We start from the raw sequence: 72,089 nt of genomic DNA on the forward strand, positions 1-72,089 counted from the left end.
TATATTTGTCCATTTCATGAATGTGAAGTGTTTCTAGTAGTCTCTTACCACTGAAATAGAAAAGAATGCATTTGCCAAATCAGTGGCAAATACTATCTTAGCTCTAGCAATATTACCTTGGCCAGTACAGAACCTGCAGTAGGGACTACCATTGGATAAGCTAGCAGCAATTTACAAGAAATTTTTAGGATCCATCTGTTATTGCAAGAGACAGACTGGCTAATTAAATGGAGACATGGTAGGGATAACCACCGCTTTAGGTTTTTAATGGTGGTACTAATCTTTGCCATCCCCTGTGTTGTGATTTTTTAAAGATTTATTAACTTGCCAGAGTGGAGGGCAATTTTGAAGACTTCTGCTTAGCCTTTCTCACTATTAAAGCACTTACCTCATAGGACAAGAACCCAACTTGGGGATTAGTCCAACTGCCAAGTTTGTCATTCCTCAATTATACATTCGGGGACTGGGGACAGACCACTCTGTGGGTCTGTCGACCCAGTGGACTGAATGTGAGCTTGACTTTAGCCTAGGAAAGACCCCATTTATTACCTAGCCTCCAGTTATGAATAATCATACTTTGTTTCTCTAGATGTCAGTGTCAACTCAGACCTTGTGTCTAATAATTCTCTAAATGTCTGGGTACTCCCCTTTCCCCAGTGTATATTTATCTGAATAAATATCTGTAGGTCCCTTTAGGGATGATTATAATATATATTTGCCACAGTGCTGCAGGGTCTTTAATCCTGGGGACTCAGTCATCTTTTTAGTCAGTGGTTTTGAGAATGGCTGTAGTGAGTGACTAAGGGGGATAGAGGTAGATCAGAATGGTAATAGGAGCTGCATCACATCACATCACATCATATCACATCACATCACATCGGGCCTTGACGACTCTTGTGATGACTGACTTTCACACTGAATGAAAACTGGAGATTTCAGGGTTTTGAACAAAGGATTAAAATGATCTAGCTTACATTAAAAAAAGCTTTCTGACTGCTACGTTGGATGTTGTTATGGTAATCTGTTAGGAGGCTATTGAGCCTCAGTGCCTGCAGTGGAGTGGTGGTAAATGGCTAGATTTTAGATATATTTTGACAGTAGATTTCACAGGATTTAGCAATGAATGAGTGGGTGAGAAGAATTATGGATGATTTAGAGTATTTTTTGTCCCAGGGGATTGAAACAATGGATTAGCCTTTAACTAAGAAGAGGAAGCCTATAGATAAGAGCAGGGTTTGAGTGAGGGGATATTTAGAATCCAGTTTTGGGCATGTTAAGCTTGAGATGTCTTTGAGACATCCAAGTGGAGATGGTGAGTAGGCATGTATTCGACATTTAATGAGAGGTGTGGTGAGACAAATGTATTAGGAGTCATCAGTGTATAGGTGGTATTTAATGCAATGAGGATTGGGGACCCCTTAAGAGAGAGAGAGAGTCTAGATATAGAAGGAAGACCCAAGATTGAGCCCTTGGGGTATATTAGCATTGAGAGACTGATAGAAGTGGAAGAAGCAGTAAAGAAGAGTGAAATAGGAGAAGAGAAGCAAGAGTGCAGTATTCTCAAATCCAAGTAAAAGAAGTGTTTCAGGGAGATGAGAGGGACAAAATGATGCTGGTAGGTCATGTATATGACTGTGAATAAAAAATTGGATTTAGCCAAGTGGAGGCCATTGGTGACCTTTATTTAGTTGATGTCAGCTGCATTATCCCTGTTTGAAATATCAGCATCATCTTTGATTTCTCTCTTTTCCTTCGAACTGTCTCCACTTCCAACTCCAGTATTTAGTAAGCTTGTCCTCAGTTGTACTTAAGAGCCATGATTCATCACCTACATTGGGGTAAATACCATTCTACATGCTGAGCATATGGAGATGAACAAGACATGAACTCTTTCAGGAATTTACAGCTGAGAATGCGGTACAGGCATAAACACATTTCATTGTAATGGAAATGATAATAATTTTAATAACTATAGTAATTTCTTCTTTTGACATGACTTTTGTTGCTTTTCTGCTGCTGCTGCTACTAGTACTACTACTACTACTACCGCCACCTACCATTATTGGAACATATATGCTGTGCCAGGGATATCTCAAGAAATCCTTACACTTCTATGAGGTGGCACCATTTTATGGATGAAAATGAAGCAGAGACAGGTTGAGAAAGTCATTCAAGGTCACACAGCTACTAAATGGTGGAAGTCCTATTCAAAACCGAACAGTCTAATTTTCGAGTTTGTGTTTGTTAACTAGAATTGAAAGATGACATTTTCTACCTCTCAAAACTTGCATACCTACTAATTTATTCCCTCACCTTAAGTTACATTCCCCCTCTTGCTTCCCCTTATTCTTTTTTTTACTGGGATAGCTTTTCTAATAAATCAATTGTGTGTGAATCCATGTCTCGGACCTTTTGAAGAACCTAAGACATATTATCTTCTATGCTGTTAAAGAATTGTGACAATGACTTGTCTAAGTCTTTGACTGATGGATTAGTTTTTGAGAGAGGTATAACTACAGATAAAGTACTGTGGGACATCAATATATCGAGATGCATTTTGAGCCATAAGTTATAACCACATTTATTGAGAACTTACTATATTCTCAGTTGTGATTTCCCAAGGGGTCCTGGTTGAATATTCCTGCCGATGAACCTCAGATGAGACTATCTCAATCCATCAATGTGTTCCTAATAAAATGTTACTCAAATGCAAAGGAATAAGGAACTTAGGAGTGGCAGTATAACATAATAATAACTTACACTTATAAAGTACTCTGTGTTTGCTTCTGTCTTAAATGTTTTTTAAATAGGAATTCATTTATTCTTCCCAGTAGCAGAATGAGAAATGCACTCTTTTACAGACAGGGCACTTGAACAAAGAGAGGTTAAACTACCTGCCCAAGATGTCACAGTTACTACTATTGCAAAGGTATCAGTACAGTCATTATCATGATACTATTATTGGTAGTGCTCACACTTTCCTTCACTGTTTTGTCTCTTTATGTGTCACAGCACTACTAGAAAGGGCTGAATGGCTTTTTTAGACCTCACTGAAGGGTTAGACTGATTAAAGAGAATGATTAAAGATAATTACAAATTTGAAGGAAGGGGAAAAATTAAAAGTTTTATGTTTCATATGTCTTTTTCCATAGTCTAAGGGAAAAGCATCCCAAACCTTAAGGGGGCCAATTTTTAGGCACACCTCAACTTAGTCAGCTTGGGCTGCCATAACAAAACACTACAGACCAGGTGTCTTAGACAATGGAAATTTATTTCTTCCAGTTCTAGAGCATCTAAGATCAAGATGCTGGCTGATTTGGTTCCTGATGAGAGCTCTCTTCCTGGCTTGCCTTATTACACATATTGCAGTGTGCTCATATGATCTTTCCTTGATTCATGCTCCTGGGGAGGGAGAGAGATATCTCTGATGTCTCTTCTTATAAGGATGTTAATCTCATCATGAGGACCCTTCCCTCATGAACTCATTTCACCCTAATTATCTCCCAAGGCCCCCTCTAAAATCACACTGGGAATTAGGGCTTCAACATATGAATTTATGGATGACAGACATATTTCGTCCATAACACACCTTATTCAATTGACCTTCCCGTATTTATATCCTCTCTCAGAGAGAGAGAGAGAGGGAGAGAGACCTAAGTGAAAATCTTTTTAGTGCAAATTTCCAGCTTCATTTAAGCAACTCACCTCTTATTCATGTTATTTGATCTTGTCTTAGAATCCAACACCCTCCTAGCCCCATCCCTGCAGGCCTTGTCCTCTCTTGCTTAACTTACTCTGGAAATCCCTGAAGTCTATTGATTGATGTGGTGACCCCCAATTTCTGTGTTTCCATGATCCCCACTTTCAGTGACTCTGAGAGACCTGTTCCACTGACCATGTGAACCATACCTCTATTGACCTTACAACTCTGGCCATCTCTAATCTGTGACCTGCACTGGGCCCATCATCTCCCATTTTTGATGACCATATGATTCTCATCCCTACTGACTCCATTCACCCTACTCCACTGTTCCTAAGATCTTCCTCAGTGACCTCAACCCACTGACCCTTTAATCCTCACCCCACGTTGATGGCACTTTACTCTCCACTACTATCACAGAAAACCACATTCACACATAGCCATCTTCTCTCATTCCCAACTTAAGTCTAGCCATTTTGGGTTCTTGACACAGCCTCTGAATTTCATTTAATAATCACTCTACTTAAATGCCTGAGGAATTTATCCAAAAATTTATTTTTTCATGCACAACAATTCGGCTTGAAAAATCAAAGTTAATATATGATATATAATACTTTTTAGTTAAAAGTTTTAATGGATTCATTAAACAAATATGAAAGGCATTCAGCGAATGTTAACATGGCACAGTTATCAAGGATGCAGCTATGTCAGAGACAGGTGCTATATTATGCATGGGTTCTGTTTTTATCACTATTTCAACTTTATCCTATTAGTTCCAACTCTCAGTGAGGCTACTTTTTTAGAGAACAAAAGGGAAACCCTACTGTCCAAGAACATCTGTTTTCCATATAATTTTTCTGTTCCAGGATTTCTTCTGGAAACATGGTCATTTGACCTGAAACTGAGAGTATGCTTGAAGCCTTGGGGCACAAAGATAGCAGAGTGAACACTCCTGTCTCCCAGCTCTGAAGATCCAAGTCCTTTGACTGCTCTTTGTACTGTCTGTTTTCACTGGCTATGGAGGGGTAGACAGTGAACCCTGAAATGGAAGCCAATGGATGCCCTTATGTCAGGCATGAATAATCTTTTTTCTTTGCATCAGGATTCCTTCAGATCATCAGCTTTGAGAACCTAGCAAAAGTCATTGCTTTAGAAGGTGAAAGTTTGCAGAAGGGAGATTTCCTTCCCCTCTCAGATCCTTGGTTGGCTTCAGCATGTTCTTCATTTTTATTTCTGATCATGACCCTATGGCTCAAATACTGTGAAAAGTCACAAGGGTGCCTGATTTGGAGATAAGCATTTTCTTACCTTTTAATACGTAAAAAGCATCTCTTATTGAAATATCACCACACAAAACTATATATTTTTTGATATTTTAGTCTTGAAGGAATAGTTTTTTTAAATCATTAATGATTAAATGATCATGGCTTAATCAAATTTGACCTTGTCCACAGCCTTGATTAAAATGGCCCTTTTTACCTGGTCATAAATCTTGTTCCATTAACAAGTCCTTCTCAGACTTGTACATAGCTCTAGACTTTGAATACCTAAGCTCCTGTGAATTTTTTCTTTTCCTTTTTTAAAAAACATGCACAGGCAAGTGCCAAGGCACCAGGGAAGAAGAGGATGATGGTTAAATAAGAAAAAGTTATTTAACTTCTATTTTCCATATTTGTTGAATAATGTTTCCAGAATTGATGCAGGCTCTATCCTGGTCAAGTTTCTGGTTTGTTTTTTTTTTTTCATTTCCTATAACAGGATATCCCTTAAAAGCACTATATTTGGGATTGGGAATCATGAATTTTCCATGAATGTTTTTGCATTCAAGCATTAATAACTCTTCCTCACAAATTTCTGAGGGTAAAAAAAATACACTTAGAAATGAAAAGAATTTGTAGATTCCAGTCAAGAACTGTATATTGGTTAAACTATGTAGTTATTCTATAGAATTTGTGGCAGTCTGCAATGATTTTAACTTCCCTCTATGAAAATGACTTTCTTGTGACTTTAAATAACATTATATATTTAAAAATAAAAAATAACATTCAGAATGATAGTTTAAAATATGAAGTAGGTATTTTAAATGGATTTTTAAAAATTTTATCATGTACTCATATATTTTAGTAATCTGTTTTTAAAGCAAAAGGAATTGAGACAAAGAAAAATGAAGTTCTTTCTCAGCAAGTCTTCAACTCTTGCTGTTAACTGATTTAGTTTTAGATGTTTCAATTGAAAAAATTGATATAAGGGAGGTTTTCCTTATGCGTGGGTGATATTTTAGGCTTCCTCAGGTAATGTGCCTCCTTTGTTCAGATACTGGGGCTGTTTTGTGGTCATTGAGTATTAATTTTTTTTCAAGTCATTAAGCACATCCTGTTTCTTGATGTTGTTCCATGCATCAGGAATTTTACCTTTATCTATAAATCTTTTGAGATATTTTTCTTGTAGCTTTAATCTGAAGTGACAGACAAACCATTTCCAGTATGGCTGGGTGGATGTGTCTGGGGTGATACTCCACCTGGCATATTCCCCTCCTGCCTGTCGATAGTTCTTAAATGGGACTTTCCTGTCATCTCCCAAAACCAAAAAGCAATCACTTGCTACCAAACTGGTACAGCAATCAATGACAAAATGGTCTGTTTTGTACCACCATCCTCCACTGACAGCCTGTGGACGATGGAAGGGAACACTGTGGTCTCCATCATGCATAGGGATTGTGTTTGTACAAATTGCTCTACAGCAGGGACACTGTTTCCAGCAGCCAAAGAGATGTTCAGCGATCATTTTCTGGTTTTCAGGAACGATTTCTTCTATAAGCATATACAAGTCATTCTCTTCTACTCTCTTCATTTCAGGATCCAAAGCTTTACTCATGGCTTCTTTGAGAAAGTCAATATCTTTTATCTCCTGGTGTTCAATGCTTATCAGGTCTTTTCGTGGAAAGATCAAGTTACTCCCCAGGTGATCACAGAACAAATCCAACCACCCAGACACAGTGCTGCTTTTATCTTTAGCTACTGCTGTGGATGCCTGAATAGCTGAGAGGATGGCATTCTTGATTTCATCTGAACTTATTTTTAAAAATGTCTTCATTTTTTCACTTCCTTTGTCAGAACAATATCTTTTAATGTGGTTTTCAATGTAATTCTTAAAAAATGATTCCGGATTATGAAGGTACTGCCAATAATTATCAAAATTTTCCTCTTCTGCCAGAGAGATGAGAATGTGTTTCTCCAGGTTAGCCCTATTTCCATTGAATGCCGGGCAGGTGGCTTGCATGTCCCCGGCAATTTTGCGGGCCATGTTTTTCTTTATGGTGTTGGAGACAGCAGTGGTGAGTTTGTGCCACAGAAAATCAACAAATGTTTTAATTGAGGTTGCTCCCTGACAAGAGATCTTAAAACTCATGAAGAAATCATCTTTCTTGCTTTCCAGATAGTTTACAGGATCATTTGCTCTCTTGAATGCCTTGTGCATATCATGAAACTTCATTGATGCTCTTTGGAATAAACACAAGGATAAGTCTATTTCATATTTTCTTGTAAATGTGTATCTTTCCTTAGTGGGTGCAGATTTCACCTCCTCATCTATTATTCTCAGGATTTCATAGAAATAATTTGGATTGTAATCATGCTTTTGCCTACAAATGTTGTTAATAGTTTCGTTAACTTTTGAAACAATGCGGTTAGTAGTCATATTTATGGACTCCTTATCCTGGACCTCTAATGTCATTGTAACTAAGTTCAAATATTTCTTGTTCATTTTGATATGTTTGTCATATTTGATTTCAAACTTTTCTCCAGAATTTTTCTTCAGTATGCTTGCCATGTCTTTCTCCTTTTTGAAATAATCCAAAAGGATGTTTTCAGAATCCACTTCAATTTTAGGCTCTGTGATTGGAGGGTGAGTTGAGGACAAATCATAGACCCATTTTTTCCAAAGTGGGTTGAATTTCTCATGTAGCTCTTCGTCACTCAGTTGGGTGCCCTTTACAGTTAAAGCCAACTCTCGGCTTTTTTCCAATAATTCCTTTTCATAACCTGATTTTTTGTTATGCAGTTTTTCTTGATTCTTTTTAAAACTAAGAAGTTCTTTGGCTTTTCTTTGGCTGTCTAAAATGAATGCCTCTTTAAGGATTATTAGCTTATTTTCAAAATTTCCTTTCCACTGTACCAGCACTTCACTATCTGGGTCTTCATTAAAATATTTTTCAAGTTCTTGCATGATGGCTTCATATTTCTCTGTAACTGGAGCCTCAATTGTGTGTGTTTCGAGTGTCTGTATTTTTTCATTCTGAATCTGGTTGATCAGCTGGTCCTGTATGCTCAGCACATGACTCCTCAACTCCCATGTCCAGTAGTTATACATGGTTTCCAGTTTGCTCATGGCCATGACCTCTCGGGTATTCCTGAAACTGAAAATAAAGTTTTCATTCAATAGGGCCCTCCACAAATCTTGAACTCGGAATTTTACATCTGATATCTTCATGATGCTTCCCCTAGATTCCTGTTGGGCAGTCACAAGAATTCTGCTTTTCAGTTCTTGGACATTGTGGCTATAACGAGGATTGGGAGGGGCCATTGGGGGATTGCCATCCCAGAGGTGAGCAAAGTAGTAGACGTGGGTATTAACATCAAACTTAATGACATCGCGAAAGCGGGTTACATCTGAGCACTGCTCCTCTTCAGCTGCTGTTGCTGCCATTTCGTCCAGTCTCTGCTCTAGCCGCCTTCGTCCTTCCATAGTTTGGTCTTTAGCTGTAACTTCTCCCACATTCTGATGAACAAAGAGGCAACTAGGAGAGATTTTTACTTGTTTCATCCTCAGAAAAGCTTGGACAACTATTTGTAGAATATCTTGCATTTCTGATGGATTTTCCCCGAAAATATTGATCAGAGTCAAATTTCCAAGTCCGATGACAAAGGTTGCCAACTCATTGTCACGATTCTGGGACTTGTTGCTGAGTTCTGGGGCCCGAAGTCCTTCTGTGTCCACAACAAGCACAAAGTCAAAGCCAAGTTCCTTTGCGAATGTCTCCTCCACCTTCAGAAGCTGCATGTAGGCCCCCCGGGTACACCTCCCAGCACTGACAGTGAACTGCAGCCCAAAAAGTGCATTCAGCAAGGTGGATTTCCCTGAGCTCTGCAGGCCAAGGACAGAGAGAACAAAGAGCCGTTTGTTTCCAAGTTTCTCAGAGACCTTGTCAAAAACAGCTGCCACCCACCTCAGGGGCACATAAGAAGCATCCCCATCCATCAGCTCAATGGGAAAACCAGATAGCATCAGATCTGCAGCAATGTGGGGAAGGGAGAGAAATAGTGTATCTTTCATGGATGAAGCTTCTTCCAGAGCTTCATAGATCTGGCCAACTTCTCTGAGAAGTTGCTCAATTCCCAAGGTGCAGTCACTAATCTCTCTGGAGATAACTTCTATCTCATTTTGCAAGCCTTTCAGAGAGTTGCTCTTTGGTGCCTCTTGCTTTTCTTTTTGGACCAGTGACCACAATGCCTTTTTCTTCTCATTTAGTTTTTCCAAGTGTCCTGCAGTCAAATTGTCTAAAAACACACTCAGCCATTGCAAGAAGTAGAGTTTGGTGTCAGTTTCTGAATGATTTTGGAGAATTTCAAGGACAGAATGCATTAAATCGTTGAGAGGAAAGGCTTTTCTCAACTGTTGACATCGTATCATTTGTTTATCTGTCTCAATCTCACTCTTGTGTTGTTCAATGCTTCGATTCCCTTTTTCTCTCAGATGATAGAGTTCTTTGTCCTTTTTACACCAAAGTTGCCACAGTTTTCCCTGAAGGGGTAGTAAATTTTCCTTCATCTGAGGTATTTCCATTTCTCCCAGTAGGGCCATTAGAATCTCTGCCTTTTCTTTGGCTTCCTTGCATTCTCTCTGGTCTTCATCAATAAGCAATCCTTGCTTGCGAGCAATTTGGGCACAGTTCTCCAAGCTGAGTGCAGTGTCAGAAAGCTCTAACAAACGTCTGATTGTAGTTATGAGCTCCTCTATTAATTCTGCCTCATTTCTGTTTCTGATCCCAATTCTCACTCTTGGGCCAGAGTTATTTGCCATGGTTTTTTCTTTATCATCAAGCAAACAGATTAAAGTTTTTGATTTCTGACACAGGTCATGGACAATTTTTCGGGTTGCTTTATTGTCATCAGAAGTTGACATGAGGACCACAATGAGAGAAGAGACCTCCTGCAAAAAGGCAAGTTGCTTCTCATGTTCCTTTGCATCTCCATGAAGATTGATGAAGGTCAGGCAGTTGTCAAACCTGTCCTGATCTTCACCCCCAGGACAGAACCAGGCAACTTCCACCACACCTCCCATCAAGAGACAGTCTGTGCTGCTCCCTTTGCAATGTCGGTGAAAAAAGACATCATGTTTCCTTTTACTGAGAAGACAGTTCATGATCTGAGATTTGGAGGCAGAGAAGCCGTTTCCAACTCTAATAAAAGACACAATGGGGGTAGAGACACGACACATCTGCTGATTTTTGTAATTGTCCTTCTCCTCTTTTATTGATTTCCCTGCTTGCTGCCAGCTCCTCCTAATTTGACTGAGAGACCAGAGACAGAATTCAATTTGAGCATTGCAAGGATTAGGTATGAGAAGGGGAAGGGCAAACTGACAAATGGAAAGTTTGGCCAAAATGTATTGTCTGGCAAAATCATCTGCACAGTGAAGAATTGCCATCTGTATATCCATAGGGTGAATGTAGGGCCTGGCATTAGTGGCTGCTGAAGGATTAGTGGTGCTATTACTGTCTTCAAATAGATCTTCATATGGATCAAAAGCCTCCTTTTCTTGATTTGAGGTGCTTGGATAGACTTGCTTCTCTGTGTATTCATCATCCTTGATGATCAGGTATCTCAGCCCATAATCCAGCATCAGTAGCTTCTGTAGGAAATAGTAGGGAAGCTCTCTTTCAGAGCAGGGCTGGGTGTTGTACACAGGATTCTTGGAGATCACATGGAAGTTAGCTCTGCTCATCGTTTTTGGGTAGTAATGTTCTAGGCCTAGACGCTGGAGTATTTCTAGGAAGGCTCTATTTTCTATGACCTCCCGTTTGTTACTTTCATTATCATGTGGTTCATGGGGCTCTTTCTTTCCATGGAAAAGACTTTGCAATTGTTTTTTCACATCCTCCATTTGCAATGAAGAGACGGTGGCCTCATAATCCCCATCAATGAGCAATCTCAAGTCTTTTTCTAGGTTTTCCCAATCATGATCTGCCCCAAGTTTGGTGAGGACATGTACAACTTCTTTAGACAAAGATTGTCCCATGTGACGTCTTACTAATGCCAAGCGTTCTGTTTTCTCCTCTGGAGAAGCAACTTTGATGCCAAGTGTAGCTGTCAGACCTGTGAGCACCAGGAATGCCTGAGCCTTGTAGTTGCAAATATTTTTGAGCTCTTGGTATTTATCTAGGGCAGTTTGCATTTTATCCAGTAGGAAGTCTAACTCATCACACCCAAGGAGATACTGAAATGTATTGTTTACCACATGATATCCTGCACCAGCTGCAATCAAAAGTAGCAAGATGTGTGTGTCTGGCTGCCCCGTTTCTTGGAGGTATCTCAAGAAGCAGCCAAGAGACAAGCTGACCTCGTAAGTCACCTTGCTTTGAGCTTCCTCCACTGATTCTGTGGATTCAGACTTGGCCTTTACTTCCATAAGGTCATTCTGGGTTTTTTTAAAGATTTTAATTAATTCAGAAAATTGGGTGATATTGACATTCTCTTCCTCTGGTTCTGACTGAAATATCCACTGCATGATGGAATGAGCCTGAGGAAAGTTTGTCACTTTGTAGATGTGAGGATCCAAAAGGCTGCACAACTGAGATTTAATAAATTTAGTTTCATAAATGGAATACTGTTTGCAGAAGTTGACAGTGTCTACCAGAAAATTCTGCAGACTCCTATCTGTGAGGCATATATTAGTCCAAGCGTTATAACTTTTTATTTTTTCACTTAATCTTTGCATGAAATTTATCAGCTTTTTAAGCTGCTCTTCAGGATCAGATACCTCCCAGGATTTCACATCCTCTAGGAAAAGCCTAGCCTCCTTCTGAACACTCAGTAATTCTTCTCCCTCCTGGATCTGGGCAGTAAGACCAGTCAGAGCAGTGTAGCTGTCTTTCAGGCAGTTAGCTACCTGATAAGGATCCTTAAAATCGCTTCGGTGGCTGGTGAGGATGATGTCCCAAACGGGCACCAGCTGAATTCCCCGGTCAATGACACACCAGGTTTGATTATTGGCAACTAGGCCAGCTTTCCACTGTGAAAGGCCATTTGCTTCTGGTGGGCCACCTGTCTGGGCCACAGATAATTGGACTTTGGTTTGGAGATTTTGGAAGGTTGTTCCCTGAGAGGCTGTTTTTGAATGAGAGTCTGACACATCCACACCTGCAGCAACATTCACTCCAAAGCCACTGTAGCTGCCCCTTATGTAAATATCCAGGGCCTCTGCAGCTTGCTGTTTCACTTCTGCCAGCTGCTCACTTTGGAAGCCCTCTGAAATGGCTTTCCACCAGTAGATTCCTCCCAGGTGCAGAGGGCCCTGGTTAGCATGAGAGCCAAATCTGTGGAAGAAGGCTTCAGTCCTGCGCCTCAGCAAGGGAAGTTTGTCTGGGTCTTCTGGCTGACCTGAAAGGTCTTCAATGCATTTCAGTTCCTGTAGAGCTGCCCTGGAGAACTGGAGCTGGTCAGTGGGAAAGTGGCAGGAGGCCAGTGGCATGTAGTTGAACTTGGTTGAGCAGAAGTAAGAGTGCTTAGAATGTGACTGTTGGGTTTCCTTGGATTCTGAATGTTTGCTCTGATTCATAGCAGCTTCCAGGCTAAATCCCCAACCTCCACCCTTTGCTGAGGCAGTTACACTGAAGCCCAGCTTCTCTACAGCCTGGGTGAACATGGATTCTTTTTGAGAAGATGTAAATTCCTTTGTTTCCATCCGTGTACTCTGCTCAGGGCCACAGAGTGAGAACTCCTTGGGGACACTGAGTAGCTCCTCTTTCTTCTCTATCAGGCTCCTTTGGTTACTGATTTTGTAAATTCCCTGAAGGGCTAGTCCTCCAGATGCATGTCGCACCAGCTCTCTATCTGGAAGGTTCTTCCTGTGAGACAGTGTCCCCTCCATAAGTTTGAGTTGTCCCAGCATGTTTTCCATGATGTCTCTTAGGGACTTTTCGGGACGTGGCCAGAACTCTTTGGGGATCTCCATTGCCTGCATCAGCTCTGCTTCCTTTTTCCTCACTGCCTCTTCCTGTCGCTGCCTCCCTTCTGCCAGCATCTCTCTTAGCTCCTGCAGTGCCTGTTCTGCCTGCTTCTGCCTTTTCTTTATTGTTTCCACCTGAGACTCCTGTAACTCTGAAAGAGTATTTGAGTGTGACAGGTTAAGCAGCTTCTCCAGGGCCCTTTTCTCCCAGGGATGTTGTGCCTGGGATTGCAGCTTCTGGAGTTCTTTTTCTTCCAGGTGTTGTAAGGCTTGGGCACAGGTCACACCCAGGTGTTCCTGCAGCTTCGGCAACCAGTACTCAACTGCCAATCCTGCTTCTCTCAACATCTCTTGGAGATCTTGCCCATTTTTGCCTCTGAGCAGGAGCTCATTAGGGGTAGACTCTTCTGTGTCCATGGCTGTGGGACGAAAAGACACTCAGTTAGCCTTTGGCATGTTAATATACAGAACTCTGTGATTAATTTGCAGAAATCTGATGCTTTTCTAAACACTAATAATGAACTATCAGAGAAAGAAATTGAGGAAGCAGTCCCATTTATGATCACATTAGAAAGAATAAAATATCTGGGAATAAACTTAATCAAGAAGGTGAAAGACCTATACTCTGAAAACTATAAATACCGATGAAGGAATTTGGAAATGATACAAAGAAATGGAAAGATATCCTCTGTTCCTAGATTAGAAGAATTAATGTTGTTAAAATGTGCATACTACACAAAGCAATCTATAGATTTAATGCAATCACTATCAAAATACCCATGACACTTTTCACAAAAGTAGAACGAATAATCCTAAAATTTATTTGGAACCACAGAAGACCAAATTGCCAAAGCAGTCTTGAGAAAAAAAGAAAGCTGGAGGTATCACATTCCCTGATTCAGACTATACTACAAAGCTACAGTAAGCAAAACAGCATGGTACTGGCCTAAAAACAGACACATAGATCAATGGAACAGAATAGAGAGCCCAGAAGTATATCTACACACTTATGGTCAGTTAATCTACAACAAAAGAGGTAAGAACACAATGGAGAAAAGACAGTTTCTTCAATAAGTGGTGCTGGGAAAACTGGACAGCTACATTAAATGGGCAAAAAGACCTAAAAAATGGGATTAGCAAAAAATGGGCAGAAGACCTAAAAAGACATTTCCCTGAAGAGATGGCCAACAAGCATGTGAAAAGATGCTCAACATTGCTAATTGTTAGAGAAATGCAAATCAAAACCACAATGTGGTATCACCTCACACCAGTCATAATGGCCATCATCAAATAATCTACAAATAATAAATGCTGGAGAGGGTGTGGAGAAGAGGGAACACTTGTATACTATTGCTGAGACTATAAGTTGGTTCAGCCACTATAGAAAAGATTGTGGAGGTTCCTCAAAAATTAAAAACAGGACCACAATATTGTCCAGCATCCACTTCTGGATATATATCCAAAGGAAGTGAAGACAGGGAATTGAAGAGATACATGCACTTCCATGTTTATTGCAGCATTATTCGCAATAGCCAAGATATGGAAACAGCCTAAGTGTCAGTGCATGGCTTAACAGATAAAGATTTACTACACACACACACAATGGAATATTTATATTATTCAGTCATGAGAAAGAAGAAAATCTTGCCATGTGTGTGTGACAACACAGATGGACCTTGAGCGTATTATGCTGAGTGAGATAAGTCAGACAGAGAAAGACAAATCCTGTATAATATCACTTATATGTAGAATCTAAAAAGCCAAACTAGTAAAAACAGAGAGTAGGATGCTGGTTACAAGGGGTTGGAAGGTGTAGGAATTAGGGAGATGTTGTTTAAGGGTACAAATGTGCAACCAGTAGATAAATAAGTCCTAGACATCTAATGTTCAGATAGTGATTATAAGCAACATACTGTGTTATAAACTTCAAAGTTACCAAGAGACTATATCTTAATTGTTCCCACCACAATAAAGAAATGATCATGTGATGTGATAAAGGTGTTGGCTAACTCTATGTTGGTAATATTGCAATATATAAATGTATCGATTCAGCATGGTGTATACCTTAGACTTATGCAATGTTATATGTCAATTATATCTCAGTAAATAAATAAAATGCACTTCTTACCTGGTTTATACTTGTCACTTCTTACTCTTCATCTGACACTAGTTAATAATATCTTTGTATTATGAATAACTGTTTTATATTATGAACTGTATATGGATTATGAAGATCTCTTTTCTACTGACGCCATCTTAATGTGTGTATGTAGGACCAAATGTTCTAGTATTCAGTGTTTCCTCAATGTTATGTTTTTCCCCCCAATGCCTTTGGACATATCTTTGGGCAGAAGATGAGATGAGATTTTACATGTCGCAACTTCACACATTATTCAGGTTTCCCCTCTTTTTGGAATTCCTGTCCTACCGAATGTCTCTGTCGTACTTCCAGGTCAATGGGTGTCCTACTCATCCTTCTTCCTGCTGACATGAATGCAGTTGACCATGTCCTTTCAATTTATCCATTTAAATCTCTCTTCAATCTCAATTCTTTTTAATCCCCTACCAGCTCTCCAAAAGATTTTGCCTTCACCTTGTCTTTATTGGATTTCTATAATTTTCATCTCATCTTACACTCATTCTTATTTTGTGCTTTCCATCTTCCCCAATGTCACTAAAATTTGAATCTAGATTTATGGCAGACTCAGAAACTCAGAACAACGTTTTCAACTGAAGATATCTAAAATATCTAGATAAATTTTTAAGACAAATTCTTTGGAGCCTCAAGGAATTTACTGGATAGTGAAGTAATATCTGATGGAAGAGGTAAATAAATTTTAAGCAACTGAAATATTTCCATTACAAATTAAAGCCAACACTTAAGACCTTGGCATACACCAAGGAGGGCAAATAAATTCACAATCAGACATATCATAGTGGAACTGCAGAAAATAAAACAGCAAAAACAAAGCATTTAGAGAAAAACAGATTTTATCTCCAAACAACTAATAATTAGAGAGAGGGCTGACTTCTCAGCAGCATTGATGGAAGCCAGAAGCCAGTGGAATGGAATTTTAAATTTATTGAAAGAAAATAGCTGACAAACTAGGATTCTGTACAGAGTTAGATATCCTTAAAGAGTTACGGTGGAAGAAAAACATGATTGAAAAGAACACATTGACAGAGTTTGCTACTTGGAAATGCACGTTGAATGAACTACTAAGGCATGTTTTTTCAGGAGAAGGAAAATATCACCAACAGGTCCTTGCGGTATTTGAGAGGAGGGTCAAAGATTCTTTTGATTTTGGTGCCATTTGTTAAGTAGAATATATGTTGCAATTTCTAATATAATGTCAAACAGAAGAGTAACTGTCAAACTAACAGAGAAAAAATGAAATAACAAAAACACTTGATCATACAGCTTATCAAAATTTGTGGGCTACAGTGAAAGCAGTGCTTAGAGGGAAATTTACATTGAATGCATATATAAGAAAAAATTATCTGAAATCAGTAATCTAAGTTTCCACCTTAGGAAATGAAGAGAAAATTAAATTCAAATAAGCAAGAGAAAAGAAATAATGAAAACTAAAGCAGAAACCAATAAAATTGAAAACAGGAAATCAATAGAGAAAATCAATAAAACCATAATTTGATTCTATGAAAATACCAACAAAAGTGATAATTCAGACTATGAAAAGAAAGAGGGAAGGCACAAATTACTAATACCAGAAATAAAATAGGGGTTATGAATATGAATCCTATAGACATTAAGAGGATGAAGAAAAGAGTACTATGAACAACTGTTTGCTCTCAAATTTGATAACCTAGATGAAATACACTAGTTCCTTGGAAGACAACAAGCTATCATAGCTTACATGAAAGGAAATAGATAATCTGAATAGCCCCGTGTGTATTAAAAAAAATTGAATCAATAATTAACAACCCATCCAAAACAGAAAGCGTCAGTCCCAGTGGGATTCACTGGTGAATTCTACCAGACATTTAAGGAAGAAATTGTACCAAATATCTACAATCTCTTTCAGAGGACAGAAGCAGAGGGAATACTTCCTAATTTAATTCATGAGGTCAACATCACCCTAATACCAAAATCAGTCAAGGACGTTACAGGAAAGAGAACTATAAACCTATAGCTCTCATGAAAAAAAAAGTAACAAATCTAATAATATGTAAAAGAATAATCCACCACAACCAAGTGGGATTTATCCCAGGTATGCAAAGCTGATTCAACATTCAGAATCAATTAATGTAAAACACCACAACAGACTTAAGAAGAAATATCACATGATCATACCAATATATGGAGAAAAGCTATTTGACAAAATCCAACACCCATTCATTATAAAAACTTTCAGCAAACTAGGAATAGAGGGGAACTTCTTGAACTTGATAAAAGACACTAACAAAAACCCTACTGTTAACATCACACTTAATGGTAAGAACCTAGAAGCTTTCCTCTTAAAATGGAATTGGTAAAGGAATCCCGTTTCATCACTCCTATCACACATCCTGATGGAAGAGTTAGCTAATAAGATAAGAAAAGGAAATAAAAATATACAGAATGGGAAAAAATAAATAACACTGTCTTTGTTTGTAGATGACATGATCATCTATGTAAAAAATGCCAAAGAATCAACAACAGAAGAATCTCCTGGAACTGGTAAGTGAATATAGCAAGGTTGCAGGATACAAGGGTTAACTTACAAAAATTACTGGTTTTTTTATATGCTAGCAATAAACAATTGGAATTTGAGATTAAATACACAATACCATTTAAATTAGCACCCTCAAAAAAGAAATACTTAGGTATAAACCTAATAAAATATGTTCAAGATCTATATAAGGAAAACCACAAAACCCTGATGAAAGAAATCAAAGAATATCTGCATAAATGGAGAGATATTTTGTGTTTAATATTAAGACCAGTTCTTCCCAACTTAATCTATAGAGACAATGCAATCCCAGCCAAAACTCAGCAAGTTATTGTGTGGATATCAACAACTTGATTCCGAAGTTTACAAGGAAAGCAAAAGACCCTGAATAGCCAACAGAATATTGGGGGAAGAACAAAGTCAGAATACTGACACTCCCAGATTTCAAGACTTACTGTGAAGCTATGAAGGTGCTTTGTGACCACCTAGAGGGGTGGGATAGGGAGGGTGGGAGGGAGATGCAAGAGGGAGGAGATATGGGGATATGTGTATATGTATAGCTGATTCACTTCGTTATAAAGCAGAAGCTAACACACCATTGTAAAGCTATTATACTCCAATAAAGATTAAAAAAAAATAAAAGACAGTATGGTACTGGCAAAAGCAGAGACAAATAGAATTGATGAATGGGCTAGAAGAGCCAGGAATAGACCCACACAAATATAGTCAACTGATCTTGAGAAAGGAGTCAAGGTAATCCAATGGAAGAAAGGATAGTCTTAACAAAGGGTGCTGGAATAACTGGACATCTACATGCAAAAAAATGAATCTAGGTACAGACCTTGCACTCCTCACAAAATTAACTCAAAATGGATCGTATTACCTAAATATAAAATGCAAAACTATGAAACTCCTAGAAAACATAGGAGAAAATGTAGGTGACCTTGGGATTGATGATGACACTTTAGATACAAAATCAAAAGCATGATCCATGAAAGAATAAGTTGATAAGTGGACTTCATTAATTTTAAAACTTCTATTGTATGAAAGATACTGTTTAAAAAAAAAGGAAAGATAAGCCAAAGCCTGGGAGCAAGTCTTTGCAAAATATATATCTAATAAAAGGCTGGTATCCCAAATGTACAAAGAATCCTTAAAACTCAACAGTAAGAAAACAAGCAACCCAATTAAAAATGGTACAACATTTTTAAAAATTAATTAATTAATTTATTTATTTTTGGCTGTGTTGGGTCTTCGTTTCTGTGTGAGGGCTTTCTCTAGTTGTGGCAAGCGGGGGCCACTCTTCATCGCGGTGCGCAGTCCTCTCACTATCGTGGCCTCTCTTGTTGCGGAGCACAGGCTCGAGATGCGTAGGCTCAGTAGTTGTGGCTCACGGGCCTAGTTGTTCCGTGGCATGTGGGATCTTCCCAGACCAGGGCTCAAACCCATGTCCCCTGCATTAGTAGGCAGATTCTCAACCACTGCGCCATCGGGGAAGCCGGTGCAACATTTTTGAACAGATATGTTACCAAAAACATATGCAAATGGCAAATAAACATGAAAAAATGCTCACCATCTTTGTCATTAGAGAACTGCAAATTAAAACAGCAAGATGCCACTACACACCAATTAGGATGGCTAAGAACTCTCATACATTGCTGGTAGGAATGCAAAATGTTACAGTTACTTTGGAAGACTGGTTGGCAGTTTCCTACAAAAGAAAAACAAAACCCTGTACTGTTATCATATGATCCAGCAACGAAGCTACTTGGTATTTACTCAAATGAGTTGAAAACTTAAGTCTACACAAAACCTTCCCATGATGTCTATAGAAGCTTTATTCATATTTGCAAACTTGGATGCAAACAAGAGGTCCTTCAGTAGGTTAATAGATTAACAAACTGTGGTACATCCATACAATGGATTATTATTTAGCAAAAAAAAGAATTGAGCTATAAAGCCATGAAAAGACATGGAAGAACCTTAAACCACATTGCTATGTGAAAGAAATCAGTCGGATAAAGCTACATAATTTATGATTCCAACTATATGAAATAGTGGAAGCCAAAACTTTGGATACCGTAAAAAGATCCGTGGATGCCAGGGGTTGTGGAGAGAAAAAAATGGTGCCAATAGACTTGCTTGATGCAGGGTTGCCACAAACCTTCAATTTGTAATAAAACACAATACCCGTGAAGTGCAATAAAATGAGATATGCCTATGTACCTATTAGAATGGCCAAAATCCAGATCACTGGCAACACCAATTGCTGACAAGGGTCTGGCATGAAAGAAGCTCATATTCATTGCTTCTGGGAGTGCAAACGGAATAGCTACTTCGAAAGTCAGTTTGGTTCATTCTTACAAAACCAAATATTCTTTTTCCATATGATTAGCAATCATGCTCCCTGGTATTTACCTAAATTATACCTCACAAAAGCTGGCACACAGATGTCTATAGCAGCTTTATTTATAATTTCAAAAACTTGGAAGTAACCAAGATATCCTTCAATAGGTCAATGGATAAATAAACTGTGGTACATCTAGACAATGGAATATTATTCAGTTCTAAAAAAAAATGAAAAGAATGAAGTGAAATTAAATGAAAAGAAATGAGAAGACATGGAGGAAACTTAAAAGTATATTTCTAAGCATAAAAAGTGAGACTAAAATGCCTACATACTTTATGATTCCAACTGTATGACATTATGGAAAAGACAAAACTATGGTGTCAGCAGAAAGATGAGTGGTTACAAGGAAAGAATGAGTAGGAGGAGCACAGAGGATTTTTAGGGCAGTGAGCCTATTCTGTATATTTAAGGGTTCATTACACTTCATTAGACATTTTTCAAAACCCATAGAATGTGCAAGACCTATGTAAACTACGTACTCTGGGTGATCATTGATTTTTCAATGTGGGTTCATCACTGTAACAGATGTGCCACTTTGTTGGGGGATGTTGATAATGCAGGAGATGACACGTGCGGGGGCAAGAGGTATATGGGAAATCTCTGTAACTTCTGCTTATTTATGTGTAAACCTAAAAGTGCTCTAAAAAATAAGTTCAATAAAAATAAAGCAAAGTTTACAGAATTACTTGGTGAAATTGATAATCTACAACTACTTTAGGAAAGGTTTAGTATTTAGTATGTTTTTTGGTACCTGATAAAACAAACCAAGAAAAAATAAGTAAATACAAAGAGAACTCGAACAATATGATTAGCAACCCAACCTAATGTCCCCATGTAGAACACTGCTCACAACATGTTTTCATTGTGTCTCTAATGAGTTGTAGAAAGCCTTTAGGCTGGGCAGGGGACAGCCACGTGTTTGGGGATTGTTGGTGGATAGTTGAGGGGAGAGGAGAAGAAAGTTGAATACCTGGGTGAGGGCATGAAGACATGCGTTTGGAGAGCCAATCTAGGGATCAGCCTAAGACAGAGATGTGGTCTTCACCAGCCAGAACTCCCCATGAAGGTGGATCAAAACAGGATGTCCCAATTGCACTCATCACCTGATTTCCAAACCTCTCCCTCCTTTTGTTTTCCCATCACACTCATCCTATTTTAATTTTTCCAGTGTCTCAGGTTCCAAATAGTCACCTTTGACTTCTGTCTCTCTTTAGCTCACTACAATCAGACATCATATTCTCAAATTCTTCCATCCAGTTCAAACCCATGTACATATCATAGACTATGTGCCAGGTGTTCTGCTCAAAAATGGGGTTATAGGCATGAATAAGACATGGTCAGAGAGGGTTCTGCATCAGTCTAGGAGGAAGGAAATGATGAGAGTAGTCTAGGAGGAGGGAGAAACAGAGCTTTAATTGGAGCTCTAATCCTCATTAGATGACTTTACTTCTTGATTCTCTAGAGAATGCATAAGGTGTCGTGAAATGCACTGATAGTTCTGATGCTAATCATGGGAATCTTTTGAGGCATTCCTCATTTGTTTCTAACTTTTCTAGTTTCTCTTAGAGTTGTATTTGGTTTTGGGTACCCACTTTCTATCTGTGATCCAGTTCTTTCACTTTGTACTTGGTGTTTGGTGGTGTTGGATTAACTTCTGTGGGTAGGAATATGTCTCATACTAATTACAGACTCATTTCAAGTTCTGGCTCCTGTCTGGATTCACCTTCAGACCACATATATCCCCCAATGATAATGGGGGGATAGTGGTATGGGCACATTTGTTTTCTGGACACCTTATTTCATAGTTTTCCATCTATAACTTTTCATTGTTGGGCATCTACTATAGGGCATAGATTATCCTATATATCACCTGTATCAATTTGCTCATGAGTCTATTACCTATTCCATATACACACTGCCACTGGGCCTTCATGTTTGCTCTGGTATATTCAATAATTTTTTTCCTCTCTTATAATTCCTTTTCCACATTGCATCCAGAGTCATCCTTTTGACATCCAAATTTAAATCATGTATTGTTTTGTTTAGAAAACTGAAAATTCTACATTGTCTCGTGATAAAATTAAAATGACTTATCATTCAAGGCCCTTATACTTTAACAAGAATCATACTCTACCGTACCTTTCACAACCACTCCTTCTCCTTTTCCTAATACTTACCTCACTCTCTCCCTTAAAAACCACACTCTGCCATCTTCCTTCATTCTCATGGCATTCTTGACTCTAAATATTACCCTGGATGAGCCTTTCCTCCCCACCTTTTCTGCCAGGGGTTCTATATTCCTTCTGCCCTAATTCAAGTTTCTCCTTATTTGTGAAGCCTTTCATTAATCTTTAGGTTGAGTACATAGCTCTCTTTTCTGAGCTATCAATAGTACCTTGTACTTATATATATTATATAGATTTTCCGACTGTTTATTTTTAAAGCTTTTTTTTTTTAATTTATTTTTGTCTGCATTGGGTCTTCGTTGCTGCACACGGGCTTTCTCTAGTTGTGGCAAGAGGGGGCTACTCTTCTTTGCAGTGCGCAGGCTTCTCATTGCGGTGGCTTCTCTCGTTGCGGAGCACAGGCTCTAGGCACGCGGGCTTCAGTAGTTGTGGCACGTGGGCTCAGTAGTTGTGGCTCCCGGGCTCTAGAGTGCAGGCTCAGTAGTTGTGGCGCACAGGCTTAGTTGCTCTACAGCATGTGGGATCTTCCCAGACCAGGGCTCAAACCCGTGTCCCCTGCATTGGCAGGCGGATTCTTAACCACTGTGCCACCAGGGAAGCCCTCCATCTGTTTCTTAATTGCCTGTTTAGCTCGTGTACTCCCCTTCTTCCCATACTTGTAGCTATTATGCATCAACCACCATGTCAAATTCATGTTTTGTTCTTAAGAAGTCTTATAGTTTATCCTGTGTCTCTGTTTTTAGTCTCTGCTCCTTTTGACTTTTTTCATCACTGTTTCTTTTTCAGTCTCTGTGTCAATTCTTATACACCTTTCTCTTCCATTTCCCTTCTTTCTTACCAACTTGTCTCTTTAAGCCAAACTCCTGTTTTCAAGTTGTTCCAGAGATATGTGCATATAGAGTGGGTTCTTTCCCTGAGTCTCTTAGAGTTAAGGCTGACCGCTTTTAGTTTAGGCTTTGGCTTTCTGTGTAGCACCGGGCCTGATTTTAAAATAAGATAAGGAAGTAAAAAAAAAAAAAGAAAAACTTTTTACTGTGTTTTAACATTTGTTATTATCTTGCAGAGGCTCACGGATCTTGAATTATGTGTTTAATAATGACTCAAGTTTAAAAATTATCATAAGAGGACTACTGATTATAAAGTGAGTTGTCCTGTGTGGGTATGCGTGTGAGTGCCCCTGGGTGGGGCATCACACATATAAGCCCTATTCATCACCCAGCTGTCAGGGTCAGCCCTTCCTTGTTTCTACCAACTGCTGTGGAAAGGCTTTCAGTTTTATTTCTCTCGCTCTCATTTCCCAGAAAAAATAGTTTTTCTTTTCTTTTTAAGTCAGCAGTGCCTTGGCAAGGATAGAAAACTTTTCCACATAAAGAAATGTTGCCATGTCTTGTAGATCCTGTCTCAACTTCATTCTTGCCACAGAACTTTAATTTTATCTAAGTTTCTTTAACTTCCTAGAAATAAACATTTCTGCCTGGCCAGTGCTGTTTTTACATACTGTGACCCTAATTATAACTATAATTATGATGTCTAAAGTTATAATTGAGCCTGAGAAATTTTGGTTCATGCATTTTCTTCTAAAAGACTTGATTTAGAATATTATTTGACATTTATCATATGGTGATACTGCAGTCTTTTATTACTTTGCCTGCTGAAAGATGCCTAAAATCTTCTGGAGCTCTGATAACTGAGAGTTAGAGTGGCTAAGGGTCTATCTTTTGTGAGAAGCTCTCATTGAGATCAGAAATGGGTTAGGTGTAGGGGAGAAGAATAGTTGATAAAAGGGTTAGAAAAGAATCCAAGAGCGTTTTTAGGGAAGAATAAAATCTCAATCATAGGCCTTCAGTTCTTGGCTGGGTTGGGAGACCTTTCTTATAGACATGCTCTCAATGCTTTCTCAGAGACCTCTGTAAACCTCTGTTATGCCTCAGTGACCATATTTCATGGTATGCTGGAACCAGCCTATACTGACTCATGAGAACCAAATGTCAAATGTTCAGGAATTTTGTAAGGCAGTTATTAAGCCCAGCCGTTATGAAAAATAAATTATATAGGAGCACATCCGCAAATATGAAGGGATAAGTAGCTCCAAGGGCACATCCTTCTACTGAAACAATAAACAAGCAAGAGAAAAAACATCAGAATCAACTTTGTTGGAAATCTGGAAACTAATCAAAGGTCTATAGTAACCAAGTATCTGCTGATCAAGAAAAAGGCAACTTAAAAATGGTAGGGGAGTGTTGTGGCATTTTTACTTGCCTTTGGGCCACCTTCCTCCCCTGCTTGAGGGAATCTTGAAGATATCAGCCCACATTCCCATTGTGAGACCCTTGTCCCTGCTTTCAAAGGGAGAAGAGCAGACCTTGATCTCAGAGAATTGTGTTTGTCTATTTGGAGCCCTCTGGGGGCTATCTGAAGGACTGACGAAAGGCAGTTTTGTTTTTATTTTGCATAGCACAGGGCTTCTTCAGGGCACAAAAGCAGCCAAGTGGAGGGCATTCCTTGCAAACAAGAAAGGTAAATGGACAACCCCTACTGTCTGGGGGAAGATGTTAAGGTTGAGACAAATAATAGACATGCTGAAACTTGGTAGGAAAGACTGGAGAGAGATTTTGTGTGGAAGTGGAACAGTAAAAAGTTCCCTGTGTGTAGGATTTATACCTCTAAATGATCCTTAGGTTCAGAAGCAGAAAGTGAAGGCTAAGGCAGAGTTGTAAAGGGCCAGGTTAAGCATTGGAGGAATGCTAAACACTGAGCCAGTATGCAAAGCGAGGTGTTTTTTGTTTTGTTTGTTGGTTTTTTGTTTTGTCTTTAGGCAAAAAAATCTCAATCAACACATAAGCTCATGATAAGCTAAAGAACACATTTCAGAGAGCACAAACCACAAATATCTTTAGAGAAAAAGGTAGAAAAGTACTAAACATATAACCAAAACCCACAGGAATGAACCAAAACAAACCCTGAGCACGAGAAAGATTATGATTTCAAGAGTCACCTTATTATAAAATACAAAATGTTCAGTTTTCCACAAAAAAAATTTTAAAACGTGCAAAGAAACAAGAAAATATGACCCATTCACAGAAAAATGAATAGAAACTATCATGAGGAATCAAGTCATAGAATGTATTCAGCAAGGCCTTTAATTCATCTGGCTTAAATATGCTCAAAATGCTAAAGTAAATCATGGACAGAGATTCAATAACACCAGGGGAATGATGTGCCCCAAATAGTATATACCTCTGAAGAGATACAAATTATAAAAAGGGACCAAACAAATTCTGGGGTTAAAAATTACAATAGCTGAAATGAAGAATTCACTAAGAATTTGAACGTCAGATTAGAGCAGGCAGAATTAAAAACCAGAGAACTTGAAAATAGGTCATTTAAAATTATCCAGTCTGAGGAACATAAAGATGAAGGAGTGAACAAAAATGAAGAGAGCCTAGGAGACCTGTGGGACACCATCAAGCATACCACATACAGATAATGGAAGTTGCGTAAGGAGACGAGAGAGAAATGATGTAAAAGAATTTTGAAGAAACTATGCCCAAAAAGTCATAATTTGATTAAATACATGAATTTACACATTTAAGAAGCTCAGTGAACTTTAGGGAGGAAAAACACAAGAGGTCCACACTGAGACACGTTATAATAAAACTTTTAAAGGCCAGAGACAAAGAGAGAATCTTGAAAGCAGCAATAGAGAAGTGACTGTCATATACAAGGGAGACTCAGTAAGAAAAAGACTGGATTTCTTAGCAGAAACCATGGAGGCCAGAAGGCAGTGGGATGACATATTTAAAGTACGTAAAGAAAGAGAAAACCCATAATCCTATATCTGGCAAAACCATCATTCAAAAATAAAGAAGAAGTTAAGACATTCTCAGATAAGCAAATGCTGAGGGAGTTTATCACTAGTAGATATGTCCTACAGGAAATGCTAAAGGGAGTCCTTCAGGTGGAAATGAAAGAACACTTGGCAGTAACTTGAAGCCACATGAAAAAATAACACAGGTAAAGAAATATATAAGCCAGTATTACTGTATTTTTCATTTGTGACTCCTTTTTCTTTCCCAATTTGATTGAAAGACAAATGAATAAAATGATAATGATAAATCTATGTTAAATGAGCACACAAAGTAGAAAGATGTAATTTGTGACACAACAACATAAAGGGGAGGAGGGATGGAGCAGTGTAGGATCAGAATTTTTATATACTTATGGAAGCTAATGTGATATTAATTCAACATAGATTGTTACAGGTTTGAGAGGCTAATTGTAAGCTCCAGGACAACCAATGCTAAAATAACTTTTAAAATATACAGAAAAGGAAATTAGAAAGGAATCAAAATCATACACTACAAAAAAATCAAACACAAAAGAAGGCAGTTAATGGAGACCTTGAGAAACAAAAAAGATATGAAACATATAAAAGACAAGGCAAAATGGCAGAATAAGTGTTTCTTTATCAGTAATTTTTGTAAATGGATTAAACTCTTTTATTAAAAGGTAAATATTCTCATAATAGATTGAAAAACAAAATGCAATTACATGCTGTCTAGAAAAGACTCATTTTATATCCAAGACATATAGGACAAAAGTGAAAGGATAGAAAAGGGCACTCCAGGCAAATAGTTACTAAAAGAGAACTGAGGTATCTACGCTAAGATCAGACAAAATAGACTTTTAAGTCAAAAATTGTTACAAGAGACAAGGAAGAACACTAAATGTTGATAGAAGTGTCAACCCATCAAGAAGATATAAAACTTATAAACCTATGAACCTAACAACAGAACTCCAAACCATAGGAAGCAAAAATTGAGAAGTGAGGACAGAAATAGACAGTTCTGAAATAATAGTTGGAGATTTCATTGCTGTACTTTCAATAATGGATAAAACAACTAGGTAGAAGATCAGTAAGGAAACAGGGTAGTTGAACAATACTGTAAACCAGCTAGATCTGACAGACGTAAACAGACTCTCCATCCAACAACAGCTAGCAGTGTTTCTGCTGAACAAATTTTCTCAAGAACTTTGTGGATCTTCTATAGATTTCAGTGGGGTTCACTCCTTTAGACAAAAGCCACTTCTATGGTTCTTTTCCAGACAAACCCTTCTGGAAAAGCCTTGGCCTCCCGCTGAGATGGTAGGGAACAGTGACCTTAAGCTTCCTAGAGGACTTCTAATTTGGTTGATATCTGTGAGGCAAACCCTTATCTTCTGAAAGGACCATTTTTGTGCCTGATTCCTTTACCTTTTAATCTTTCTGAGGTTTTAGGAAAAGGTTGTACAATCATAATCAACAGAGATTCAAGACTCTGAATCTCTTTATTCTAATGGGTTTTGCCTTTTGCAGAGGCTGAGAAATTTCAAAATTCTAAGGCCTTGGCTCCTTTTTGTTTAACAGTTCTTTCCCCAGTTTATCTTTCTTTTCTCACATTTTATCATAAGCTCAAGAAGAAATCAGGAGGCACTTTTAACACCTTACTTGGAAGTCTCCCTAAGTATAAAACCAGCTTTTAAGTATTTCCTTGTACATAACTCCAGGACATAATTTTGCTAAGCTTTCTATCACTACATAACAAGAATCCTCTTCCTTCTGTTTCTAATAACATGTCCCTCAATTTCTTCTGAGCCCTCACTGCAGCATACCTAAAGTCTGGATTTCTTCTAACAGTCTGTCGAAGGTATATAGGCTTTCTCTGTCATGCTCTTCAAAGTTCTTCTAGCTTCTGCTCACTTGCCTGATTCCAAAGCTGTTCCCAAGTTTTAGGTACCACTTCTAGGCACCAAAATCTGTATTATTTTTATATTATCGTATAATTGCCACAACCTTAGTATCTTAAAACACACACACATTATATCACAATTTCTGTCAGGAGTCTGGCATGGCTTAGCTGGGTCCTCTGCTCAAGGTCTTACAAGGCAGCACTCCAGGTGTTGACTGAGCTGTATTTTCATCTAGAGTCTCAACTGGAGAAAAGCTGCTTTCAGCTTATACATGTTGACAGAATTCATCTCCTTATGATTTTAGGACTGTCCACAGTTCCTTGCCACATTATCTTTTCTGTAGGCCCTCCCTCAACATGGTAGCTTACTTCTTTAAGCCAACGGGAGGGAAAATTATCTCTAAAGAAAGGCCGAGTCGCTCTTTAAGGTCTTTTCCCTGATCAAGTCAAGCCTACCCAGGATAATATTCCTTTTGGTTAACGCAAAATCAACTGATTTGGGACCTTAATTTCATCTGAAAAATTCCTTCATCTATGCCACATTCTATTGGCTAGCAGCAGGGCGAGGGCATTACATAGGCCTCGAATCATGGAGCTACCCTCATCTGGGTGCCAAGTGACAAAATATGTAACATGCTCAGCCCAGTGTTTGACCTATTCTAAGGGTTCAATAAATGTTAACTCCTCCTATCATTTAATTTTTCTAAAGCCCTGTTGGAACCACAGTCTCAGTGCCCAGAGGGATGTGGGACTCAATGAGGTAAATCCCACTGAAGGGGAGGAGGACCTAAAGGAGGTTTCCACCACTAAGCCAAGGGAGAATCTGATTCTCCTAGTAATAAGAGCATGCCTCACACTTTAGGAAAATCTGGAGAGAGGAGCTGTTGGTGGGGACTTGAAGAGCTAAACCAGAGAACTTAGAAGGAATACGTATGAAGATTAGGTTCCAGGGAATTTTTCAGTGCCTCAAGGTAAAGTAGGAAGGAATTAAGGGAAGCATAGCCCAGGGAGTGTATGCCATGGAAACAAGTAGGATGGCTGTTATCTGGGGAGACATATAACCTTCAAGACATCCTTTTAGTTGGCCAAAGGGACTTGGAGTTTAGGTGGCTCAGGATTGTAGCTGAGCTATTCTGTACATGGAATTCATTTAGTGCCTACACCTATTCCAGGTGGTAGAGGCAAATTTTCAGAGAGGATATCTAGTTAAGATTGGCCTAGGAACCAAAGTAACCAGAAAAGTGGCAAGTGTAATGGGGAAAACATCATGAAAAGAGACAAGGGCTGCTCAAATGGGATGAATAAGGCCCAAGGGCCATAGGATCCTATAGGACCAGGAATGGACATGTAGGAAAACGAGAAGCTCCCCAAGGTAGAGGAGCAGGCTCCAATCTGCGGGAGACCATGAAAACTGAAAGTAGAATGGCAGACCCACCACTCCAGGGAGCATAAATATAGGGTTTGATGACAATATATCAAGTACAATAAAGATTGGGAAGCTTACATACATTGGGGAATGAAAGGATCAGTCAAGACAGAAGGGTCTAAATTAAGGCCATGCTTTTTTTGTTTGTTTTTAAAATTTTAACTAGAAACTACATACCACAGCTGCAGTCAGGAATGCTGATCCTGAAGGTTAACTTTCAGAGGTGGCTTCCTGTCTCCTGGTGCTTCTGCCATGAGATAATGGGAAATATTAGCCATAGAAATTGCTGCAACATGGAAAATAACTTTCATCATTTTGGTGTAGACTGAAAGTTAAGGGAGGTGCTGTGTCTCTTTTCTGCTAATGTTTTAGTTATTTTCTTGTTGTCTCAGAACGAGGAGTCTCTTTCCTTTAGGAAATGTGGGAGACTGTAACCCAAAGAAAGCCTCTTCAGCGTTTGAAATCCCATAGCCATTGACCTCCAAATAGGTTAGGAAGGAACCAAAAGGGTAGGACAGTAGCTGCAGCTGCTTTTTCTTTCTAAGACTTAGGACTAAGCCTGTTGAGCTAGAATTCTCATGGGTATCAGTTCAAGGGCACAGACAAAGGCACATAGGGAGGAGGGTAGACTCCTCAATGATTGTCTCCACTGGACAGGCTGGTTCAGATTTGGACAGATATTGTCCTGACACTGGAGTTGGGGAGTCTGTGTATCCTGTTACACTGTCAGGCTCTTCTCACTCTGCATGAGTAAGTCTGCTGGGCATTGGGTAGGAGTTGAATGTGTCAGAAGACATTTTTCAAGATGACCTTCCCTGAAGGGAGCTAGCAGACCATGGATATATCCCCACATTAGGAGATGATCTGCCAGTGATTCGGGAGCATTGGTTTATACCACAGTGGACACAACCTTTGCTCACAAAGCAGAATGGTACAAGTAAGACTTCATATTGACTAGAGAAAGTGTATTGTGGAAATCAATCCATATATTTAGTCCTTGCTAAAGACTGAGTCCCTGGTATTTATGTAACCTAACAAAATGATCTCTGCTGAAGACTAATGCAGTGGCCTTTACTAGGTGTATGTAGGTCCAGACACACTAGTAATTTCCTCAGGAGTAAGTCAGTTTTACAGTTAAGGTGTATACCAGGATCCCTCCTTCCCACCCCTGTCTAGAGTGTCTGGGAAGAAATCCTTTGAAGTCACATAAAAATTCAACTTTGTGAGTTCCAGCAAGGATCTATTAACAGTCAAAGATTTACATCCTTGTTCAAGACCATGTTGTATCTTTTCACTGACTTATTCTCTAAGAAAAATACATGTAAAATAGTGTGTATATCTGAGTGCTGTGTATAAGGCACTTGTTCCAATAGTTTCCCAAGGCAACAAGCCATTCTTTGTAGCTTTGTGTGCCTCAGAGCTGATACTGGGGTTGTGTCAATGAAAGAGAAGTAGAGATATGGGTAGTAGGAAGAAGGATGAGGAGAAGAAAAGATGTCTTTTAGTTCTTGTCTACTTCAGTGTTGCCTACAGTGAAGGACTTGTGGCCTAGAGGTAGATTATTTGCCCATACTTTGTGGTGCTGGAAAGATTTTGACAATGATTTCTCCACCTACCTTATCATACAGTTTTGGTCTATTTGAATGCCAAATTATAGAGATAGATTTAAAGAAGGCAGAAATTGCAGCAAATTAATGGAGGTGTTAAGGATTGTAATGTCCTCACTCCTCTGATCGAACTGGACTTGGTTTTAAACCAATTTAAAGTTAAAAGTATGAGTTAATCTTTCAAAGTAGTTGTTCTCAGTCTTTATTTTGGATATTGATCACCTGAGGACATCTTAAAAATGTGGGTTCCCAGCCCCACTCACAGAGAATCTGACATGGGATGTCTAGCTTATTGCTCAGGAACTGTGGTTTTTATAAACCCCCCAACTTTAATTTTATAAATGCTGCCAAGTGTTCAATCATATTTTGAAAAAAACCCAACCCTATTCTAAGGAGACATTTTTTTTTTTTTTTTTTTTTACATATGTTACATGGAGCTTTTTATTTATTTATTTATTTATTTATGGCTGTGTTGGGTCTTAGTTTCTGTGTGAGGGCTTTCTCTAGTTGTGGCAAGTGGGGGCCACTTTTCATCGCGGTGCGCGGGCCTCTCATTATCGCGGCCTCTCCTGTTGCGGAGCACAGGCTCCAGACGCGCAGGCTCAGTAGTTGTGGCTCACGGGCCCAGTTGCCCCGCGGCATGTGGGATCTTCCCAGACCAGGGCTCGAACCCGTGTCCCCTGCATTGGCAGGCAGATTCTCAACCACTGCGCCACCAGGGAAGCCCCTAAGGAGACATTTTTAATGGAGAAAAGATGGGAGTGTAAAAACTAAATTTGCCATTCCTGTTGGCCTGAACATGAAGATATCTCCTTTGAGATTCTTTACGTCTTAGTTTCCAACTGAGGTGTTCTTTCTGTCTCAGTATTTGAATGAATACACATGAAGGTTCAACTACTATGCTAGAATGTTCAACTGAGGGATCTTTAAGAATTTAACTTCAAAGGATAAAGACACGGAAAGGGCTATGAAGAGCTATAAAGCTCATTAAGGAGACAGGCAGGCTAGATCCAGAAATGCTGCCAACATGTGACTGAGTCTAATATGGTTTTCAGAAGGAGAGATCAGAAAGGATGTTTGAGAAAAATCATCAAAGAAACAATAGAAGAATATTTCCCAGAGCGGCAGTATGGCCTGATTCTCCATAATGAAAATATACATCAAATGTTGTACAGAATTAATAACAACAACAGTAACAACAACAGTAACAACAACTCTAATATATCCTGGAAATATTCTCCTATTTTTAGAATAAAGAGTAAAGAGTTTGAATATTAAACAAATGAAAAATCTGGTTTATTTACAGATAAGTTTAAAGCAGACTGATATCAGAGAAACAATAGAAGAATCTAGGGAGCTCCTCTTTGTTGACCATCTCTTCTCTCTGTACCCATCATGATAATGTGCCTTTGAGTGAACTAGATCATACAAGTACCATGGATTGGAAGTTTGGCAAAGATTTAAAAAATTTCAGCATTTATTTCACACATATTTATTGAGGGCTGTCATCATGCTGGGAAATGTTTTAGGTACTGTGTGTTGATTGATGAATAAGGCAGGTTAGATACCTGCCCTTACAGTGTTTACCCCTAGTGGAGGGAAGCAAACCATAAACTTGTAAGTATTTGAATAAGCAAAATAATTTCAGATTATTTTAAGTGCTAGGAAAGAAACAAGCAGATAATGGGATGGAGAGTAACTTGAGGCTGCTTTCGATATGTAGTTAGAGAATGTGTGTTCAAAGACTCTGCTGCTAATCGTGAGCTGCTTTAGGCTCTTTATGCAGTGTCCAGCCTTTCCCAGTTTCTGTCAAATATAATGATCCACCAATGCCACTTCTGAGTATTTATCTAAAGGAAAAGAAAATACTAATTTGAAAAAATCCTCCCTCTCCCCTACCAGGTTCATTCCAGCATTATTTACAATAACCAAAGTTGGAAACAACATAAATGTCCATTGATGGATGAATGGATAAAGAAAATGTGGTACATTTCTAATGGAATATTATACAGCAGTAAAAAAAAAAAAGGAAGGAAATTCTGCCATTTGTGACAACCTGGTTGGACCTTGACAGCATTATGTTAAGTAAAATAAGTCAGACAAGGATAAATACCATATGATCTTACTTGCATATGGAAATGAAAACAAAACAAAACCAAAAACAAACTAAATGATACAGAGAACAGGTTGGTGGTTGCCAGAAGTGGGGGAGAGGGAGGGCAAAATGGGTGAAGGACAAAGGCTGAAATTTCCAGTTATAAAATGAATGAGTCCTGGGGATGTTAATGTGCAGCATGATGACTATAGTTGATAATACTGTATCATGTATTTGAAAGTTTCTAAGAGGAAGACCTTAAAATTTTTCATCATAAAGAAAAATAAACTATAACTGTGTGGTGATGGATGTTAACTAGACTTTGGTTATCGTTTTGCAATATATACACATATGAAATCATGTTGCACAACAGAATAATATTATATGTGAATTATAGCTCAATAAAGTAATAAAATTTTAGCTTGCCTCTTAGTCTCTGCCTCCTATTATAGATTTTATTATTCCTTTAGCTCCTCTTTGGACTTGTTGGATTAACTGTGTTGAACAGCTTATCCACTTAGAAACTCATCCTGAATTCCTAAGTCTAGCCATTTGGGGGTATCCATTCCTTTTTGATGGGGAAATGGTGATGTGGGCACCTTTTATTTCTTGGAAGCCCATTTTCCCTACTTTTTCCCCTAAACTGTGGTCCTTGTTAGTTACTTACTAAATGCTCGGCGTTAGTTTGCCCTATTTATTTGACTGCTCTGTAAGAGAAGCTCTTGAATCTGTTATCTCTATCCTTGTTGTGGTCCATCTTTCACATTGCATCCTGAAACTTGTAGGTAAATCATTTACTTGTTTACAGAACTTGAAAACTCTTCATTGGTTTATGATATCAAATTACTGGGCTCTGGCGTTCAAGACCCCTCACAATCTGGCAACAATTAACCCAATTCCTTTTACAACCACTCTTTTTCCTTTTCCTAACATCTAGTTCACTTACTTCTCTTAGAAACTATACTCTGTCGTCTGTCCTCAGCCTCATAGTTTTCTTAACCCTGTATGTTGAGGGGGAGCAGAATATGCCACCTCCAAATATGCCACTTTGGCATGTGGATTGTTTTGAGCTGAAGGCAATTAAGACCCAGCAGACTCAGGAAAACTTTTTACCTCTCCTTGAACTGCCTAAAAGAATCATATAGAGGGCCTGTACCAGAGACAGCTATTACCAGAGACAACTTTTTATATCAGAAAGATGTACCTGCATGGCATGGCAAACATTTGCTTACCAATCATTTGCTCTTCTCATCTTCTTGTGAAGTGTCTTCCTTGCCTTTGAAGCCCTACACTCCTACTTCCTTCTCCTTAGCTTGGGATAGTATATATGCCTCAATTGCCAGATTGCTTTGAGTCTTCATGTCTTGGTGGGGATCTTGTAAGTATGTAATTAAACTTAATTTTCTCCCATTAATCTGTTTTATGTCAATTCAATTATTAGACCAGCCAAAAAATCTAGAAGGGAAATTGTTTCCTCTCCTAAAATATTATGTTACATGAGCACTTCCCAGGACACTATGCTCCTAACCCAATTCAGGTTTCTCCTTATTTGTGAAGGCTTCCTTTATTCTTCCAGGTCGAGTTAGTTCCTCTCTCCTCTGTGCTTACCATAGCACCTGTTACTTACATGAATCATAATAACAAAGTTAAACTTTTCTTGAGTCCTTTACTCCTGGAAGCAGTGATGGTTAAAGAAATCCATCCACCCTTTTGTGTTCTGAGAATTAGTTTACTGCAAAGAACCACCTTTCCCCATATGACTTATATAAACTCATCTGTGTGTCCCTTTATTACTTATAGGGAGGCCAGACACAGACCGCCCCCCCCCCCTTTTAAATTAACTTTATTTATTTATTTCTATACAGTAGGTCTTTGTTGGTTACCTATTTTAAATATAGCAGCAGACACAGACCCTTTAAATTCCATTCTTTGCCTCATAAAGGATTCACTGAGCTGTTTGTCCCCCTGATCAATTGGAAAGTGTTTGAAACTAAACATTAGTTAAAATTCTCTCCTTTTCAGTCCCCTTAACTTTGACCCACCCTCCTCCTGACCCTGCATACAACCTCTCCTTAATGATCCCTCCTAAGGATAAAATATTCCCTGATTACCCCACTCCCTCTATACTGTGTTCTTCTTAGCCTGCTGACCCTTTCCTCTGAAAGAATATTCCCTTCTGCCTGGCCTTTGAGATGCCTGAAGCTCTATGTTTGGATTATTTTCTCTATTACAATAGTCTCTTTCCCCTTATTGCAATAATTCTTTCAAATAGTCTCTTTTTACCTAAGTCTAGATTTATTTTTAGTTGACAATAAAAATTACCAAGTTGTTTGTCTGTTTTGATAATGTACTCCCTTTCCCCCAGATTCGGAGCTGTTTATTGGAACAATGAGAAAGCCAGGTTCCTATTTGTGTTCTTAGCATGCCTTAATCTGCCTGTGTCTCTGACTGTCCCTATGCCTGTTTCCATCAATTTCTGTTTTTATTTTAGTCTCTGAGTATGTCATTGTATCTCTTTGTCTATCCCATTTCCCTCCTTTTCCTTCACCTACCTGTCTTCTTGAGGCCAAGCTCCTGTCTTCAGGTTGCTCCAGAGATACTCGAGAGAAAGTAGAGCTGGTTCTTTCCCGGAGTCTGGTAGTTTGCTGACTGAAGCTGACTGAAATCTTCAGCCTAGACTTCAGCTGCCTCTGTGGTAAAAGGGCCTTATTTTATCCTCCAAACAGGAAGAGAAAAACTGGTTTCACTTTTGTTTTTGTTTTTTTTCCCCGTTTAAAAAAAATCACCTGATTTAAAGGAATCCTGCTTGTATTTATTTATTTATTTATTTATTTATTTATTCATTAATTCATTTATTTGTTTATATTGTGATTCCTGGGTGTTAAAATAACTGCAAATGGAAGACTAATGTTGGTATATTTGTGTGCATGCATGTGTGTATCAGTGGTGGAATGGGTTGAGCACCAGATAAAGAACATGGGAGAGACAGGATAGGGAAAGAATTTAGGAGAAGAGACATGGGCACATTTGAGTGTCTTCCTCAGGGAAGTTGCTTTAACTGCTTTACTGTTCTAGCTCTCAAGTCACCCAAGGACAAAGAAGAAGCATGCTCTCAGTGCCAATGAAACTTCTTAGGTTTTATTTCCTATAAAAGATCTCACTAGAATTAGCTGTTTGTCTGTTTGTTTTGTTTTTTGTGGTTGATTTGAAAATTAACCAGGTTTCCAACATTGTATTAGCTGATTTGGATGATTCAACACTACCGCGAGATAAATTCTTAACAGCATATTGTGTGTTTATGGTGAGAAAGAGAATTTTACAGTTGTCTATATTTTATATTAGAGCCTTTTAGTAATGTTAAAAATCTGACTGTTTTCTCTCACACCTAAATCCCATGTAAAGCATTTTGTTTCATTGATTATTATCTTACTCCATGATTTAATTCATTATAATTTTGCTTGTAGATCAGTACCTCCTGCTCCAGTGTTCTTCTGTTTCAAGCTTTATGTGTCTACACACGTCTTCTTGGAGGTGAACCTCATACTCATTTTTCCCAGGTCCTCTAGAAATTCTACCCACATTGTTTCATATTTCCCCTTCCCACTCCCAGTACACCTGCACATCTCCACTACATGGACCTATACTGAGCTCTTCTGCACTGTGCTCTCAGAGCAGTTATACCACTCTTAATGATGCTCCTATCACGTTGTGCTGCACTGTAGCTGTCTATCTGATTTCTCCCATCCCCCAAACCTGAAACATCCCACCTTCCTGTGTTCGTCCCAGTTGTGGGGGATCTGTCTTCTTCATCATTATATCCCAGATGTATTGCATGAAACATATAGATGAACAAAATGTGTGATGATTGAATAAGGAAATTACCATATCTGTCAGAGCTGTTTTCCTCAAGTTATATGTGAGGATGTTAATAGCTATTTCAGTGAGTTGACATGAGGCACAAAGAAGGTATAAGGGCAGCTGGCATGGTGTCCTTCCAATAAGACTTCACTTTTCCTACTTTTAGAATAGGAGTGTAGGTATTTTCTAGTAAACAAGAGTTTAAATGTCAGTCATTAATTTGAGTCCGGGATCCAACAGTGACTAACTATGTTTGCTTATGTCTTGAGTGTGGAGAGGGCGACCTAAGTAATGAGAAGCACCCAGGTGGTGGAATGAATTTGTGCCAGTAGCACTACCCACCTCATATACATTAATGAGGATAAAATGAGATAGGTTAATAATCCCACCCAGTGCTTGGCCTGCAGCAGACATTCAAATATGAATTCTTTTTTCCCCAGCACATAATTTGTTTGAAGATCTAATCTGTCAGAACAAGAAACATCAAGTGGAGTGTCTTCAGCTGCAGTGCTCCTTCCAGTGTTTAATTTGATTAAGATTTCAGTAAATGTATAAATTAATGAAGGAATTAAAACAATCCTGTAGAATCAAAATCAGATTCACAAACAGGTTCATTTCACCACACAGTTACCTCCTGTTCCTCCAGGTCAACCCCCAATACAGAGGACAGACTCTTGGTTTCATCTTTTAGTTTTCTCTCAATTCCAAGAAATGTTTGTTTTTAACATGAACTTCAGTTAAATGATTAGTGAATGTTTTGTTTGTTTGTTTGTTTTTTCAAGGAATTCCTTTATTTTTATTATTTTTATTATTTATTTATTTTTAGCTGTGTTGGGTCTTCGTTTCTGTGCGAGGGCTTTCTCTAGTTGCGGCAAGCGGGGACCACTCTTCATCGCGGTGCGCGGGCCTCTCTCTGTCGCGGCCTCTCTTGTTGCGGAGCACAGGCTCCAGAGGCGCAGGCTCAGTAGTTGTGGCTCACGGGCCCAGCTGCTCCGTGGCATGTGGGATCTTCCCAGACCAGGGCTCGAACCCGTGTCCCCTGCATTGGCAGGCAGATTCTCAACCACTGCACCACCAGGGAAGCCTAAAATTCACCAATTTTAAGTACATAATTGATGAGTCTTAATGAGTATATTCCATCATATAATCACCACTAGGATAACAATATAGAACATTTCCATCATTCACAATTTCCCTCTTGCCCCTGTGCAGTGAATCACCTCTCCCAACCCAGAGCCCTGGGAGACTATTGATCTGCTTTTCATCACCATAGTTGTGTTTGTTGTAGAATTTCATTTAAATTGTCATATAGTGCATATTTTATGGTGTCTGGCTTCTGTCATTTTGTTTTTCACATTATGGTTGCATTTAGCAGTGGTTTCTTTATCTAATCACCTGTTTGGTTTTTTGTTTGTTTGCTTGCTTGTTTATTACTGAGTATTCTATTGTATGGGTATGCCACAATTTGTTTATCTATTAATTCTTGATAGCTGAAGGTTATTTCCAGTTTGAAGTTACTACGAAGAAGCTGCAATGGGCATTAGATTATAACTCTTCCTATGGACATGTTTTCATTTCTCTTGGTTAAATAACAGTAAATGGGAATGCTGTGTTTTGTTTTGTTTTGTTTGACATCTTTATTGGAGTATAATTGCTGTACAGTGTTGTGTTAGTTTCTTCTGTACAACAAAGTGAATCAACTATATGTATACATATATCCCCATATCTCTTCCCTCTTGAGCCTCCCTCCCACCCTCCCTATCTCACCCCTCTAGGTCCTCACAAAGCTTCAAGCTGATCTCCCTGTGCTATGCAGCAGCTTCCCACTACCTATCTATTTTACATTTGGTAGTGTATATATATATATCAGTGCTACTCTCTCACTTCGTCCCTAGCTTCATTATTGAACCTCCCTGGTTCAATACTGTATGGGTTAATGCAGATATAGCCCTCATTTTATGGTCTATATCTTAGTCTACACTCAAACCAGGTTGTAATCCTGAAGATCAAATCTGGGCAGACAGGATCCCTTTTCTTCTATTTGTAATTTGAACTTCTGTGACCCTCCAGAAGGAAGAGACCACATAACTTGTTCTGTGCCTTTCAGGCTTTTCTTCACTATCTTGTGCTTAATTGTGCTCCAATCTGTGAACATGTCTTTGCTGTCCCTCTGTGCTGGGAGGATGCAGGGGGTGGGACCAGACCAGATGTTGCCCTGCTTCTCATTTCCCCGAAATGAAACTTCAGTGTGGCTTTGCAAGTAATGTTTGTTTGTTTCAATCATTTAAATCATTTAATGGCGAAAATATCCATAGATTCAAAAACAGTCTTCCACAAATGTTCACATTTCTTACTTGGCTTCTTCCTTGTTAATCATTGCAGGATTTCTGTTTCATTTCTCAGTTCCCAGAAATAAGCCGACTTTTACTGTCAGTAGGGATCTTGGCTAGAGCAGAAAACATTTGTCTAAAATATGGCTTTATGTGAATAGATATTGTACTCTTTTCTTTACTTCATAATTGAAAAACCCCAGGACATCTCTGAGAAGGAAACAAACTTTCAAACATTGATCCAGTAACAGCTGCCTTTCAACCAAGTTAGAGTTTGGAAAGATAAAGGCTATAGCATTTGAAAAAGTTGAAGTTGACCTATTTTTCTAAGTATGAAGTATAGAAATTGTGATATTTGAGTCACCAAGTAGTCTACTCATTTCCCATTTGTAGTATCTGGTGATGTTAGAAGGCTTCAACAATGAGCTGTCTCCTGATTAGGTTCCCTGGATTTTCACCTGTCTCTCTTCCTCTATCTTCCCTCCACTCCACCCCCAGGACACTGGGGGTTAGAAGATTGTGGTGGGTAGGAGATAGAATTCACATCGTGGAATTCCTGGCTCCAGGCTTTCTGAGCAGGGGAGCATGTTCTTCATTGTATGGGTTGTCTTCGAGTTTCTGACTCAGTTGATTCTCTTGTGTATGTTTATGTGGGGGTGAATCTGCTCATCTTCTGTGAGCAGCTCGGGCTGTGGCTTACCCTGGCCTGCTCTATCCACTATCAGTCTTGCATCCATTTTCAAAATCTCCCATCCCCTCACAGACCCTCTTCTGTTCTCATCGTTATATTTACATTAAAAAAGTTTCTGTGTTTGTTACTATCATTTTAGCAGAGTCTCTGAAGGGAAAGGGAATAAATATGTGAGTTCAGTCTGTCATCTTTCCTTGGCACCCTATTGGCTATTAAACAGGCTAATATCAGGAATTCCCTGGTGGTCCAGTGATGAGGTCTTGGCACGTCCACTGCTGAGGGAAGAGGTTCAATCCCTGGTTGGGGAATTAAGGGAAGTAAGATCCCATAGGCCGCACAGTGTGGCCAAAAAAATTATAAAAAATACACACACACACACACACACACACACACACACACACAGGCTAACGACTCTCTCTTTTTCAAAAATCCCTTCATCTGCCACCTCGTATACCTTCACCTATCACTCTGCCTTCATCCTTGGCTTCTCAGAAACTTTGTGAAAGAATTATCTATGCTCATTCTCTTTACTTTCTCACATTCTACTCTCTGCTACCCACTCCTGGCTGATATCTGCTGTGTCAGTGTACTTAAACAGCTCTGGATAAGGCCGTCAGTAGCTTCCATATTGCTCAAGAGGCAGGGTTTTTTGTTTGTTTGTTTTGTTTTAGTGTTCTCCTTACCCTTAGGAGGTGTTAAAATTCAACTGAGTAAATTTTAAAGATCTCTTTGGCTTTATTCAATGATTCATGTGCGGGTCAGAGTCCAATCTAGTAGACAGAAGAGATATCTGGAGAGCTATATAGTGAAGTAATTTTTAAAAATTAATTAATTAATTAATTAATTAATTAATTTATGGCTGTGTTGGGTCTTCGTTTCTGTGCGAGGGCTTTTCTCTAGTTGTGGCAAGTGGGGGCCACTCTTCATCGCGGTGCGCGGGCCTCTCACTATCGCGGCCTCTCTTGTTGCGGAGCACAGGCTCCAGACACGCAGGCTCAGTAACTGTGGCTCACGGGCCTAGTTGCTCTGCGGCATGTGGGATCTTCCCAGACCAGGGCTCGAACCCGTGTCCCCTGCATTGGCAGGCAGAGTCTCAACCACTGCACCACCAGGGAAGCCCTACAGTGAAGTAATTTTATAGACAGTAGGGAAAAGGAACAAGGAAGCTGTACTAGGCAAAAAGGCAGATTGGTTATTTCCTTATAGGAATGGCAAAGATTTATCAGGCGGATTACCTAACCAATGCTGATCAGGCAATTACTGATTGACTGGTATCAGACTCATTTCTGGGAAAGCCAAAACTATAATTAAGTCTCAGTTTAGTGATGTGGGGTTAGCAGGCTCAACTTTGGGCCTGTTGTCTTGTTTTTAACAGAGCGTGTGACAGTGTTCCTGTTTCTTGAAACCACCGTTGACTTTCATGACACAGCACTTTTCTTGAGTCCCCCTTTGTGAATCTGGCTGCACTTCTCTTCTGCTGGCTTTGCAAGCTCATTGCACTCTGCAGAGACATGCACTACTGTATTTCGTTATGGCCTCGTTGTAAAACCTTTCTCATCTACTCTGTACTCTCACTCTAAATGACCCCTTGTCTTCACTGGTCAACCATATGCAAATTATTTTCTTATTTGTCTGTCAAGCGTTGTATCAGAGTTCTATCCAAGGGATTTATTACAGGGTTGTGATCTCATGCAATAAAATGACTGTTGCCTCTGTGATTAGTGCTGGGCCTGAAGTCACCAGGACAGGCACTTGGGGAGGTAAGATGAACATGACATGGAGGAGGATAATGGTAAACTGGAATCCATGAGGATGAGCTGAAGACTGTTTTGGTCTCTTACAGCCTCCAGTCATCCAGTCACCTAACTCTGATAATTCAGGTGATCTGCAAAAGAAGCTGGTGCCCTTTGTCACAATATTAAACTCCTACCTAGCCCACAAGTTGGAGAAGATGAAAGAGGGAAGCTGGATGGGAGCTGATGGAGGTGTCGCCTGAACCACTGCCCCACATCTACAAGGTGAGTCAGTGACAACATCTGTGAGCTGCAATAGTGTCCCTAATCAACTTTCTACATGGAATACAAAGAATATAGCTGCTTCACCTCTGCCTTCTAAATCTCACACAGAATATCTCTGTGGTCTACACTAACCTTGAACTACAAAGGGAAGGAAGTTCTAGAAAATGTAGTTTCAGTTTAACTAAGTAGACACAGGACAACTCCGCTACAAGTCTTGAGTTCCAGGCCCATAAAACTAGGGTGACCACATAGTTTGCTTTTAAAATGGGGCACTTTAGAGAGTGAAACATGATGGGGCAAATGCTACAATCCTCACAACAATCCAGGCCATCTATTTCAGAACATATACTCTAAACCTGCAAATCATCTACTCTAGAGTGGACCTCTCAAAGTATTTCCTCTAAGTGCAGTTTCTGACGCTAGTCAACTTTACTCTTATTTGCTGTAATCATGCTAAGTTGTATTAAAGAGACACATTTCTATGGCAACCAAAATTTTTTCCCTGGCCTTTACAGTCTCCTGCCATGATGGTCTCTCTAATAATGCGCTCTAAATATATTGTTTTCCTATTTTCCTGTTTTCCATTTACTTCCTCTTTTTTCCCCCATGGAATCTTCTCAGTTTAAGTGAGTTTTAAACTTTGGCTTCTTTGTCTTTGCTTTTAAGTTGGTATATGGGCTTTGTGTATGTACTAATGGCCTTGTAGTTTAATTTGGGGAGCACCATAATTGCAGGAGTTTGTCTAAACTACATCAATTCATTTGGTGATTAAAAGCCTATTTGTTTTCAAATTCACATTTGAAAGTTTTTCATTACTTTTTGATCTCAGAGGAGCATCCCGCCTAAAATATTTTTCAGAACAGGGATAGAGGATTGTAAATTCCCGGGTTCAGTGGGTCTTTTCCTTTGCTAAACAAGATTGTCCTCTCTCTTCAAAATGTTCTCCTTGATGAGTCAATATTCCATCATTCTCAGGAAAATGGGAGAAATTTTAAAAAGGAATTAAAAGCCAGATAGGAAAGCAAAGATTCATGGCTGAATGCTAGAAAATTTATCTCAAATGACTGCTTTATGTTTATAGTGATCATTTAAGAAATATGGATACCTAAAAACTTGGAGGAAAAATCCAAGAAGAGGAGGAAACCAGATCAGGAACAGACTAATGTAAGATAAGCCATGGTCTGAAGTAGAACACAGTTGAATCTGTATTCCATGCATGGGGTCAACACAAACAGGAAAATAACCAAGAAGTGACCTATTCAACAGTATGATTCAAAGACATGTTTGGCATAAGAGGAAGTCATGTCTTTGAATAACATTGAGAAGTAGCCACTTTAAACTGTCACAAATAAATATCATTACTAGCTTTCTTGGGAAGTATAAATTATTGAAATGATAAATATTTCTTAATTAAAAATATAACTTGAAGCAATAGTTTTCCTGCAGACTAGATCTTGGAGTAACTGTTTCTTCTAGGAGTGGTCAGATTTACCAAGTATGTGAAGAAAACCCTTCTGTCCTCTTGACTTCAATGCTTCCACCTGCACAGTGGAGAAGGAACCCCAGAGCTCTGTGTTATCTTGGCAAGATCCCTTTACTTCTCAGTAGTTTCCTAAACTCACAACTCTGCCATCACTCTCTGCCTTGAGCCTAAACAATTAACCCCAGATTTATGGGTTGAATTGTGTCCCCTAAAAGATACGTTAATAAATCCTCACCCCCAGTTGCTCAGAATGTGACCTTATTTGGAAATAGGGTGATTCCAGATGTAATTAGTTAAGATGAGGTCATATTGGAGTAGGGTGGCCCTTAATCCAATATAACTGGTATCCTTGTCAGAAGAGGAGAAAGAGACACACAGGCAGAATACCATGTGATGATGGAGGCAGAGATTGAGGTGCTGTAACTGCAAGTCTGGGAATGCCAAAGGTTCCCAGCAAATCACCAAAAAAATTGAAGAGGCAAAGGAAGATTCTTCCCTACCAGTTTCGGATAAAGGATGGCTCTGCTGACACCTTGATTTTGAACTTCTAGCCTCCAGAAACTTGAGACAATGAATTTCTGTTGTTTTAAGCCACCCAGTCTGTGGTACTTTGTTACTGTAGCCCTAGGCAACTAATATACATGGTATGTGCTTATGTCCTTCATCTCTATTTATGCTTGATACAAGAAACCCACGGGCGTACAGTTCAGCATATACCTCTGCATGTTAAATTCTCATATGATTTAAACAGCCTCCTTTTGACTATATCTCATGCCCCTGTCTAAATCTGAAATCTTTTTCTTGTGTCCTGTGGAACATGAGGTCAGACAGCAGAACGAAACCAGACTTTCCTGTAAAGTCAAAGCTTCCTGTACTGACATCTCAAATACACCTGGCACATTCCCTTCTAAGGAATTTTAAACTTGCTGTTATCTTCGTTCAGAATGCTCTTCTCTCAGATAACTGAATGACTCCCTCTTTCAATTCCTTTAGGTCTTTAATTCAATATAACTTTCTCAGAAAGGCCTTTCTAATCTCCTTATGTGAAGTTGCCATCATATGCTTGCTATTCCCTTTCTATTTCTCTTCCCTGATGTATTTTTTTGAAGTATAGTTGATTTACAATATTATATTAGTTTCGGGTGTACAATACAGTGATTCAATATTTTTATAGATTATACTCAATTTAAACTTATTACAAAATAATAGACATATTTCCCTCTGCCGTACAATACATCCTTTTTGCTTATTTATTTTATACATAGTAGTTTGTATCTCTTAATCCCTTACCCTTTTCATCCCTGATGTGTTTTTTACCTTAGCACTTTTCACCATAAAATGTAATTTATAATTTATTTTGTTTGGAAGGAAAAATTCAATAGGGTGTTGTATAAAATTGATATAAACACCTAATAATAACTTAAATGAACTATTAAAAAGTGCTGACCTGAAACAAATAGACTGCAAGATATTTCTCCAACAAAGATGGGTTTATTCAGGATCAGCAGAGAATTGCAGTTTGGGGTCTGCATCTTTGGCAAGCCACATGCAAGTCCCCACACAGTAAGGGAAGGAGAATACTTTTATAGAAGGAGCAAGGAAGTTGGGAAGGCCATAGTAAACAAAGAGTCCATGGCTTTTCATGTTTGAGTCCTTGACAGGAACAAAGAGGAATCTTCCTTCTTCCTTTTGGACTCTGCTATTGTCCCAAGGTGTGAGAGCTTCCTCTTTGATCTCCTGACTCTATTTAATTGAGGTTGCTGTTTATTATTGTTTTTACACTTTTCCCCTTTTCATCAAGATTTTTCTCTGAAAGCATTGCTGATCAAGTCAGGTTTTCCAATTTCAGTGGCTTTTTTGCCCATCTGTGCCAGGAAGTGCCTTTCTTCCTGTAAGTGTACTGTGAGTGTAGGTCTCACATTGGAGGGAAAGTGCACAGATTGAAAACCTATTGGAGTCACATCTGAGTAATGAGGGGTAAGAGGGAGAACTCTCAGGCACTTTTTATCTGAAGCCCATATGTTATCAAGATCATAGACACTGGAGGTCATCTGAAGTTTTATGTCATCATCAAAGGTTTGGTGACAAACTTCCAACAAACCTAATCTGGATATCTTGGGAAAACTTCTCATCCAATGTCATCTGATTCAGTTCTGTGAAATCTTTACTTTCAGGTCACCAGATGATGTGCTGTCCAACCAGGATTTGATGCTTTCTTTACATATGTCATGTGAATCCAAGAGTCTATCTATTCCTTGGAGTTTGGTGACATAAGGATTGGTTAGCAGTGCCTGAAAGAGACCTCTCCAACTAGGTTGAGGAGACCTCTTCTGGAGGTATCTTTTCCAAAAGATGAAATCTCCAGGTTGCAAGCTTTGATGCTTAAGATCTTTGTCTCTTGAGAGTGCACTGTGAAATGATTGATGTACCAAAATACGGTTATTTTTAATAGAAGCAATTAGGCCTTTGCAATATCAGAGTATCTCTCCTTTTATCAGTTTTGGATCAAAAGAAGCAGAAGCCAAGTGCATTGGGCATCCTGTGACTCTCTCAAAGGGTGAGAGCTTATGAGTTCCAAAAAGGGTAGATCTGAAATGTAGAAGGACCAACAGCAATGATACTGGCCAAGGTATTTGGAGGGCCTGTACAAATTTTGCAAATTGAATCTCAAAAATGCTGTTAGTATGTTTGACTAAACCAGAGCATTGAGGGTGATAAGCAAAGTGAATATGTTGTAAAACCAGCATAGTTGTTGAAGTATCTGGCCAATAAAATGGGTTTCTTGGTCATTATTAAGTTTGAGAGGAGTTTCCTAGGTAGGGATTATCTTTTCTAGAAGGACTTTGGCCAGAGAAAAGGCCTTTCTGCAAGGGGAGGCTTCAATCTAGTGTGAAGATATGCAGATCATGACTAAAACATATTTATACCCATTAGACAGAGGAAGTTGTATGAAATATATTGACCAGACCTCAAATGATCCATTAGGCAGTTTAAATTGTTTAGGAACAGTACAAACAGGCTTCCTTGCGTTGCACTTTGGGCAAGTGGAACGAGTGAGGTAGGCACTCTTTGCAACCTTGTTACTCTTTCCCACCAATATCGATTCATGAGTGCCATCATTTTGTCAGTGGACCAACAGTGGTGAGGAATGGGCATTTTAGAGTCTCCAGGAGGACTGGTGTTACTGAACCAAACTTGGGTCTGCTTGCCCATGCACAGTAAACTCGATATACTGACACCTGGCTGTGGTGAAGAGAAGTGAAGCATTTATTGCAAGGTCAAGCAAGGAGTATGGGCAGCTAATGCTCAAAAGACCAGAGCTCCCCAATGGATTTAAGGGAAGGGTTTTTAAAGACAGGGTGAGTGAGAGTGTTGCAGGGTGCCTGATCAGCTTGTGGACTTTTTTCTGATTGGTTGGTGGTGAGGTAATTAGGAGTGAACATCATCAGCCTTATGGTACCAACTGTTCTGGGTCTGTGTGCTTGTGGTCAGCATGCAGTTAACTTCTTCTACCTGGTTGTGGTTTCAGTATCTGCAGAACAGCTCAAGATATGGCTCAGATATTATATATAGCCTTTGAGAGGAACTAAAGTCCTTGACTTTGTTGCATGGCTAAACTATTATTGTTTTGTCTTGCTTGACTGTTTCCCTTCATTTCTGTGTTTTCTCAGTTCTCTGATTAAATTTACTCTTTGGAACTTGGGCAAGGCCTAGGAGGCTAAAGTTTTTCTACAAACAAGTGACAGGGGACATGGCAGGGTCCTGCTCAGTTACACTGGGTTTTTATTTAGTCCAAAGTGGAACTTTCTCTTGTTATCAAATCAATAATAAGAAGAAATGGGACCGTGGCTTCACAGTCAGCTTCAGTTGAAACTGTCTAATCTCAAATCAGAACAAAGTACCAAATGAGTACTGGCATAGAGAACAAGGCCTTAATGGAAATGTTAAACCTCAACATAAATCCTGAACAATGCCTTGAGAGCTTCAAACGCAAAGAGAGCATGAGCTCAGATGCAGGAGAAAGAAATACCTTCAAACTCCAGGGTCAGTGAGAAAAGCAATGAGCCTATGGGGTCAATTGTGGCTATGGCACCTGTTTACTCACCATCTCCACAGCCTTCAGGGGTCTTCTCTGGTCGTTATACGGGCCACCAAAATGTTGACCTAAAATAAATAAACTGCCAGATATTTCTCCAGCAAAGATGGGCTTATTCAGGATTAGCAGAGAATTGCAATTTGAGATTGGCAACCATGGCAAGCCATGTGCATCTCCCCACATAGCAAGGGAAGGAGAATGCTTTTACAGAGGGAGGAAGTAAGTTGGGAGTGCTATAGTAAACAAAGAGTCCATGGCTTTTCATTGTACAAGTCCTTGACAGGAACTAAGAGAATTGTTCATCCTGTTGAACTCTGTTATCATCCTGAGACATAAGAGCTTCCCCTTCTGGTCTATTTAATTGAGGTTTCTGTCTATTAATTTTTTTAGAAAAGTAATGATTTCTGGAATTAGAAAGAATTGACTAGACAACAGTGCTTCCAAACTGATTTCAAACCTTTTACTATACTGATATGGCTAGATCAGGTAAGTGAAGAGGGATATGTGTAGACAAATAACTTGTTTTCGTCAAAGAATTGACTCTCTTCTGTTATGTTTAGAGAGAGGTTGTAGAAATGTGGAATTCATGGTGGTGTGGTTAGAAGGTAGCTGATATTGATGCCGAAAGCTCAGCTTCTCTGTACACTGGTGCAGAATCGAACCTGAGACAGAGTTTTGGGTGAAATAGAAAAGGATAGCTTTATAACTTTGCCAGGCAAAGGGGGACAGAGCAGGCTCCTGCCTTGAAAAACTGTGTCCCAACTTGGAGAGGATAGTGAGAAATTTTATAGTAATAGTTCAAAGAGGGCATGGTCAGCTCATGGACATTCTTCTGATGCGTTGGGGGTGAGGTAAGAAGGAGTCAGCATCATCAGCCTTCAGGTTCCAACTTGTCTGAGGTCTACATGCTTGTGGGCAGCATACTATTGTTAATCATTAACTTCTCCCACCTGGAGGAGGTTTCAGCATCTGCAGAATAGCTCAAAGACATTGTTGTGTGTATCCTTTCATGGGGAAACAGGACCTTGCCCAAGGCTGCACTATTGTTTCTCTTGACTGTTTGTTTCTCCCTGGTCTCACATCCCCTGCCTTCCCTAATTAGCAACTGCTTGACTCTGCCTGTTGGAACTCAGGGAAGGTCATGGAAGCTGAATGAAGGCTATTTCCTGTAATCAGAGAAACCGGGAACACAGAAAGGCTTTGTGCCTAGGAGCCCCACAGGGCCCTGCTCAGTATCAATAGATGAAACAAATTATTATTGACTGACAGAGTGATATTGGTTGGATGCAGATATTTGGTTACTTACTGCATTATTTTGCCCTTAATGTCATCATCCATAACATTTCTACTTATATGTAAATAAAATAAAAACGCATGTTAACACATTTGGTAGATGTCACAAGTCTAGGAGCGACAGCTAAGGACGTGGCTTACAAAATAAGACCTAAAGTAAAAGTTTCTTTTACTGTAATGATGGGTGATGGTCATAATTATAAATTTAGTCATAGGTTATTAAAATCTGAATTATATAACAAAAGCAGCTGCACAGATTTAATTGTATGGTAGCATCGATTTGTCAATGTCTAGAGATTTATAAGAACTATAAGATGGATATTGGTCCTTAGTAGCAAATATGGGGAGAGAGAAGGTCTTCAGAATATATTTTATAGGCAAAAGAAGAACATAGAAAAGATGGTGAGTGAAGATAAAGAAGTTAGTCAATAGTCAACAGAGAGTAAGTCCTTTTTCAGGAAAGTGTTTCAGATTAGGTGCTGGTGATCAGGAATTGTTGTGAGAGAGCTAGATTTAGAGGAGCTCTCCAAATTACTTGTGGAGTTTGAGGGCATGGGCTATTGTTAGAGCTACTTCTTTTAAAAATATTCTGACATCATCTGATCTGCTAAGTGCTGATGCTGAAAAATGGAGACACTGCATTCCAAAGTGGTGAAGCTAAGGGAGATTGTTATAGGAGAGAGAGAGATGCCTGGAGGCTATAGAAATAGTGAAATTCAACAACTGGCACTACTGATGGCAGACAGATAAAGGTGGGTAAAGTGCAGTTACTTAGTCATTAGATACACGTTTGGGAGAGGAGAAAGAAAGATTCCAGATGTGTTTTAGATGTAAGTTTACCAGAAACATGGGAGTGAAAAGACCATGTATTTATTTAAAAAAAAAAAAAAGAATTATTGAACTCTTACTAGTATCAGATACAGGAAATAAATTTATGAAAAAAACAGACTTGTTCATGCTTTTATGAAGCTTACTCGAATGGAAAAAATGGCAAAAAAAAATACAAACATGTGGAAGCTAAACAATATGCTGCTAAACACAAATTGATAAACCTTTAGCCAGACTCATTGAGAAAAAAAGGAAGAGGACCCAAATCAATAAAATCAGAAAAGAAAAAGGTGGCATTACAGCTGACACCACAGACATACAAAGAACCGTAAGAGACCACTATAAGCAACTATATGCCAATAAAATGGACAACCTAGAAGAAATGGACAAACTTTTAGAAAGTTACAACCTCCCAAGATTGAACCGGAAAGAAAATTTTAAAAATATGAACAGACCAATTATCAGTACTAAAATTGAATCAGTAATTTAAAATCTCCCAAAAACACAAAAGTCCAGGACCAGATGGCTTCACAGATGAATTCTATCAAAAGTTTAGAGAAGAGTTAATACCTATCCTTCTGAAACTATTCCAAAAAATAGTTGCAGAGGAAGGAACACTTCCAAACTCGTTCTATGAGGCCAACATTACCCTATACGAAAACCAGACAAAGGTATCACAAAAAAGAAAATTATAGGCCAATATCGCTGATGACCATAGGTACAAAAATCCTTGACAAAATACTAGCAAACCAATTCCAACAATCCATTAAAAGGATCACACACCATGATCAAGTGGGATTTATCCCAGGGTTACAAGGATTTTTCAATATCCACAAATCAATCAGTGTGACATAACCACATTAACAAATTGAAGAATACAAACCATATGACCATCCCAGTAGATGAAGAAAAAGCTTTTGATAAAATTCAACATCCATTTATGATACAAACTCCCCAGAAAGCAGGCATAGAGGAAACATACCTCAACATAATGAATGCCATATATGACAAACACACAGCTAACATCATACTCAACAGTGAAAAGCTGAAAGCATTTTCTCTAAGATCTGGAACAAAACAAGGATGCCCACTTTCACCACTTTTATTCAACATTGTTTTGGAAGTCCTAGTCACAGCAATCAGAGAAAAAAAAGAAATAAAAGGAGTCCAAATTGAGAAAAAAGAAATAAAAGTGTCACTGTTTGCAGATGACATGATACTATACATAGAAACATAGTTTTCTGCTACCAGAAAGCTACTAGAGCTCATCAATGAATTCTGTAAAGTTGCAGGGTACGAAATTAATACACAGAAATCTGTTGCATTTCTATACACTAACAACAAAATATCAGAAAGAGAAATTTAAAAAACAATCCCATTTACCATTACATCAAAATGAATAAAATACCTAGGAATAAACCTACCTAAGGAGGCAAAATACCTGTACTCCAAAAACTATAAGATGCCGATGAAAGAAATCAAAGATGACACAAACAGATGGAGAAATATACCATGTTCTTGGATTGGAAGAATCAATATTGTCAAAATGACTATACTACCCAAGGCAATCTACAGATACAGTGCAATCCCTATCAAATTCCCAATGGCATTTTTCACAGAAGTAGAAGAAAAAAAATTTTAATTTGTATGTAGACACAAAAGACCCCAAATAGCCAACGCAATCTTGAGAAGAAAAACAGAGCTGGAGGAATCAGGCTCCTTGACTTCAGACTATACTTCAAAGCTACAGTAATCAAAACAGTATGGTATTGACACAAAACAGACATGTAGATCAATGGGACAGCCACACAATTTCCCACACACTTACCTTTGCATACTAGTTACCAGCACTGACTTTAGTGTCAGAACAAGGCTACTAGCTGTGACATCCTAAACAGAATATTTAACAGTTAGGTACTTCAATACCCACTGGTGTAAAATAGCATAATGTTAATAATGCCTACCTTACTGGTTTGTTGTGAGAATCAATGTGATAATGCACGGATAATGCACTAGACTCATACATGATACTCACATGTCTTTGTTTAAACACGCAGCTGTTTTCATTTTCACTCTTTTACTTTTTTAATGTTATATTCTGGGGGAATGTGGTAAGCCCAATTTCCTGGGAAACAGGATTATAGCATCTTTGAAAAGTTCTGAGTTGCAGATCACTCATGCTTCCTTTCTTATCCTCTCTAACATGTTGCTTTTGTGTATTCAGTCACACCCCTGTTACGTCATATCCTCCTCCAGGTTTTGGCCACGAATGTACCTCTCAGCAGGCTCTATTTTGTATCGTGGAGAGACGCAGAATTCTCTCTATTTTCCTTGTTTCAGAACTAACAGCACTGAGCTCCAGGATCTCCATGGTACCTGAGGAAAGAAATCCTTTCATTAAACTATAGAACTTTTTGTCAGTCTTTTGTGTGCTTGTTCTGAAGAGAAAACACAGACACCAACAGGCTTCTTCTGGAACAAGAAACATATATTCTGTGCCCTAGTCCAACACCCAAACGACATCACAGCTGCCCAAAGTTCCCCAACCTTGGGTAAAGACGTACTGGATCTTCATTTCCCCGTTCGTTCCCCACAATACCCTTTCTCCCACCCCAAGACGGTGCCTGCAGCCATTTTCCCCAAGCCGCTCCTCATCTTCCTTGGAACTTTCTTCAGGGATCAACGAATCTCACCTGGTACCTTCAACCACTTACCAGGGTCCACCTGCCCTCTCTTCAAGAGTGAAAAATTCTGCAGACATTTGCACTAATCAAGGGAAAGCAGGCTGGTTTGCCTATTTTTGTGCTTCCTGGAGATCCATGTCTGGTCTCTGCTCAGGCTGCATGGTTGGTGCTGCTGCACTGAGCCCAGAAGACTGGAGCCGGGGCAGGAGGGTATATTTAACACTCACCGTCCCTTCCTCCCATGGGCTTGTTAACACACAGTCTCTCCTGGCTCCGGGGAAATTCTGTGTGCTGCCAATACTGTGTCCCGGGGACCTGGACAGGGAAGCTGAATCTCCACCCACCTACCTATTCCTCTTTCTACCGGGACATGTTTAACTATACGTGTGGATAGGGTGTAGCCCTTTTTTCTTACTACCATATGCAAGGTAATGCAGCACCAAATTACTCAAAAACCAGGATGAGAACCCTAAGTCAGTTAATAAGGTAATTAATACATTGATTTGTTCATTCATTACAAAAAATCACATCATGCTTTTATTGAGCTCTTTTTATGTACAGGGCACTGTGCTATACATTCTTTGGAGTAAAACTATGTAGATCATGGTTTCTGCCCTTTAGGAACTTCTAGTATTCTAATTAAAATTAGAAGTATACACTGTAATGAGCGTAGCATGTGACATGGGCCAAAAGAGAGGTGCAAAGTGCTCTAGGAACACCAATGAGAGAGAAATGGTTTCTAACATAATCTAGAAAAGGTTTCATCAAAGAGGTGTCATTCCAGACTCATGGCAGGAAGGTAGCGTGAAAATAGCGTGATGGGAAATAATTTTGGTCCAGTAATCAGAAGATCTGGTTTTTAATCTAGGTTCCATCCTTCTGAAGACATTTAACCTTCAAAAATTGTCTTTATTCCTCAGTTTTTTATCTCATAAAACATGGTAATAATAATTCCGTTGTCACATCATATTATTAATATTAGTTTCAAAAGTAATATGTATAGGAAAACAGTTCTAAAACTGTCTAGTGATAAGTATACAAATGTAAAATATTACCTGTGTTGGAATATGAACCACAGCCATGATTTGATCAGAAGAAATGATGTGAGAGGGCTTTCAGTGTAGAGAGACTAGCACAAGAAAGAATGCAGCATAATGACAGCAGAAGGTGAGACAGGTGACTAGAGTCCTCTGCCTTGGACTCCAGGAAGCACTCAGTCATTTGACGAGCATTTGTGGAGTATGTACTATGAGCTGAGAATAGTGTGAAATGGCAATCCCTTCTGTCTGTCAGGTTATCCACAAGAGAGTGGTGAGCCTACAGTATCTCTGCTCTTAATCGTGCCTCAGTAACCATAAAATCGAGAATCAAGTGCTAGAAGTTTTGCAAGAGCAAAGGACCAAGAGATATACTTGTGTCTCTGTGAGTAGCCAAAGGTGGATGAAGGGAGTGAAACAGGGGCCTGAAAAAGTGAGAAATTCTAGAGAGATTTTAGATTCAAGAGAGGTAAACTCCTAAAGATCCTAGAGGATAACTTCCAGGCAGTATCTGTCTATTGTAACCTGTTATTTAAGGGAATGCTAGTGATTTGTTGTAAATAGGATGTAAAATTTGTTCCAAAATACTCTGCTTTAGTCCTGCCTGAGAAGACCTCAAATGAAACTGTGATGTATCAACCCTTCCTAGGTATATTGGCAGGTATATGTGTGATCTCAGAATACACCAGTGACATAAATAGGATGTGACAACTGGTAGTGGTGGATTCATTTACATTGTTTACACTTCTATGACCAGGAGATGAGTTTTTTTTTTAATTTTTAAAATTTATTTATTTATTAAAATTAATTAATTTATTTTTGGCTGTGCTGGGTCTTCGTTTCTGTGCGAGGGCTTTCTCTAATTGCTGAGAGCAGGGGCCACTCTTCATCGCGGTGCGCGGGCCTCTCACTGCGGAGCACAAGCTCCAGAGGCTCAGGCTCAGTAGTTGTGGCTCACGGGCCCAGTTGCTCCGCGGCATGTGGGATCCTCCCAGACCAGGACTCGAACCCGTGTCCCCTGCACTGGCAGGGGGACTCTCAACCACTGCGCCACCAGGGAAGCCCCGAGTTTTATTTAAAAAAAAAACAAAAACAAGTACAGTAGTGTCTTCCTACATATCTCCAAATACATGTCAAAAAAGATGGGTGTTTGTAGTTTAGCTTTGTTTTTGCTCAGAAATGCAGTCAAACAGGAGTTTGTTTCCAAGTGACCCACTGAGCAGTGTAAACACTTCTGTTTATTTCAAATAAAATATATTTGTATTATTTATCATTTATACTATGTACTCATACCACACTACCTTCTGTATCAGGTTGTCCAATAGAAACATACCTGTTTTGTTCTTTAAAAAACTGGCTAGAATTTGATGGAGAAGGATAGACTTAGCTCTTCCCATACTCCATCCATTCGTATTCTTTGTCTAAAAGCATATGGTGTATTGGCACTATTCTGGAAAGCCTGGACCACTGGTCTTCATGAAATGAGACTATGGAACACGAAAATCAGGGAAGGTAATAGCTTCCTAAGGAATGACTGTAAGAGAAAATGAAAACACTTGTGCTATAAGCCCTCTGTCTTCTCTGCAATGCATGGAGCTGTCCACTCATGCTTGCCTGCACCAGATGGTGACATCTGAAAGAGCTGGTATCGTTGGTTAGAGTTGCTAAATATATAAAGCAAAAATGATGTGTCTAAAGAAAGAAAGAAAGAAAAAAAAGAAAAAAGAAACCAGAAGAAAAAAAGTGTGTAACTCCCACATCAATGATACATTATTAATAATAATCAATAAAAATTAATAAAATAAGAAAAAAATGTGTCAATTATACTTTAATTCTCCCTTATCAATCAGCTAGATTAAAACAACATCAATGCATGAATTCCATGAGAATTAAAAATCCAGAAAATTTTGAAAAAGTTAATATGAAGTCACTGAAATAAATTGAATTCTATTAAATTATTTAGCATAAAAAGGCTGACAATATGTTTCTTTTTAAAATAAACTTTTTATTTTGGAATAATATTGGATTTATAGAAAAGTTTTAAAGAGAGTTCTCACATTCTCCTCCCCCAGTTTGTTTCTCCTAATATTATCACCTTACCTTACTGTGTATACTTTCAAAACCAAGAAAGCAAGATTTGCACATTTTTAAACTAAACTCCAGGATTTGTTCAGATCTTACCAGGTTTTCCATATCCTTTTTACATTCCAGGATCCAGTCTAAGTTACCACATTCCATTTAGGTATCTTGTCCCTAAGTCCCCTATATTTGACAGTTTCTTGTCTTTATTTGTATTTCACAACTGTAAGGGTTTTTTAATGAGGCAGAATAGGGGTTTTAGTACTACAGAAGAATGTTATTTTTTTTTAATGCTCTTTTCCAGAAGGGTTTTTGGACGTTTTCTGACTCTGTTCAATACGAAATGTTAGGAAATAGTAAAAGATATTGGAATATTAAGTTCAAGAAAAAAAATGTTAATCACAGTCTAAAATTCATCTGCACAAGGTTGTAGTGTGCAAAAATTTATAATAAAAACCAAAAGGAAAATTGCAATCATACTGTGAAGAAACTTGAAGGACAGACTAAGAAACTTGGAGTTTATTCAAGGTTGATGGGAACCAGTAGATATTTTTGAGCACAGAAGCTGTCTACGTTGATCCTCACTTGCTCTGTAGATGTTAGTTGCCTCTGGCCACACTGGGTATCTCTCCTATCTGAAAGACCCTGTATGGATCCAGTACTTCTATTTCCTGTAATGATGAAGGAGACTGGAGACTTCCCCCAGACACTACCCTGGCAAAAGGGAATTACAAAAGAGTAACATTATTTATGCAATATTTTGAAGGATTGGCAGATTATAAAGATGATTTGAAAGAAACAGGATCAAATGTAATAGGGTAAAAAAAAGTCCTCTATCTAGGTTTATAGACAAAATAATTATATCAATGGACTATGAGAAATAATCTGATAATTAATAGTTCATTTGAAAATCTTAGGTTTGGAATATAAAAATATCAGCCATGAGGATAATATGACTATGAACATGCAGTTCAAGTCAAGAGAAGTGTCAATCCCACCAGAGTTCACATGGACTCATCTCATTTTTGTTGTTGAAAGATATATAAGTGCAGGAGACTGTGCTAAACACTTTTCCTATACCTGAAGTATTTGGTTTCAAATTTTGAAGTCAGAATTAGAGGTGTTTTTTTAAACTCAAAAAAAAATAATGCATTTTATTGGAAAATAAAGAAAAGCACAGTAAAGGAAATCAACATCACATATTTACTTCCTGATAAGGAGATTCATAAAACAGCTACACTATTGATGCCCAGAGGAAGACATTCCCATCCCAGACCACTACCCCCTTTCAGAAACTTATTCTATGGGGGAAGGTGGAAGATAGATTTTTGATGAACTGTATATCCCGTCATTTATAAATTATAATAGCAAGACACTTATAAGTTTATGTAACTGTTTTGGCACAAATAAATGTGAATATTACATTAAATAAATAGGGACCAGCTAATAATGCCTGATAACCTTGCTAGTAGACTTTTGCATACTTTTTAAAATTGAAATACAGTTAATTTACAATATTATATTACTTTCAGGTGTACAAGACAGTGATTTAATATTTTATATAGATTATAGCCTTTCATATCCTTTCTTAAACTGTAGAAAACTATAGGAAGATAAACTGCAACAGCAGAAGGCTTCCACATCTAAAGAGAGAAGCTTCATGTAGCCTGTTGTTCTGGGTCTTGGGTGACTGTAAGGAGTTAAATTTCCAAAAATCATACTGACATACCCTCTAACCATCTCTCTGTCCAGATGAATAAAGGGGCATATTTTATTGGCTAAGAAATGTTTTTTTAAATAAATATGCTGGTAATAATACCTTTGTCACAGAATGCAATGTATAAGAGCAAGGGGTTCATTGCATAGTTACTGCTACTATTTCAGTCAAATTCCTTCTAGTCTTATTTAAATAAATGAACAAATAGACTGATACTATTTTGTATAGCATAGTATTTTGATACTATTACATAATCTAATTTTTCATTTATTAGGAATATTTTTCTGTCATTAGCTCTATTTAGATCATGGTATTTTAATGTCTGCATTCCATTTAATGTATAAACTACAAATTATTTAACCAGTCCTCTGTGGAAATTTAGCATAGTTCCATATTTTTCTTATAGTAAATACAAATGTCTGTCTGCACAAATATTTCTTAATCAGAATGTTTTCAATACTTTTAGCATTTGTGATATATATTGCCAAATTTTCTTCTAACAAGGCTGAGTCATTTTGTACCTCCTCATACCCTAGCAAAGTGTGAGGGGTTTAGTTCCTGAACCTGCCAGTCCTACCTACAGGTGTGACACACATGCCTTGCCTACATGGCTCCAAATTATATTCATTTATTATATTTCTTTATAGCTACCATGTGGTAGATACTATTCTGGGCCCTGGTAATAAAATGATGAACAAACAAATGTGATCCCTAGTTCCATGGAGCTTATAGTCTAATTAGAGAGACTGAAGATTAAATAAACAACTGCAATCAGCCACTCCACTAGTTCAGTGTGGGCACTGACCTCGGTAAATCAGGAAATGAAGCTCTAAACCCCTGTAGTCCAGGAGGTGATATGTTGCCAATACAAAAATTCACAGTTTCCTATCTCCTTGCCTTGTAATTCACAGTAGGTGATCACATGGGGCCCCACTACCTCATAGGCTACAGTTGGTGTCCTCCGGCTAGAAGAGATCTCATCCAGAAGTCTCCTGATGCTTTTCCATAATGAAGCTTGTGTTTCCTTGAATGGCTTCCTCCTTCCACTTCCCTTTTCTGTATCTTCTGCCTCAGAACTAAAACCCAGTAACAAACCCAGGAAGAGCCATTTAGAGAGATGCTAGTTCTGCATTTTTTTTTTTTTTTTTTTTTGCTTTTTGCTTTTTTACTTTTGCTTGTGCTCATAGTCATCCCTTTCCACCCCACCAGGATGCATGATTCATGAACCTGCTCTACGTAAATTACAATAGAGCAGACAACATGGGATCAACTTCTAGCCTGTACGTTAAGACCTTGTCTTGAAGAAATCCAATTTCAAGCTTGTAATCCACCTCTCTTCCTCCTTCTGAACTAGTTCTTTGGTGGTACCTTTGAAACTCTAGTCCCTAATTTAAGCTCTAAGAGCTCCTCTGGACTTCATAGAAGACATAGATCCTAAGTTTAAGAGCATTATCTAAGATTTAACACATCCCTTCTACCCAACTCTGCTAGCTTTCCCAGGCTTAGCATCATGGCCCTGGTATAGGCGCAGAGTACGGTGTAAGGCTCTCTTTACCTCTTGGTTGCGCAAGCAGTAAATGATAGGGTTGAGCAGTGGTACAATGACAGTGTAGAGTACAGACACCAGCTTGTTGGTGTCAAAAGCTGAGATTGCCTTTGGGCGGGCATAGATGAAGATACTGGCTGCATAAAAGATGACCACAACAGTGAGATGAGAGGCACAGGTGGAAAAGGCTTTATGGCACCCAGCAGCTGAGGGAATGCACATCACAGCACTGGTGATGGCCATATAGGAGGCCCCGGTGACAGAGAGTGGCCCCAGCAGTATAAAAATGGCCAGGACAAAGTCTGTAAGCTCTGCTGTAGACATGTCAGTGCATGAAAGGTTGAGCAATGGGGAGACATCACAGAAAAAGTGGTTGATGGTGTTGGGGCCACAGTAAGAGAGGTGAGAAATGAGAAAAACCTTGACCATGGAGATGCCAAAACCTCCAGCCCAGGAGCCAGCTACCAGCTGCACACACAGCCGGCCACTGACAATGACAGGGTAGTGGAGAGGATGGCAGATGGCCACATAACGATCATAAGCCATAACTGCGAGGAGGACACACTCAGTGCATCCCAGGCCCAGGAAAAAGTAGAGCTGTGTCATGCAGCCCTCAAAGGAGATCAGCTGCCCATGGCCCTGTTTGGACCCAACAAAGCCAGCTAGCATCTTGGGAATAGTGACAGTAACGTACCAAATCTCCAGGAAGGACATGTTAGCCAGAAAGAAGTACATGGGTTTGTGGAGGCTGGGGTGGTTCCTGATTGCCATAATGATGAGTATGTTCTCAGTCAGCACCAGCACATAGGCCAGCAGAGAAAGGGCAAATAACAGTGCCCGCAGTGGCACAGGAGCTGGGAAGCCCAGCAACACAAACTCACTCACTCTCCCACTCTGGTTCTTCCTCTCCATGGTGTCAGTCATGCCTGCTGCTCTTCAGAAGAGAATAGTGTCCTCAGGAGGCAGCAGCAAGAACCCAGCCTTCCTCTCGCTGGAAGAATTAGTAGAATGAATCGATGTTGCTCATTCGTATTAGTAGAATGCAACGTGTGTAGTGCATATAATTCATCGCTGAGCTGAGGCCGTTGTTCTCGTCTGTAATCTGGGAATGAGCTAAGATAAAAGTGGACAAAAATAAACTACTTTCTATTGGGATAGGACAGGAGTGTATTCTGGCCCTTGGAGAAGTATGTATTGATAAGCACCAGTTGGTCCCTAAAAAACACAGATCAAAACCAAAATATTAAGAGTCTGGGCTGCCCTGAAGTGACAGTTTGTCTATGAGCTGGATTATGACTCTGTTTTGAGGAAATAAGTTACACAGTGGAGGAATAACAGTAACATATAACACAATTAAGTGTTTACTATGTGTTATTAGTATAGGAACTATTCTGAAAAATTTGTATATATTAATCCACCTAATCTTCAGAGGAACCCTATGAGTAAGTACTGTTATTAACCCCACTTAACACCTAAGGGAACTGACGCATAGAGAGGTTAAGTGACTTGTTCCAGCTCACACAGATAGTAAGAGATGGAAGCAGGAAGCCAGAACCTCAGAGCTTCTAAAATATTCAGGCAACATGAAGGAGGGACTGCAAGATACATCCTGTATTTACACCCAGAACGGAGGGTCTTTGGGGCTCAGCTAGGGATGCAATTTCCTCCTGTAAGGAAGAGGGAAAAAGTAGAACCCAAGGAGGTCATGGCACCTATAGAATGAAAGTCCTACATAACCTTGTACTTAAGAGGAGGATGTGGGACCCACGTGGAAATCATATTAGGAAGTGGATTCTGGATTTCTGAAGAACTGAGAATTCCTTCAGTTCTGAACATTGTGCTAACTATCTTGGAATGAGAGTAGAACACCTTCATTTAGTATCCCTAAAAGCTAAACCAAGTGACATTAAAATTTTCAATAGTTTATTTGAGTAACATCGATTCATATCGGGCAGTGCCTAACTGAAAATGGTTAGGAGCACTCCACTGCCAAAAGCTAGGGGCAGAGCTTTCATAGAGCAGAGGCTGAAGCAATACAAGGACATTATTTGATTGGCTATAGCTTGAGTGGTTGCCTTATTTGGGAAAGCCTAGTTGGATGTTTGTGATTAGTTCTTAAATTTTGTTGTTTTGGATATGAGTGCATTTGCAGTTGACTCTGGCTTAAGTTTTGGTTTGCTCATGTAGGCTACTAAAGCATGAGAACCACCTCAGTCCAACAGCCTCCTTGTTTAGTTACTTTGACTGTAACAAGATCAATACAAAAGCATACATTTAGTAGAGTACTCTCTTTGTTTACCTTGGTATCAAAAATACAATTTGCCCTTTCAAAACTTCAAGCCTCTACTGGATCAGATGTGGATCTGACATATCCATGTGGGAGTTGGTATGAAGAAAGGGTTATTGTCACCCTGGTGTCCCTGTATGATCATAGCATTGGATGGGGAGTATAAAGATTAGAAAGAATGGGGGAGAACCAGATGAACAACTGGGGACTACTTTCCCTCAGGAGAGTCCTTACTTTTCAGTCTTAGGCCTGTTCCTTTGAGATTAACAGGGACAGAATGTGCTCACACATCAAGCTTCAACTTGCTAATGATTTTTTCCCAGCTTTATTGAGATATAATTGATATATAACATTGGATAAGTTAAGGTGTGCAATGTGATGATTTGATAGACGTATATATTGTGAAGTCTTTACCACATTAATTAACACATCCTTTACCTCACACAATTACCATTTTGTTGTTACGGTGAGAACACTAAAGCTCTACGCTCACAGCAACCTTCAGATATGCAATATAGTATTATTAACTATAGTCATCATGCTCTACATTAGATCCCCAGAACTTACCTTACAACTCAAAGTTGGTACCCTTTGACCAACATCTGCCATTTTCCCCAGCCTTCAGCCTCTGACAACCACCATTCTACTTTCTGTTTCTACGAGTAGCCAAGACATGGAAACAACTTGAGTGTCCATCAATCAATGAAAGGATAAAGAAAATGTATACATATACAATGCATTGTTATTTAGCCATAAAAAAGAAGGAAATTCTGCCATTTGTGACAAGATGGTTGGATCTTGAGGGCATTATGTTAAGTAAAATAAGCCAGAGAGAGAAAGGCAAATACTGTGTGTCTCAGTTATATATGGAATCTGAAAACATCAAAACTACAGATGACTTTATACCTGAGTTCCTCTTCTCTTTATGCTCTGTGAGCAAAACTTGAGCATTACTCAGTACTTGAGACCTTGGCATTCCTCTCAGTACTAGAGTACTTTAATGCAATTACAAGGTGCCATATCCCTGGCTTACATTTCCCATCTCTCCCAACCTTACTTTCCACACCCACCATTTATTTATTTCAAAAGTATTGCTGGATCAAATATGGCCCAGACCACAGGCTAAGAGTTGTGGTACAGAAAAAGGTAAATAACACATGTACTAAGTCTTCAAGGAGCTCATAGTCTGGTGGTAGAGACATATCTTTGTCTTCTCATTCCTGAAAGTTTAATCTGCTACACCTATTCTTACACCATATACTAGCTTCGTATGGGAACCTCTAAACTACAATTGTCATTCATAACCTTAGCTTTGATCCTTTATCCTCAATACCTGCCTCATATGCCATTAACTGTGCATTTGACCCTGTTGGCCTCAGACCTTTCTGCTTATCTGTTAATCTTCTCTGCCTCTGCCTTCACATTTGATGTTCTGCACACTTGAAAAAAAAAATTAGCCTCCTAATTGGTCTCACGGCCTGTAGTATCTCCCCTAATGCTCAAATCTGAGCATTTCACTACCCTACTTAAAACCTACTTCCATAGTACCACATTGTCTACACAACCATGTTCAAGCTATTTAACAAGGCATAAGTACTTCATGACCTGCTACTGCTGTCATCAAAACCTTATCTCTTGTCACAACCTACATTATATCTTATACCTGCAGCTCTTGACATACAGCATGTGTATCACCTAATTCCTCCTTGACCTTCAAATCTTGACTCGTGTGGCATCTCCTCATAGAACCATTAGTTGTCCTTTCTTTCTTTTCCTTTTCACTGATTTGGTAATGGGTTCCTCCCATTACTGTTCCCACGAGAGCCCGTGAAAGCCCATATATCATTTACTAGCTGTATCACTGCTGCTACTGCTCAGGTAGATATAAAAGAGGTACTATATGCCAAAGTGGCCACATACATCCTTAATTGTATAGCAAAGAGTGGATATAATTCCCTTGATGTCACATGGGTCCCTCAAATACAATATGTCTAGAAAAAATTGTCTAAGCCTGTTCTTCCTCTATCACAATGAATGATACTAGTTTCTCTGCAGTATATACTGTACTGGAGATCCAGAATTTCCCTATATCGTCTATACCTATCCTCACCACCCCAGCCCCACATCCCACTCACAACTAATCCAAGTTTTATCTAAACTTCCTCTTTAATTATCTCCTAAATTTGTCCCCTTTCTCCTGTCCTATTTCTACTGCCTTCCCCCTAGTCCTTTATACAAGTCATGTCCTTGTTATTTCTTGACTTTATTTCAATAGGCTATTGCCTGGTCTTTTTCCCCCAACCTCAACTTTTATCAATCTAATTTCCACTTGTTTCTAGAGTGAAATTTTATGTAGAAATTTGACTCCAAGAGCATTTGATTTTGGGGAACACATACAAAATCCCTCAATAATGTGTCAAATGTGTATTTCCTTTTAACTGTCCTACAGTAATCCAGTCATTGCCCACTGTTTTCCTTTTTCTAAACATGGTGTGATATTCTCTAACTCTATGATTTGCACATACTCTTCTTTCTGTCAAAACTGCACCTAGGAATTATTTATCTTTCACATTTCAATTTCTTGGTTATCACCTTCCAAATCTACCCATATTTCTACCGATATAGATTATTTACTGGTATTTCCATCTCTTCTTTTGACAATAGTTCTTATTTTAGGGTCTGCTTTAGCAACTAAATAGTAAAGGTATTATAATGGTTGCATAGATGCATGGATGGAGGGGAAAATTGAGAAAGGAATGATATGGGCAGACTAGATGAATTGCAAATGATAGGAATCAAATATAAAGAAAGCAAAATGTAAAAAGGAGTTGGGTGGAAATGATCAAGAGTAGAGAACTTAAATGAGTTACCAGAAAATCTGACAGAATTGGAATAATATGTAAGGAAAACAGACATTGAATATAGAAGAATCAGCAGACCCACAGGGACAAGATAAAATGTAAGGAAGTTAGAGTAAGAGCAAAGAAATTGGAACTTCTGTTGATAAAATGGATGATATTTGGGTAAAATAAATGTGCTATATTGACAAGAGATTCAATGAGAGAAGGTAAGTATAATACAGAAAGGATAGAATTAGGAATGGGAGATCATAAAAGCTGTAGAGAGGCTAGGCAGAGTATGAATGGATACAAAAACAAGCTATGAGTGGAAAAGATAAAGAAAGTCATATTGGTCTAAGTATCAGAATGGACCAGACATGAGAAATGCTGTAAGGGTTTGGGTTTTATTAGGTGTAGAGGGGACTAGGAAGATGGGTGTATTGGACAGAAAGAAAACTTGGGAGACTTGACCGTTGAAGAGGAATGAAGCAGATAACAGAATCCACTTACTTTATTCAGATGTCTTTGACTCCGGGTCCTCCCAAGATGACCAGTTGGTGAGGAAAAGACTTAGAGAGTGTATATGAAAGAAAGTTGAAGCATCAAGACAAAGAAAGATGCTGCAGAGACTCCACCTTCTCTTCCTCCCGTGATCAGAGAACACTGCCACACCAGGAAAGTTTCTTTTATGTTGCACCTCCCTCCTGTAGTCCCCATTTTGCCCTCCTCCTTCTGATGTTTTAGAATGACTCTAAATCCAGAGCCCAAGAGACCAGTAGAGATACAAGAAGAAAAAAAAAAGACTGGGGAAGAAGACAGGAAAAGGTGTGTTTGGGAAGTAGGAAATAGAAGTTTATCAGAAAAGTTACATGAAGCAGAGAGTGTCACAATACCCCTACTACCTCGTAGCTTCTTCCCTTGCCTTCTTCTTCCTTCTTTCCATCCTGCCACATTCATGCTCAAAAGAAAGCCTTTGACTTTAGGCCAGGCCAATCTGGGCTTATATTCTGGCTCCGTTATGTAATCTTAAGCAATTTACTTAAGTTTTTTGAACCTTAGATTCCTAACCTGTAAAATGGGAATAATATACCTCACAAAGTTGTTGAGAGGAATAAATGAAGTGATATGTATACAGCGCTTGGAACATGATAGGGTCTCAACAGTGCTACCCAGTTTCTTCCTTTATCTCCTGAACCCATATGGGTAACATCCCTTAATTCCATGATGTCATAGAAGGAGCACTGAATTGAAAGTTTCTGGGGTTTAGTTCCACGTTTGTAATTGATATTCTGTTTAATCAAGGATTTTGTTATATATCAGTTTATTTTCCATAAAATGATAATAACATATACTACAGATGTTTTGAGGATTAAATAAAACAACATTTGTGAAAAGGTTTGGCACAATCTCAGTCCCTAGTAAGCAGTGTAAGTAGAGGTTAATAATGTGGGCTCCACCGAATGTAAATTGATACAGCCACTATGGAGAACAGTATGGAGGTTCCTTAAAAAACTAAAAATAGAATTATCACATGACCCAGCAATCCCACTACTGGGCATATACCCTGAGAAAACCATAATTCAAAAAGACACATGCACCCCAATGTTCATTGCAACACTATTTACAGTAGCCAGGTCATGGAAGCAACTTAAATGTCCATCGACAGACAAGTGGATAAAGAAGATGTGGTACATATATACAATGGAATATTACTCAAACATAAAAAGGAACGAATTTGGGTCATTTGCAGACACACAGATGGACCAAGACTGTCATACAGAATGAAGTTAAGTCAGAAAGAGAAAAATATCATATATTAATTCATATGTGGAATCTAGAAAAATGGTACAGATGAACTGGTTTGCAAGGCAGAAATAGAGACACAGATGTAGAGAACAAACGTGTGGACACCAAATCGGGGAAATTGGGGGGTGGGATGAATTGGGAGATTGGGATTGACATATACGCACTAATATTACACTAATATGTATAAAATAGATAACAAATGAGAATCTGCTGTATAGCACAGGGAACTCCACTTCATTGTACAGTAGAAACTAACACAACATTGTAAAACAACTATACCCCAATAAAAAAAAACATTAAAAATATTGTGTACATATTTAATTGACAAAAGTAAACAATTAAAAAGAAAAAGCTCTATAATAACCCTCAAATATATAATTGAAAATGAAAAAACACTACCCTGAAAATTAATAGAGACATTTACAAGAATGCTGAAATTATAATAGCTTCACAAGTGTGTGTAGCACAGGCTTGGCTTCCTGTGTTGGGAGACAACTGTCCCCAGTTATCTCCCATTTCTGCACATCTTCTAAAAGTTTTTGTTCTGAACTATCTATTCCAGGATGTTTAAACAACCTGATTAAAAAATGGGCAGAAGAACTGAATAGACACTTTTCCAAAGAAAAAAATGTAGATGGCCAACAGGCACATGAAAAGATGCTCAACATCGTTAATCATCAGGGAAATGAAAACCAAAACCACAGTGAGATATCATCTCACACCTTTCAGAATGGCTATCATCAAAAAGAATGCAAATACACATGTTGGCAAAGATGTGGAGAAATGGGAACACTTGTACACTGTTGGTGGGAATGTAAATTGGTGTAGCCACTGAGGAAAGCAGTATGGAGGTTTCTCAAAAAACTGAAAATAGAACTACCATATGACCCAGTATTTCCATTCCTGGGTATATATCCGAAAAAAACCCCAAAAATACTAATTTGAAAGATAAATGCACCCCAATGCTCATAGCAGCATTATTTAAAATTGCCAAGATATTGAAGCAACCTAAGTGTTCATCAACAGATTAATGGATAAAGAAGATGTGGTATTTATATACAATAGAATAGTACATATCCAAAGATTGCATAAAAATTTTTTTAAATTTTTTAAAAGGAAAAAAAATTAAAATAATGTGGGCTCCACCATCACACTGCTCGTGTTCAACTATGAGACTTGGAAAAATTATTTAACATCTCTGTGCCTCTGTTTTCTTCTCTATGAAATGGGAATAATTCTAATATCCATCTCACAGAATTGTGAAGATATATATGGATGGAAGTTTCTTAGAACAGCACCTGGAACACAGTTTTCCTCAAAAAATGTTAACTAGTGTTCAAGAAATATTTGTTGAATCTGAGTCTGTTGAAGCTGGAGTGGAATTATCAGTGGGAACACTGGAGATTAAGAGAAGGTTCTTTGAGATTCTGAGTTTAAGAGATTCTCATCAGTAACTGGGAGGAAGCTGTTCCTAAAGTTTGAATAATCGGAACAAAATGAGTATGATTGGGCAGTTTTCATTGTCTGGATTAGTGTGCTGTCCATACAAGCCTCACTGACCCCATGATAAGAACAGAACTCAGTTCTCCAGGAACAGAAAAAAATACTGAGATAGTCAAGAGGAAGTTACCATAAGAAAATGATGTAGCAGTGAAGAAGGGCAGAACATAAAATATCTACAAATGCTCTTAAAATAAAACCTGATTTTGAGTGAAATCCTGCGCCATAGACACTGTAGTAAACCCTATTTTGTTTGTTTGTTTTTTGTTGTTGTTTTTATTTATTTATTTATTTGCCTGCGCCGGCTCTTAGTTGTGGTACGTGGGATCTTCGTTGCCACATGTGGGATCTTTAGTTGCAGCATGCGGGATCTAGTTCCCTGACCAGGGATTGAACCTGGGCCCCCTGCATTGGGAGCGCTGAGTCCTAACCGCTGGACCACAAGGGAAGTCCCATAAACCCTATTTTGAACAAAGGAAAATATGTATGTACATAAATATTATTGCCATACTATGCTGTTAGTTGAAAAATGATCAAACCCAGCAGCTGTTTGAATTAACATTGATTTGGTTGATGTGGTAGTATTGTTTAAATGAGGAATGTTTGCAAACCTCATTTAGATTTAGAGGTTGATGTCAGTTTGCCTTTGGTGATTATTGTCAGCCAACTGACCACACCAATAGGCTAAATGTAAAAAGCTATAATCATTCAATATATACACTGTTAAATCCATTTGATAAACACTCATGAGGATAAAGGGGATATGTCCTTAAGATAAAAAAAAATACAGGTTTAAATTTCTTTATCCAAAAAAAAATGGGGCACTTGAATTTTTCAGGTTTTAGAAAGATAATATGCTGCATACACCATACGTTTCCTATCACCTCCAGAGAGTTCTGAAGCAGTATTCTATAATCAAACGCATCAATATCTCTATAGCAAAATGTATGACTATACAATGTAGAATAAATAAAGACTATAAATAATCAGTTCACAACAGATTTTTCATCCAATGTGTTAAGACCCCAAACTTAGGAAAAAATGCTGTTTCCAAAGCTGCTTGGATTTTTGAATCACAGATAAGGGCTTATGGAATCCATACCTATTTATAACCAAATGCATATGCCAAGGGAAAAAATACTAGATATGTTATTAAAACAGAAGATGGCAAAAATATTCTTTATCCCCATTATTTCATGTTGCTTTGGTACTTTTTGTCAATAAGATACAACCTGAAAAAAGTGAATAATAAATATTTAAAAGGTAGATGCAAAATATTATTTGCATATATGATTATACTTAAGAAAAATAAGAGTACTAAACTAAAAACTATTCAATAGTTATAAGAAATACTACAGAAAGATTCCATGTACACTTTGCCCAGTTTCCCACATAGTAACATGTTATGAAACTATAGTACATTATAACAAACACGGTATTCACATGGTAATAGGCCGGATACAGAATATCTTCATCACAAGAGTCCTCATTTTGCCCTTTTACAGGCAGTCCCATTTCTTTCCTGCCCATATCCTTTCCTTAAGCCCTGTTAACTACTATCTGTTCTCCATTTCTATAATTTGGCATTTCAGAAATGTTCTATAAATGGATTCATACATTATATAATCACTTGAAATGGGCTTTTTTTCTTAGCATGATTCTCTGAAGATTCATTCAGTTTGTTGTGCGTATCAGTAGTTCTTTTTGTGTGTGTGTGTGTGTTGCTGAGTAATGCTACATGCTGGATGTACTTAGTTTGTTTAAACATGCACCAGTTGAAGAACATCTGGGTTGTTTCCAGTTTATGCTATTATGAATAAAGCTGCTATAAACATTTATGCAGAAGTTTTCATGTGGCAAAAAAAATCTTGCTCTGATTTTGAGATAAACTGCACTAAACTTGTATATCAATTTGGGGAGAATTGACGTCATTACTACTTCAACATTCCAGTCCATGAACACAGTATGTTTCTCCTTTTATTTAGATCTTCATTCATTTCCTTCGTCAGCATTGTGTATTTTTCAGCACGCAAGTCTTATAAATATATTTTTAGATGTACACCAACTAAATATTGTGTTATTAATTTCAGTGTCTATGTGTTCATTGCAACTGCATAGAATTACACTTGATTTTTTTTAAAAATTTATTTTATATTTATTTTTGGCTGTGTTGGGTCTTCGTTTCTGTGCGAGGGCTTTCTCTAGTTGCGGCAAGTGGGGGCCACTCTTCATCGCGGTGCGCGGGCCTCTCACTATCGCGGCCTCTCCCGTTGCGGAGCACAGGCTCCAGACGCGCAGGCTTAGTAGTAGTTGTGGCTCACGGGCCTAGTTGCTCCGCAGCATGTGGGATCTTGCTAGACCAGGGCTCGAACCCGTGTCCCCTGGATTGGCAGGCAGACTCTCAACCACTGCGCCACCAGGGAAGCCCTACACTTGATTTTTATATATGTTTATTTTGTATCCTGTGATCTTTCTGAACCCACTGTTCTAGACTTTTTTGTTGATTCTGATTTCTGAGTTCTGATTCTCCACTAGGCATCTTCTGACAACGTAAACATTAAAGAGACAGGCACCTTATTACTGCTCAATGGGTGTGGTAGTCTAGGCTCTCCACTGACACCTGGTGGCAGTGGGGATGAAATTCCTGGCTCCCACCCAGCCTGGTGAGGGTGGAAGTCTAGGCTCCCCTGGATTTAACCACAGTTTTTCCTATTGTGTTTGGATGAAGTAGAGTGGTTATCATCTAAACATTTCTGTCTTGCTAGGTTGCCCCCTTTCTGGGTTATTTGGCTAGAGAGAGCACATTTTGGTTTGGGCTTTTTTGTTTGTACGTGTTAGATTTTCAGATTTCTGACTTCTCCAATAAGAGGCCTAGGATATATGAAGCCAAAAACAAACCCAGGGAACCCACTACCTTTTCATTCCTTGGTCCACAATGTTCCTACCTACTCGCCTTCTTTTTTCTACCTTTCAGAGTCTTATGTTCGTTTTATATATAATATCCAGGGTTTTTTAGTTGTGTTTGGTGGAATCAGTAAAAATGGGCAATCAACTTTCATAGCGAAAATAATAACAATGTGTTGTGTAATTCATAGAAAATGTATGAGTAAAATGTATGACAGCACTAGGACAAAAGAAAGAGAGGTAAATGGAAGTTCACTTTTATATAATGTTACATTATACATGAACAGTTATGTTTCTTCAGGGTAGATTGCTACATGTTAAGGATGCATATGGTAAACCCTAGAGCAAACACATAAACAAAGAAACAAATAATTTATAGCCATAGGTGAAATAACAAAAGAGAAGAAAAAAATTGGCAGACACACACCCAACTGTATCAAAATTTGTAAGTTTAATCTATTTTAACAGAAGTTGATTTTTATACTGAAAAAATTTCATAATAATAAGCAATTACTTGAATGTAATTAGGAATCATTATATAGTGATCTTTATGTCTACAAAATTTACTTTGTGGGTTACTGATGATAAATGAATAGTATTACTTTATGATGCCTATCATGACAAAAAATACTTGTAGGTTAAAATATTTCCAATATTTAGAATAAATATTTAACAGAAGTAAATATTCCTATTAAGAGACAGAGATTGTTACTCTAGATTAAAGCAAGAAAACAAGCAAGAAAGCAAGAAAGGAAGAAGAAAGAAAAAGAAAGAAAGAAAAGGAAGGAAGGAAGGGAGGAAGAAAGAAAGAAAAAAAGGAAGAAGGAAAGCTAGGAGCAGCTGAGACAAAATCTTGCCATCAACCCCACCCTCAGCACTGTGACCACAGTTGGGAGGGAACTCACAACCCCAAGTTTCTCCCTGAGGAGTGAAGGGTTTTAACTCCACACCAGGCATCCCATTTTAAGACCTGCACCTGAGAGACAAGCCCCCAAAACATCTAGCTTCAAAAGCCAACAGGGCTTGTGTCCATGAGACCCACAAGGCAATAGCAATCTGAGAAATAGTTCTTAAAAGGCTCATGCAGACTCACCCACCCCACAGCCCCAAGGCCCAGAAAAAGGGCCCTGAAAAGAGCTCAGAGACACTGAGGCAGCTGAAAAGTGCTCAGGCTTTCTGTGAAGTAGGCCTATTTGCTTATCTTAAAGCATCAGCCTGAGGGGCAAGCATGTAATTTAACACACATCTCTATCCAAAGACGGAAGGAGGCCAGCGGGTGCCATCTTTGCACTCTCCCTCTGCCTCACTCCAGCTCACAGCTTTCTCTTGAGAAGGAGCTTATGTACTTGTCTGGTACCCTGATTTTTGGGGGTTGTCACCCAGAGGACACCTCTTGGTCACCTGGTTCTGGTGGCCAGCAAGGCTTACGCTGTAAGGTCCCATAGGACTGTAGTAAACAGAGAAGGAATTCTTAACTGGCTACCTCCCAAGGCACAGCAGAAAGGCAATAGACTAATGTGCCCAGTCTTTCTGTAAAAGAAGCCTGTTAGCTTATCTTCATAGGTGCAGCCTGAGGGGCAGGCTTCCTATTAAACACACATCTAAAGGCCCACTGTAATCCTTTTCAGAGACCTCAGACAGTAGGATCTATCTTTGAGCTCTCCCTCTGCTGCAGTCCAGGTCACCCGTATCTTGCAGAAAGGAGTGCACATGTCTACTGCCCTGGTTTTTGTGACTGATGCCCAGGAGATACCCCTTGATTACCTGGTGGCCTGTGGGGCTTAGGTTCATGGGTCCCATTGGACTGTAACAAACAAAGAAGCAGTTCTTAACCAGTTACACCTCAGGGCACAGCAGAGAGTCAACAGACTAAGGCACCCAGTCTTTCTGTGGAAGAAGCCTATTAGCTTATCTTAAGGCTTTGAACTGAAGGGCAGGCTTCTAATTAAAAACACTTTTAAGGGCCAACGGTGATCCTCTTCAGAGACCTTGGAGGGCAGGCACTATCTTCACACTCTCCATCCACCACACTCCAGGTCACCAG

The 72,089-nt window shown here is 38.8% G+C and overlaps 2 protein-coding genes across 3 annotated transcripts; both read right to left on the reverse strand.

Moving 5' to 3' along the window:
• Nucleotides 1-4,270: 4,270 nt before the first annotated feature.
• LOC118899813 (interferon-induced very large GTPase 1-like) lies at nucleotides 4,271-35,727 on the reverse strand. Of its 2 annotated transcripts, XM_036861785.1 has the most exons (3): nucleotides 35,601-35,727; nucleotides 29,524-29,593; nucleotides 4,271-13,344 (listed from the first exon to the last, which is right to left on the reverse strand). In XM_036861785.1, exon 3 carries the CDS (start codon nucleotides 13,340-13,342, stop codon nucleotides 6,044-6,046), a length of 7,299 nt encoding a protein of 2,432 aa, XP_036717680.1. In that variant the 5' UTR covers nucleotides 13,343-13,344; nucleotides 29,524-29,593; nucleotides 35,601-35,727; the 3' UTR covers nucleotides 4,271-6,043. The 2 variants fall into 2 exon arrangements, with proteins under 2 accessions (XP_036717680.1, XP_036717681.1); XM_036861786.1 differs by lacking the exon at nucleotides 29,524-29,593.
• Nucleotides 35,728-58,636: 22,909 nt separating this feature from the next.
• On the reverse strand, nucleotides 58,637-59,620 carry LOC118899894 (olfactory receptor 226). The gene has a single exon (XM_036861907.1). The coding sequence runs from the start codon at nucleotides 59,618-59,620 to the stop codon at nucleotides 58,637-58,639; it is 984 nt and encodes a 327-aa protein (XP_036717802.1).
• Nucleotides 59,621-72,089: the final 12,469 nt, after the last annotated feature.

Source organism: Balaenoptera musculus, chromosome 8, assembly GCF_009873245.2.
Source record: "Balaenoptera musculus isolate JJ_BM4_2016_0621 chromosome 8, mBalMus1.pri.v3, whole genome shotgun sequence".
Taxonomy (NCBI): Eukaryota; Metazoa; Chordata; class Mammalia; order Artiodactyla; family Balaenopteridae; genus Balaenoptera; species Balaenoptera musculus.

Coding starts and splice junctions, on each gene's coding strand:
- LOC118899813 (XM_036861786.1), bottom strand. CDS start 13,342: ATGGACACAGAAGAGTCTACCCCTAATGAGCTCCTGCTCAGAGGCAAA.
- LOC118899894 (XM_036861907.1), bottom strand. CDS start 59,620: ATGGAGAGGAAGAACCAGAGTGGGAGAGTGAGTGAGTTTGTGTTGCTG.